General features: G+C 45.8%; 4 protein-coding genes and 1 pseudogene across 7 annotated transcripts; 2 read left to right on the top strand and 3 right to left on the bottom strand.

Annotated features, from left to right (window-relative positions):
• Positions 1 to 12,395: 12,395 nt before the first annotated feature.
• LOC120106267 (protein DESIGUAL 2 pseudogene) lies at positions 12,396 to 14,962 on the bottom strand (annotated as a pseudogene).
• A 6,560-nt stretch (positions 14,963 to 21,522) lies between these two features.
• On the bottom strand, positions 21,523 to 34,642 carry LOC120109389 (protein VASCULATURE COMPLEXITY AND CONNECTIVITY). The gene is made up of 3 exons (XM_008811848.6): positions 34,449 to 34,642; positions 34,032 to 34,237; positions 21,523 to 33,429 (listed from the first exon to the last, which is right to left on the bottom strand). Exons 1-3 carry the CDS (start codon positions 34,545 to 34,547, stop codon positions 33,249 to 33,251), a joined length of 486 nt encoding a protein of 161 aa, XP_008810070.1. The 5' UTR covers positions 34,548 to 34,642; the 3' UTR covers positions 21,523 to 33,248.
• A 16,064-nt stretch (positions 34,643 to 50,706) lies between these two features.
• On the top strand, positions 50,707 to 58,112 carry LOC103696313 (large ribosomal subunit protein bL28m-like). Of its 4 annotated transcripts, none has more exons than XM_039119235.3 (3): positions 50,707 to 51,011; positions 53,395 to 53,854; positions 58,097 to 58,112. In XM_039119235.3, the coding sequence occupies exons 1-2, from the start codon at positions 50,815 to 50,817 to the stop codon at positions 53,849 to 53,851; spliced, it is 654 nt and encodes a 217-aa protein (XP_038975163.3). In that variant the 5' UTR covers positions 50,707 to 50,814; the 3' UTR covers positions 53,852 to 53,854; positions 58,097 to 58,112. The 4 variants fall into 4 exon arrangements, with proteins under 4 accessions (XP_038975163.3, XP_008776119.3, XP_008776118.3 ...); XM_008777897.6 differs by lacking the exon at positions 58,097 to 58,112 and adding an exon at positions 53,950 to 54,244; XM_008777896.6 differs by lacking the exon at positions 58,097 to 58,112 and adding an exon at positions 53,947 to 54,244.
• On the bottom strand, positions 55,137 to 57,162 carry LOC120109391 (oxygen-evolving enhancer protein 3-1, chloroplastic-like). The gene is made up of 3 exons (XM_039123153.3): positions 56,788 to 57,162; positions 55,481 to 55,776; positions 55,137 to 55,376 (listed from the first exon to the last, which is right to left on the bottom strand). The coding sequence occupies exons 1-3, from the start codon at positions 57,098 to 57,100 to the stop codon at positions 55,278 to 55,280; spliced, it is 708 nt and encodes a 235-aa protein (XP_038979081.2). The 5' UTR covers positions 57,101 to 57,162; the 3' UTR covers positions 55,137 to 55,277.
• Positions 58,113 to 62,692: 4,580 nt separating the features above from the next.
• Positions 62,693 to 63,490, top strand: LOC149752883 (uncharacterized). Its single transcript, XM_089925654.1, has one exon. It carries the CDS (start codon positions 62,693 to 62,695, stop codon positions 63,488 to 63,490), a length of 798 nt encoding a protein of 265 aa, XP_089781780.1.
• The last annotated feature ends 6,978 nt before the right edge of the window (positions 63,491 to 70,468 follow it).

Genomic DNA, 70,468 nt, shown 5'->3' with positions numbered 1-70,468 from the left:
GCTCTTTGGCCGAGCGCCTCCGTGGCGGTATGACTTGGGATTTTTTCCCCAACACTACCCCCCGACTTCCGAGTTCCAGTTGGCTACCAGCTGGAGCGCGGAAAGTAGCTTTAGTTGGGGCATTACGAGTTCCGAAAATTTTAATTTGTTGCGCGTTTTGAATTATCGAGCGCTTTGAGGTGCCTTTAATAGGCGGCGTTTCTCTTTTCCCGAAGAGTCTCATTATTGGGACACTTTTTGCGAAGCGTCCTCGCGTCGTGGGCTCATGATGGGGCCACACGATCCGATGAGGCGCTTCGGTGTCCGAAGCGCTAGCCCTAATTAAATGCGTCATTCTGTCTTTTGGATCGACACGCGTCGCCATCTAAACAGGATACAGCATTTTTCTCGCTGATCTGGGCCGTTGGGGAGGTCTATTTAAACTCTCCCCTGGCCCCTTATCCTCTTTCTATTGCCTTCTGTTTCCAGCTTTTCTTCCAGTCTTCCTCAGACCGAAGTTCCTTCTCTCCGGCGTTTCCCTCAGGTCCCTCTTCTTTTTGATTTCTTTTTCTCGCAATGGGTTCTCTCCCTAGCGAAGTCGAGTCCACCATGAGCATCCTGGAGGTCGAAATGACCGAAGAGTGGTTCTTCCCTCTTCACGGGTTCCGTTTGGAGCCCGCCAGGCGGAGGGATCGGATAACCGATCCTCCGGTAGGCCGGATTGGAGTGCACCTGGAATCACTCTGGGCCGGCCTCCGATTTCCTCTTCACGGCTTCGTGAATGAGTTGCTGACGGTATGCCAGTTGGTTCCGGCGCAACTCACTCCGAATGCCTGGAGGACAGTGATGGGCTTCCTGTCACTGTGTTTACTGCAGGGGATTCCGACCTCTGTCAACGTTTTCCGGCGACTTTTTATCTTTAAGTCGAATCCGGGAGACGGAGAGTGGCTTTACATCGCCCTTCGGGCGGGTCGGCCACTCTTTCATGGTGCCCCCTCGTCCATTCATGGCTGGAAGGAGAAATTCTTCTTCCTTGGTTCTGCACAGTCCTGGGGGTTTGACCTCCGGTGGGGACCGGCTCTGCTCAAGTCCATCAACAAACCCCCAGACTTTCTCCACGTGAGCAGGGGATCCTCGACGCCATCCGCAGCCTCGGGAACGGCATCTTACTGAACGGCCTCATATGTGAGGACGCTTTGGTGAACGTGGGCTTGAGCTCGGCACGTCCCCACGGTAAGGGTAGTTACAGTGTCTCTTTTTATTTCCTTACTGTTCTAATATTCTAATCCTGTTCGCCTTTGCAGATATCGCAAAGATGGTGACGAAAAGCGAAGTCCTCTATGCTCGCTTTCAAAAGAGGGCAGCCGAGCTCTCGGGCGAGCCCACCGAGCCGAGGAAGAAGCAGAAGGTCTCGGCGACCTCAGCGCCCCCGGCGCCCCCGGCGGCAGCGGTGGCCGAGGCGGGTCCTTTTCGCCCCGCTCACTCCGAGGCGGGCCCTTCTCAGCCCGCGCGCCCCGAAGCTGGTCGGAGGGAGGGCGCGGATTCCGGGGGCTCGGGCTCCAGAGGAGCCTCGGTGGCGCCCCCATGCCCAGCGCCTTTAGCGCAGATTCCTGGTTGGTAGGACGCTACAGTTGCCGACCAGGGGAGGAGTTCCGCGGGTCCCGTGCTTGCACGCCCCGCTATAGTTGTGCGGCGGTCAAATCAGCCGCTCGTCCGACCCCAGCCCCCTAGCTCCGAGCCGGAGAGCAGTCAGGGAGCCTCGGGGTCGGCTCCGCCTAGGCCAGCCGATGCTGGCCTTCCGGGCCCATCGGGCTCGGGGGAACGGGTGCCCCTTGCACCCACCTGGTCAGTATTCGAGGGTGATTCGGCCCTCGAAAACCCTCGAGTAGCGCGTGAGATATTCCGGGTCGCGCTGCTCCCGACCGACCGGGCCGCGATGCAGTCCATGAGCTACAATGCTTTCATGGACATTACCCGCTGCAACGCTGTCCGGGTAAGTAAAATTTTCCACCTGTGTAATCTGTATAGGTTTTCTACTAGTGGCGCCTTATGTTTTTCTTTTCGTCTCTTTTACAGCATTTGCACGAGACGGAGATGCTGATGCACCTAGTCCAAGAATACCGGGAGAAGGCCCGGAGGTGCCAGCGCGGTTATGACGAGGCCCAGGCGAGGTACCTAGCCGCCGAGGCGAAGTACCAAGCCGCCGAGGCCGAACGTCAGGTGCTCCAAGGAAAAGTTGGAGCATCCGAGGAGGGAGTCCGAGCTCTGACCGCCGAGCTCGAGGAGGAGAAGGGCGCGCATGCATTGGCGAGGTCCGAGCTGCGCGCCGTAGAGGCTCGGTTGGCCAAAGCCGAGGAAGTGCTGGCCTCCCGTGAGCAGGAGGTGGGGAACGCCCGCGTTCGCCACTTAGAGCTCGAGCGGGAGCTAAGGGACCTCGAGCGGAAGGCCACCTATCATGAGGCTCGGGAGCTCGAGGCTCGGGAGCAAGCCCAGAGCGCAGTGGCGCTCTTTCGTGAGTCGGAGGAGTTTCGCGACCTCCTAGCAGAGGAGGGCGTGAACGGGCTGATTCAGGGCTTCCGGGACTTTCGGAACCAGCTGCGGCAGCTCCTCCCGGATTTCGATGTGAACCTGCTCCAACCAGGAGCAGGGGTCGAGAGGCCAGAGGCAGAGGCGGAGGCGGAGGCAGAAACTCCTGGGGTCAACCAGGAAGGTTTGGCCGAGGCGACCGAAGCCGCCCCTGAGGCTATTCCCGTTGCTGCCGAGGCTACCGAAGCCCCAACTGCTGAGCCTGCCGCCCCCGACGCTGCTGAGACCGAAGTCGTCGAGCTCGAGCCTTGATATAACTTCTGTTATTTTTAAATCGGGACGGTCACGACATTTGTAAGGGCCGAGCCCGAATCCTTGTACTCAGCCTGCGGGCTTTTTTGAAATGAATACATATTTTTGGAAACCATTCTGTTATAGTCCCAAGTTTTTCTGTTCGGGCCCATTTTAGGCTCCAAGGACATGGGCTCTATGGCCTCAGCTTTACCCGCCACAGGGTTTGGTTTTAGGTTCGGCTTGCCGAGCTTCATTGCTCGGTCCTTCGACCGGCGGCATAACAACGCTTACGCCAAAGGGATTTGGGCTCGGAGAGTCTTCCCGAGCTTAGTCCAGAATTCGACCGAGCCCTAAGGCGGTCTCTAGGACTTAAATTTAAGCGAAGTTAGTGAACTCTGGGTCCGAGCCTTGAGTTATCGGGGCGGACCAGATTCTTTTCCAACAAATGGGTTGAATACTCGTCAGCTTGTGACGGGGATTCACCACAGTATAATAGTTTGGTGTCGTGAGCATTCTTTCGCCGAGGCGATTGAAAATGCTCTTCTGCTCGGAGTCCATTCTTTAAGGACGTTGGCAGAGATCCGAGGACAATAGATAATGTAGAAACGTTAATGTAAAAACGTAAATGGGTACCTTGTACCGTGAGCGTCCCTGTGCCGAGGCGACTAAAGGCGCTCCTCTGCTCGGGGTCCGTTCTTTGGGGACGTCAGCAGAGAAATCCAAAAGCAGATAATGTAAAAATGGGTACCTTGTACCGTATGCGTCCTTGTGCCGAGGCGACTAAAGACGCTCCTCTGCTCGGGGTCCGTTCTTCGAGGACATCGGCAGAGAAAAGTTCAAGAATAGAATAATGTAAAGACATTAAATAAACGGGTACCTGGTACCGTATGCGTCCTTGCGCCGAGGCGACTAAAGTCGCTCCTCTGCTCGGGGTCCATTCTTCGAGAACATCGGCAGAGAAAAGTCCAAGAATAGAATAATGTAAAGACATTAAATAAACGGGTACCTGGTACCGTATGCGTCCTTGCGCCGAGGCAACTAAAGATGCTCCTCTGCTCGGGGTCCATTCTTCGAGGACATAGGCAGAGAAATCCGGCGATGGAGAACGAGCCGAGCTCGTCGGCTGGAGCCGGCGGACAGCGAGCCGAGCTCGTCTTGGTCAATGAAGACCGCATCCCAATGCATCGGGGCATCCCGATAAACCGGGGCATCTCGACGTCTCGAGGCATCCCGGCAGAGGTCGGGGTAGGAGCAGGAGCCGAGCTCGTCCGGTCAGAGAGGACCGCTACTCATAGTCGATGGAGCACGGGCCAAGCTCGTCGCCGGTGGAGAGCGCGCTACGAACTCACGAACATCTTCAGGGAGCCCACGTAGGTACTCCGTCATCCCGAGGCACCGGGGCGTCCCAACCGTGGTCAGGGAAGAAGAATAAACCTTGTACCGTGAGCGTCCCCGTGCCGAGGCGACAAAAGGCGCTCCTCTGCTCGGGGTCCGTTCTTTGGGGACGTCGGCAGAGAAATTCAAAAGCAGATAATGTAAAAACGGGTACCTTGTACCGTATGCGTCCTTGCGCCGAGGCGACTAAAGACGCTCCTCTGCTCGGGGTCCGTTCTTCGAGGACATCGGCAGAGAAAAGTTCAAGAATAGAATAATGTAAAGATATTAAATAAACGGGTACCTGGTACCGTATGCGTCCTTGCGCCGAGGCAACTAAAGACGCTCCTCTGCTCGGGGTCCGTTCTTCGAGGACATCGGCAGAGAAAAGTCCAAGAATAGAATAATGTAAAGACATTAAATAAACGGGTACCTGGTACCGTATGCGTCCTTGCGCCGAGGCAACTAAAGACGCTCCTCTGCTCGGGGTCCGTTCTTCGAGGACATCGGCAGAGAAAAGTCCAAGAATAGAATAATGTAAAGACATTAAATAAACGGTTACCTGGTACCGTATGCGTCCTTGCGCCGAGGCAACTAAAGACGCTCCTCTGCTCGGGGTCCGTTCTTCGAGGACATAGGCAGAGAAAACCGGCGATGGAGAACGAGCCGAGCTCATCGGCTGGAGCCGGCGGACAGCGAGCCGAGCTCGTCTTGGTCAATGAAGACCGCATCCCAACGCATCGGGGCATCCCGATAAACCGGGGCATCTCGACGTCTCGAGGCATCCCAGCCGAGGTCGGGGTAGGAGCACGAGCCGAGCTCGTCCGGTTAGAGAGGACCGCTACTCATAGTCGATGGAGCACGAGCCGAGCTCGTCCGGTCAGAGAGGACCGCTACTCAATAGTCGATGGAGCACGAGCCGAGCTCGTCCGGTCAGAGAGGACCGCTACTCATAGTCGATGGAGCACGAGCCGAGCTCGTCCGGTCAGAGAGGACCGCTACTCAATAGTCGATGGAGCACGAGCCGAGCTCGTCCGGTCAGAGGACCGCTACTCATAGTCGATGGAGCACGAGCCGAGCTCGTCCGGTCAGAGAGGACCGCTACTCAATAGTCGATGGAGCACGAGCCGAGCTCGTCCGGTCAGAGAGGACCGCTACTCATAGTCGATGGAGCACGAGCCGAGCTCGTTCGGTCAGAGAGGACCGCTACTCAATAGTCGATGGAGCACGAGCCGAGCTCGTCCGGTCAGAGGACCGCTACTCATAGTCGATGGAGCACGAGCCGAGCTCGTCGCCGGTGGAGAGCGCGCCACGAACTCACGAACATCTTCAGGGAGCCCACGTAGGTACTCCATCATCCCGAGGCACCGGGGCATCCCAACCGTGGTCAGGGAAGAAGAATAAACCTGATGGCATGAGATAATCAGGAGAATTGGTGAGCTCGGAATAAGCACGCAAACCATCAGTTTATTGTGAAATGAAATTCATAGAATGAAATTCAATGGTTGAATAATGGGGAACCCCTTAGGGTTCTACTGGTGGTACACGCGGAGATTTTCAGAGCTCCAACTCCGCGGAATGGGAGTCCCGTCTAGGGACTCTAGCTTATAAGTCCCGGGTCGGCGGATGCACATGACTCGGTATGGTCCTTTCCAATTCGGGGCCAGCTTCCCTTGCTCAGTTGGTCGGGAGGCTTCAGCTCTTCTGAGGACAAGGTCTCCTGGTCTGAAAGATTTGACTTTGACCCTGGCGTTGTAGTACTGAGCTGTCTTTTGCTGGTACCTTGCCATACGCACTCGGGCGGCCTCCCTTGTTTCCTCGATCAAGTCGAGGTTGCCTCTGAGCTGCGAAGAGTTGGAGCTGGCATCATGGTGCTCAACTCTTGGAGAGGGGAGCCCAATCTCTAGTGGAATGACGGCCTCCGTCCCATATGTTAGGTTGAAGGGAGTCTCGCCGGTGGGGACGCGGAACGTGGTCCGGTAAGCCCACAGGACATTGTACAGGTCTTCGACCCATTGTCCTTTAGATTTGTCGAGCCTGGCTTTGAGACCTTGCAAGATAGTACGATTTGTTACCTCGATTTCTCCGTTTGTCTGAGGATGCGCGACCGAGGTGAAGCGGTGGTCAATGCCAAGCTCGGAGCAGAACTCTCTGAAATGGATGTTGTCGAACTGGCGACCGTTGTCAGAGATAAGGATGCGGGGAAGCCCGAATCTGCAAATGATGGACTTCCAGACGAAATCCCGCATCTTCTGCTCGGTGATCCGGGCGAGGGGCTCGGCTTCTACCCACTTTGTGAAGTAGTCGATGGAGACGACCAGGAACTTCCTTTGCCCGGTGGCCAATGGAAATGGCCCTAGAATGTCAATCCCCCACTGGGCAAAGGGCCAAGGGGAGCTGATAGAGGTCAAAGGAGCCGAGGGTCGGCACTGAACATTGGCGTTCCTTTGGCACCGGTCGCATCTTTGGACGAAATCCATAGCATCCTTCTGGAGTGTCGGCCAATAATATCCTTGGCGCAGAATTTTATGGGCCAATGCTCGCCCTCCCAGATGGTTTCCACAAATCCCTTCGTGGACTTCGCGCAGGGCATAATTAGCTTCCGTTGGGCGAAGGCATCTGAGGAGGGGAGAGGTGAAGGATCTCCGATAGAGCTTTCCCTCGTGTAGTATGTACCGGGTGACGAGGCGCTTGATTCGGCGAGCCTCTCGTTCATCAGCGGGGAGGGTTTCGTCTTGCAGATAGCTGATGAGTTCATCCATCCAGCTTGGCTCGAACTCGGTGCAGAGGGTCTGCTCGGGCCCGTCTGTGCTGGGCTTTTGGAGATATTCCAGTACTGCCTCTTTGGGAAGCTCGCTCATGCGAGAGGACGCCAGCTTTGATAGCTGGTCGGCCCTGAGATTCTCCGACCTGGCAACATGTTGAATATGAAAGGACTCCAAGGTCGAGACGAGATTCCGTACCTTCTGAAGATACTTCTGCATGGTCGGATCTCTGGCTTCGAAGTCGCCCATAATTTGGTTGACGACGAGCTGAGAATCACTGAAGGCCTTCAAGCCCTTCACTCCTAGCTCCTTGGCTAGCTTGAGCCCGGCGACAAGTGCCTCATACTCCGCCATGTTATTTGAGGCAGAAAATTCGAGGCGCAAGGCTTGCTCGGCAACCACCCCTTCCGGGCTGGTGAGGATAAGTCCCGCTCCGCTACCCCCTGAGTTTGAAGAGCCATCGACATGCAGAGTCCATGTCAAACTCGGGGTCAGCTCCACCGGTGGCTCAGGTTCAGGCTCGACCTCATCCGGTATGGTGCACTCGACTATAAAGTCTGCGAGTGCTTGTGCTTTGATCGCCGGTCTGGGCCGGTACTCGATGTCGAATTCTCCGAGCTCAATGGCCCATTTAGTGATCCGACCCGCGCGATCTGATCTCTGCAGGATCTGCTTGACCGGCTGGTCAGTCAGCACAGCCACTGTATGAGCTTGGAAGTAGGGTCGGAGCCTCCGAGCCGAGATGACCAAAGCATAGGCGGTCTTCTCAAGCTTGGAGTATCGGGTCTCGGCGTCCCTTAAGACCCGACTGGTATAATATACTGGCTTCTGGAGTTTGCCCTGCTCTCGGACCAGGACCGAGCTTACTGCTACAGGGGAGACAGCTAGATACAAGTAGAGGAGCTCACCCTGTTGAGGCTTCATGAGCAGGGGAGGGGAAGCCAGTAGATGCTTGAGCTCTTCAAAAGATTGCTGGCACTCGTCCGACCACAAAAAGTTCTTCGGCTTCTTGAGGGCTGCAAAGAATGGAAGGCAGCGCTCGGCCGAGCGGGAGATGAATCTCCCGAGGGCTGCCACTCGGCCCGTGAGCCGTTGTACCTCTTTGACCGTCCTGGGAGGTATCATCTCTTGGAGGGCTCGGATCTTCTCTGGATTGGCCTCAATTCCTCGTTGTGTAATGATGAAGCCGAGGAATTTACCGGAGGTGACCCCGAATGCACATTTAGCTGGGTTGAGCTTCATCTGGTACTTTCGGAGTGTGGAGAATGCTTCATTGAGGTCGGCTATGTGGTCTTACGCCACCTTGCTTTTTACCAGCATGTCATCCACGTAGACCTCCATGTTTCGGCCTATTTGGTCTTTGAAGATCCGGCTGACCAGCCTTTGATAAGTTGCCCCGGCATTTTTCAAGCCGAATGGCATTACCTTGTAGCAGTAGGTTCCCCCGTCGGTGATGAAGGCTGTCTTTTCCTCATCTTCCGGCGCCATGCGGATCTGGTTGTATCCGGAAAAGGCGTCCATGAATGCCAGCAGCTCGTGACCCGAGGTGGAGTCCACGAGCTGGTCGATGCTGGGGAGTGGAAAGCTGTCCTTCGGACAGGCTTTATTCAGGTCGGTATAGTCCACGCACATACGCCACTTCCCGCTAGCTTTCTTGACGAGGACCACATTGGCGAGCCATTCCGGATAGGATATCTTCCGGATGAAGCCGGCTTCAAGGAGCTTGCCGACCTCTTCGGCTGCTGCTCGTTGTCGTTCAGGGGCGGCGCCTCGCTTCTTTTGTCGCACGGGCTTGCAGGTCGGCTTCACCTGAAGCCGGTGGACCATGACCTCCGGATCTATCCCCGGCATGTCTGCAGGCGACCATGCGAAGACATCCATGTTGTCCCGTAGGAAGTTGACGAGGCGACTCCTCTCGTGTTCGCCAAGGCCAGAGCCGACCTGCACGGTTATCTCGGGAAAGTTCTCTCGTAAGGAAACTTGAATTAACAACTCACCAGGCTCTACCCTCTCTTTCTGGGGGTTGACCCGTGCCTCCATAATTTCAGTCGAGGGCTGGTCAGTCGTTGGGGCAGGCACCTCGGCTGGTCGTCTTACCTCGTGGGTCGCTAGGTAGCATCGCCTTGCCACTATTTGGTCCCCTCGAACTTCACCGACTCTCTGGCTGGTAGGGAATCGCATCAGCAGGTGGTGAGTTGAGACCACTGCTCGGAGGGCGTTGAGTCCTGGTCTTCCGAGGATGGCATTATAAACCGAGGGCAGGCGTATTACAAGGAAGCTCATACCCACGGTACTTTCACGAGGGGCGAGCCCGGCTGTGACCAGAAGGTCGATCTCGCCCTCTACTGGGACTGAATCCCCAGTAAATCCAACTAACGGAGCATTCATCCTCCGCAGCTGTTCTTTTGTCATCCCTATTTTACAATAAGCACCAAAATACAAAACATTCGCCGAGCTTCCATTATCAACCAGGATGCGTTTTACATCAAATTTATTTATGATCATGGAGATGACCACGACATCATCATGGGGAGTTTCGACTCCCTGTAGATCATCATCTGAGAAGGAGATGGCTTCAGAGGTGCGCGGGCGCTTTGAGGAGGCTTCTTCCCCTGAGGCTTCCCCAGCCGAGGTCCCGCCTCGGATAGTGTTGATGACGCCGGCGATGGGCCTGTTGGCATTTGAACCTTCAGGCTGTGCTGCTCCTTCGGCTGGCTTCTTCCCTTCACGCCGGCTCTGCACAAACCGATCGAGCACCCCTCGGCGAATGAGTGCTTCGATCTCATTTCGGAGCTGATAACAATCCTCGGTATCATGGCCGTGATCCCGGTGGAAACGGGAATACTTCCGGAGATCACGCCGGATTCTGGTGTCTGGCTTCGGAGGTGGGAGCCGGATGCAATCCCGACTCTCAATCTCCATGAGGATTTCAGCCCGAGGAGCATTGAGGGGAGTATACTTTTCATACCTCCCTTCGAGCGCACGGGCCTGCAGTGGGAACCTCGGGCGGAGTGGTGACCTCTGCTGTGGCGGTCCTCTCAACCGGGGTGGACTCTTCGGGCGGGGCGGATTCTTAGCTCGTCGCGGAGACGGGCTTCTGGGCCGGCCGCGCTCCTCGCGACGTCTCTTCTTGGGGTTCTGCTCGGTCCCACCCCGCCTAACCGCCACGGCCTCTTCTGCCTTGGCATACTTCCGCGCCCGAGCGAACATTTCAGTGAGGTCCGCAGAAAAATTCTTCTCGATCGAGAAGAGGAATCTGTAGGACCGGGCTCCAGTCTTTAGTGCGGATATCGCGATGGACTGGTCAAGCTCCCGGACCTCCCATGTTGCGGCGGTGAACCGATCCAAGTACTCCTTGAAGGATTCTCCCTCCTTTTGTTTAATGTCAAGGAGGGAGTCGGATGTCCGCCGCTGGGGCTGGCTGGCGGCAAAGTTGCCAGCAAATTGTCTGCCGAGCTGCTCAAAGGAAGAGACAGTACTCGGCTTCAGCCCGGTGAACCAAAGCCGGGCTGGCCCTCGGAGTGTCGCCGGAAAAGCTTTGCACATCATGGCCTCCGAGGCTCCTTGTAGGGCCATTAAGACCCGGTAACTCTCCAGGTGGTCAAGGGGATCAACCTTGCCGTTGTAAGGCTCCACCTGGGGCATCTTGAACCGTAGTGGGACCGGTTCATCTTCGATCTTCGGGGAGAAGGGTGACTTCGTAGTGAACTCGAAGTCGTTATCACGTCCTGATTTTCTCCCGTGGAGTGCCTGGATTTGGCGCTCCAGCTTTTCGACCTTCTTGTCGAGTCCATCATTCTGGAGGATCGCTGCAGCGGTTCGTTCGAGCGCAGGCTGCCCTGGAACCGACTCAGCTTCTGAAGGCTGTGGCCAGCCTCCGTAGCCTCTGGCTGGGTGCTCTCTCCAGAGGGAGGCCTGGACTTGGGAGTCCTGACCTCGAAGGGGAAGTCCGCTTGTAGGAGGCTCCGGTTGAGCTGGAGCCGGAGGAGGCGGTGCCGTTGGGATGCCCCTGGGTTGCAAGCTTTGGACAGCGGTAGCCAAGGCTTGCACTTGTTGCACCAGGGCATCAAACTGCTCCGGCCGAACTTGAGGGGTTGACTCGGCCGGAGGTGGTGAGTTCCGGACGGAATGCTCAGGACTGGGTGGAGGACGTCGAGAGGCGTTGGAAGCCCCTTTGCTTCTTAGCTTCATGGCAGCGAACTCGGGCCCTTCCTCTAGCGCCAACTGTTGCTGGAAATTGGACCCGGGGGCTACCGCGAAGCCGGAGAAGGAGGAGCTTCGCTGCAGGGACGGTGGTCGGCGGCGCGCCGACTGGTGACGTCCTCCTGGAGGGGTGTAAGTCCTGCAAAAAGCCGGTGGCCGGGCTCCCCGGCGCCGGCCCTCCGATGCTTAAGTCAGAGGGGGGCAGATATGTGGAGAGAGCAAGGAAGAGAGTATATGGAGAAGACAGCAGGAATATTTGGATAAGATGAAGAAGATGAAGAGGGTGATATCCTCCCTTGTGTCTGTGCTGTTTGCTTCTTTTCACCCGGTCCAGGAGGATTCTGTCCGGGGGCCCCCATCCTTTTTCCCCCAGGTTTCCTTTTATAGAAGGATTTTTGTTACCTGGGAGGTGACAGGAGGTTTGTCCTCTTTTGTAATAATTGGGCACGATTTGGCCCATTAATGGCGTAGTGGAGAACAGGACCGAATCGGATCGGAATCAGGGAGTTGTCACGGTCGATCGGACCTGTTGGAGTGGTTGAACCGCCGGCTGTGGTGGGCCTGGGGTCCGTGGATGGTAAGTGCATTTATTACCGAATGAACCGGCGGTCAGGGAGAGCCATACGCTCTGATGGTTCAGTGATCCGGAGATCGTCTTGGGTCGTGCTCATTAAATGACTGGGTGCATCGGAGACTTGAGGGAGTCTCATGCATTAATGGCAGGTCGTGCCGAATACCTGCAGAGATCTTATGCCTTGATGGCTTGGAGATAGTGGCAGGCTATAGTAGAGTTGCGTGTATAGCCGCCGGACCTTTCGAGAAAGCTTGGCGGGGAGGAGTATTAGTTAAGGCATCGGCTCGGCAAGGGTGCCGAGCCGAGCTGGTCGCCCAGAGGGGCGCCCTGTGACGGGGTTGCTTCGAGTACTCCTGGTCGGCGCCCTTTGGGCGAGCACCTTCTAGCCGAGCGCCTCTATTTGGCGCTCTCTCTAGTCAGCGCTTTCTAGTTGAGCGCTTCTCTGGTCGGCGTCCGCTGGTCGGCTCTTCCTATCCGAGCATCTCTACTTGGTTATTTTGATTAGGCGCCTCTTGGCGCTCTCTCCGGTCGGCGCCCTTTAGTCGAGCGCCTTCCTGGTCGGCATTCTTTGGCCGAGCATCCTCCTGGTCGGCGCTCTTTGGCCGAGCGCCTCCGTGGCGGTATGACTTGGGGTTTTTCCCCCAACAACCACCATTAGATATTTAATTCCTCTTGACCCAATGTCTAATTCATGTGCCATAATTCTGTTTAATTTTTAGTTCTTGGTCCTACACATTTATACCTGACTCGACATATAACTACAAATAACTATGCATATGGATAAGTGTGTGCAGGAATAATACAACTATGTATAAGAACTAATCGAGTATTTGCAAACCTATATAAGTATTTGCAGGACTAAAAGTTAAATACCGACGGTCAAAAAACTGGGTGTAAAATGGTAATCGAGCTTTGAAGCTAGAAGCAAAGCACTGCTCAGCTTCACCTTTTGCTCTTCTGCTTTGCAATGATGACACCAAAAAAAAAAACCCCATCATTTTGTAACCTCTGAAATCCACAAGTAGTTTCCCCCAAAAATATGCAGTGCTTACATTGTGGTGTTTCTGACCAACATTCAGTTGCAACTTCTTGGCTCTTCTATCACCCCTTACTTCAATCTCATTCATCAGTATAGTTAGTTAATAAGAAAAGGATATTTTGGTGCAAAAGGCTTCTGTCACTACGGAGTTAAAGAAAGGTGAAATATATATTTTTTTTGAATGAAAGAGAGAGGTGAAATATATATGAAGAGGCTGTTTTCATTGAACACGTAGCACCCAGGTTACTGTAGAGCAACCTTAATGATATGCCAAGACTGGCCCTCTTCCAAGTTTAATGTATAAGGAGCTTAAAAAATATAAGAATGCAAATTGTCCAAACCAAGAATGCAATAAATACTCATAACATAAAATATCCACACAGAAGGCTCCAAAAGGATACTTGGAAAATCTGACGAACAAATGATACCTCATATTGATTTGTGAGATTTTTTTTTTTTTGAGCTAGCCTATCTTCTTGCTTCATAAAAAAAAGAAAATGTTGAAACAAAACACACTGGAAACCTAGTATATTTCATTGCAGTTTCTCTCAGAACTTGAATAGTGGGCGATCAAGGTTGGACTTCAACGAGATCTTTTGTCCTCGTATATCTTTTCTGATTCTCGCTTGGTTGCGTCAGCAGAAACATAATAAGCTACAAAATAGTCCATGAACGAAGCACAAGATCCCGCCAATGGAAAGGAAACGGTGATGGGAAAAGCCACAAGAAACTCTTGACTTGGAGTTAGACCTCGCTCCTATGACCAACATTGTGGATCCGACTATAACGATGATCCTGATCAAAGTGTTGAGCTTTTAGTATAGAGTCAGTAACAATGACGAGGAAATTTAGCAAAGCTGAAATCTCAATTTAAAATCTAGATATCAACAATATTCTCCATGATCTAGCACTTTCAAGACCAGAACAACAATATTCACAGGGGATTCTATGTAAATTAGCAGTTAATCCAGGGGAAAGCCCTATAATGTCTAATATGTATTAGAAAGCATAGGGATGGATGATAAGAACCCCAATAAAAATCAGACAATAGGAAGAGAGTAGAGAATATTTTTGATGTTATTCCAAATTCTTCCGAAGGCCGATAACTTTATTGGATTGTATAAAATAGGCTACTCATTGAAATTTTTTTGTTAAGAAAAATCTCATATAGAAGTTATGTACGTACATTGCGCATTGATTGAGTATACTCGATGTTAACTTACTTGGTTCGTTTAGGTTTATATATATTGCCCATGCAAAGAGAGATATTCTTTCTTTCTTTTTTTTCTTTTTTTCTATATGTTTGTCTATTTATTTTTTGTTTTCTTCTGGTGCATGTTCTGTCCTTTTTTTTTTTCCTACCCTTGCGAAGAAATCCATACTAGTAGATATTGGAGGCAGGAAAATTACCACGACACAATCAGGGTGGCTGCAGCCATTTTCTTGTTAAAAGATCTGGAGCGAATACACATGCATCCACCAAGTACATTCGCGACGGCATGAGCTAATGCCAGAAGCCCAGCTGCTGCGAGTCCAAGCTTGTAAGCCTTATGGACTGGCTCTTTGCACTCAACGAAGAACACCCTCAGGTGCTTCCCCTGCAACAAGACTCAAAAGCATAAGTAACATTATGATCGAAGACGCATTTGTTGATCAATTGCATCATAACTGCAAAAATCATCAATTCTTGTCTTAGGGACAGAATTATGATGTCTTGTTCTTCGGTTGTTCTTGTTAAGGTTACTTTAAGTTTTTCTGCAGTCATAAATCAAATATATAGAAAAATGAAGAAGAAGAAGAAGTACCTTGTTTTGAGCTATCTCAGCTTCGATCCCTAGTATACCAGCAACTACATCCACGATCACAATTAGAAGGCAGATAATCACACCTCCTGACATCCTCATTGTTACAGGTTTGATAACTGAACGATGGAGTGGGTGAGGATGAAGAAGTGATCTTAGTAGTTTGTTTATGTTTATGATGTACAGAAATACTTCACGTGGAGCAGTGGATAAAGGAAAAGAGGAGAGATTGATATTGATATATTCCTATGAAAGTGTTTAACCTCCAAGAGGTTTATTATACCTCAGGACTCCTCAAGGAGTAATTTACAGATCCCATTCAAATGAAAAATTCAGAAATTGGTTAATATATAATAATTACTTTATTGAATTGATAAATTAGATCTCAATTACAATAATTGTATCGCTAGCACAAAATCAGCAATACTTAATTATTAATTTAGTGCTAGCTAAAGAATTATAGTAATTGAAATCTAATATGTCAATTCAATGAATTATATATTAGAATGATTTATTATCTTATTAGAATAATTGATTGCTAATTTTGTGCTAGCAAAATAATTATTGTGATTGAAATTTAATATGTCAATTCAATGAATTATATATTAGAATGATTTATTACGTTATTAGAATAATTGATTGCTAATTTTATGATAGCAAAACAATTATTATTATTGAGATCTAATATGTCAATTCAATAAATTATATATTAGAATGATTTATTATCATATTAGAATAATTGATTGCTAATTTTGTGCTAGCAAAATAATTATTGTGATTGAGATCTAATATTTCAATTCAATGAATTATATATTAGAATGATTTATTACCTGCAGTTCTGTTGTCTGGTTGTCCCCTCTCTCAGGATAGAACAAGACCTTCTCCCATATTCAATTGGTCACTAGAATCAAGGAATGCGCATGATCAAAGAACTTGATCGAGAAGGCCTCAGGGACATTTTTCACAAATTTTACGAACATAAGTCCTTATTTTCATATTTCTTATTCCTTACATTAATTCTGAATCTACACTTTTGAAGAAAATAAGTTTCTTGAATATTTTTTATTAGAATAATTGATTACTAATTTTGTGCTAGCAAGTAAATGATTGTAATTGAGAACTAATTTGTCAATTCAATGAATTAATTATTATGGATTAACTAATTTCTAAATTTTTCATTTGAATGAGATCTGAAAATTACTCTTTTAGGAGTCCAAATGGAGTTAGATAAACCTTTTGGAGGTTAAGCAAATTATTATCTTTTTTAAGAATAATTACTACTTTTGTGCTAGCTAAACAATTATTTTAATTAAAATCTAATATGTCATAATTGCAATAAAGGATTTAATGAATCATATATAACTAACAAAAATAAATAGACACTTTCTTGGATTGTTAGCAATATATAATTCATTAAATTCTTTATTACAATTGTAACATATTAGATTTTTTTAGAATAATTGATTACTAATTTTGTGCTAACTAAACAATTATTGTGACTGAGATCTAATATGTCAATTCAATAAATTATATATTAGAATGATTTATTACCTTATTAGAATAATTGATTGCTAATTTTGTGCTACCAAAATAATTATTGCAATTGAGATCTAGTATGTCAATTCAATAAATTATATATTAAAATAATTTATTACTTTATTAGAATAATTGATTGCTAATTTTGTGCTAGTAAAATAATTATTATGATTGAGATCTAATATGTCAATTTAATGAATTATATATTAAAATGATTTATTACCTTATTAGAATAATTGATTGCTTATTTTGTGCTAGCAAAATAATTATTGTGATTGAGATCTAATATGACAATTCAATTAATTACATATTAGAATGATTTATTATCTTATTAGAATAATTGATTACTAATTTTGTGCAAGCAAGATAATTATTTTAATCGAGATCTAATTTGTCAATTCAATGAATTAATTATTATGTATTAACCAATTTTTAAATTTTTCGTTTGAATATGATCTCGAAATTACTCCTCGAGGAGTCCAAATAGAGGTATGATAAACCTCTTGGAGGTTAAGCAAATTATTATCTTTTTTTTAGAATAATTGATTACTAATTTTGTGCTAGCTAAACAATTATTGTAATTAAAATTTAATATGTCACAATTGTAATAAAGGATTTAATGAATTATATATTGCTAACAATCTAAAGAAGTGTCTATTTATTTTTGTTAGTAATATATAATTTATTAAATCCTTTATTACAATTGTGACATATTAGATTTTAATTACAATAATTGTTTAGCTAGCGCAAAATTAATAATCAATTATTCTAAGAAAAGATAATAATTTGCTTAACCTCCAAGATATTTATCATACCTCCATTTGGACTCCTCAAGGAGTAATTTCCGAATTCCATTCTAATGAAAAATTCAAAAATTGGTTAATACATAATAATTAATTCATTGAATCGATAAATTAGATCTCAATTATAATAATTGTCTTGCTAGCATAAAATTAGTAATCAATTATTCTAATAAGGTAATAAATTATTCTAATATATAATTTATTGAATTGACATATAGATTGAATCTCAATAATTATTTTGTTGGCACAAAATTAGCAGTCAATTATTCTAATAAGGTAATAAATCATTCTAATATATAATTCATTGAATTGACAAATTAGATTTCAATTACAATTATTGTCTAGCTAGCACTAAATTAATAATTAATTATTACTAATTAGAAAAATTCAAACAAAAAATTTAAAAATTGGTTAATCCATTATAGCAAATTTAAGTTTGCACTTAGGCTTTTATAAAGATTGAATTTGTGTGATTTCTAGTGATTATATCCACTAACTAATAGTGTCAAAGAAAAGCTTGCAAAAAAGGTATACGTGCGTAAGAAAGGCTGGTACTTATAAGTGAGTACTAACCGGGCCCGCCCATGATATTATACAACATGAGTCAATGGCGTATGGGATATGTTGTGGTTCAAATCTGGCCCGAGGGTGACCACGCCGGGGGAGTCGAGTGAGCTGCCGGAATGTTGAGGAAAAGGATGGAAGCCACTTTCCGCACGACGGCGTACCTCCACAAAACCTTACCGGTGTTTTCGGTGAGGACCCTTCGATGATTAAGTTAGTATGGAACTCAGTTGGTCCAGCCAAAAATTTCCTAGGTTTTATGTGACGGGGCTATTTATAGTCCCTGTGGAGAGGCCCAGGTGGTAGAGGTATTGCCCGTCCTAATCATGAGAAGTGATGGCGTGCAACTAGAGCTTGCTGGTGGCGTGTGGTGCTGTCCGTTCTTGGGAACGGTAAGGTGTTGACAGTCGTAGCAGGATATGGCCGGAGTAGCACGGTGTTGTCCTTGGCTGTTGCGGGCCAGCAAGCAAAATATGGCGTGGGGGTGTCGCTATGTATGGCCACGTAGGAGGGCGTAGGCGCCCATGTGGGTGTGGCCGTTGGTAGGGCCGAGCTTGTTAAGAGGTCATATCACACATTTGGTGAGGATGACCTAACAGGTGCTAAGGTTAGCCTAGCATCTCGGGCTGTGAGATGTGCTCAGCGGAGCGCCCCGAGCTCAAGGGTCGGGGCGTATCTTTGGAGAAAGCGCCCCGAGCTCAGTCGGGGCGAGTCAGCAAATACAAGAGACGCCCCAAACTTGATCAGGCGAGTCGGCAAATATAGGAGACGCCCCGAACTTGGTCGGGCGAGTCGACGAATACAGGAGACGCCCCGAACTTGGTCGGGCGAGTCGGCGAATATGCGAGGTCGAAGGAGCTTTCGAAGGAGTCCGAGGTCGAGCTAGTTTTGGGTCGGACAAAAGTTCCGTCTGGCTGGCGTTGGTGTCTTTTGGGCCGAAATTGGGTGGCCTTTTTATTGTGAGCAGGACGATATATTTCGTCCCCTATCATTTGCCCTCCGACTTCCGAGATCGAGTTGCTCTTTGGCTCGGACGAAGGAAGCAGTCGGATTATTGGTCGTCCTGCGGTGTAGCCCAGTGTTGTGAAGATGTGCACGCCAAGCAGGGGACACTTGGTGCATTTTATAGCTGAGGGCTTTGAGTCAGGCTTTCGAAGCCGGGCTTAGGTGGCTTAAGCTGCCAGGTCACCCTGAGCAGAATCCGCCGTGGGAGCTTCTTAGTGTTCCACGTGCGCATTCTTTTCCAAGGGGTTGCTGGATGGAATGGGAAGGGGGCGACTATTAATGCCTCGTCCCCTGAAGCGCCCCGCCTGATGGAACACAAGAGGTCATTTATTAATGCTCCATTCTCCGAAGCATCTCGCCCGATGGAATACGAGAGGCCAGCTATCAATGTTCCGATCTCTGGAGCACCCTCCATAATGATCGGCATTTAGTGCTGCGATCCGAAAAGATTTGCTGAGGCCGTTTCGGGGCTTGCCATGTGGCGGAACTCAGCTCGTCCGATCGCTTGGGCTATCCGATCAGAGCCATTGTAGTGGGCTATATAAGACCTGGAGAGGGCCCTAGGATCGTTATTTGATCCTTTCTGCCTCTACCTCCTTTCTTCTCGGCCGCCATTGATGTGGTGTTCAAGTCTCTCCTTGGGCATTTTGGGAGCTTCTCGTCGGCCTTTGCATCAAGCGCTATTTTCAATCCCCGGCGATCATTCTTCTTCTCCCCGATCATCTTCTTCAGCGAGCTTTTGGGTAGGCATTTTATCCCTTGCTCGGTCGCTCGAAGAGTCTCTTGTCTTCTCCCCTCTTTGTAATTTTGTGACCAAGGCAATGAGTTCGCCTACGAGGGCCCTGATGTCGGTGCAGGTACATCTCGAGTTACCAACCCATCTAAAAGTTGGATCGGAGTGTACATAGAGACGCTCCGAGCAGGGCTGAGGTTCCCTCTACACGGGTTTCTGGGAGAGCTTCTGACGGCTGACTGTCTTGTGCCTACATAGCTTGCCCCGAACTCGTGGAGAATGATAATTGGCTTCCTCACCCTCTGCCTTGCACACGATCTATCCCCCTCAGTGAACGTCTTTAGGAGTTGCTTTATATTAAAAGGAAACTCCGCAAACAAAGGGTGGTAGTTCTTCTCCCCCCGAGGAGGTCGTAAGCTTTTCGAAGGCATTCCTACTTCCATCCATGGGTGGAAGGATAAGTTTTCTTTATTTCCTTCGAGTAGTTGTGGGGGTTTAATCCGACCCGAAGCTTCTGTTGGCCTCGGCGAACAACAGGCTCCCACAATTGTTGCAGTCCGAGTAGAAAATTTTAGACAGTTTGCTCGGACTAGAAGAAACTCTACGGCTCTCCGACCTGCTCAGCGAGGAGGCTTTAGTAAATTTTGACCTGAGTCCAGCTCGCCCCGAAGGTAAGAGTAGCTTAGTTGCTCCTTTTTTCTTCCCATGCTGGATTCTAATAAGATCTTCTGTCATCAGATATCACAGGGATGATCTTCAACGTTGAGACACTGATGGTCGAGTACAGGAAAAGGAGGGCCTCCCCAGAAGGGGCTCAGTCTGAAAGGAGGCCAAAGAAGGCTAGAGTTGCCTCCGGCCCCGGAATTGAGCGGGAAGAGCTTGCCCCGATTGAGGCCGCCGCCCCTACTCGGGTCGGATCCAATCAGATCCTTGCGGTGGAGGCCGAGGCGCACCCATTGGCGGCAGGAAAGGACCCTTCAGACTAAGTGGTGGTCATGCCCATCGGCCAAGTTAAGGAGGTTGGAGAAGTCGCCCAGTTATCCGAATCGGGTCCCGAGCTGGGGAGCGGCCCTAAGCTTCTGATTTCCTCTGTGAACCCGACTCCTGCTGAGGCTACGACTTTTCCTGAGGCTCCGGCCTCAACCGGGACTTCAACTCTCCCTAAGGCTCCAGCCTCAGCTGGGGTCGACTCCATCCCTCCCGAGTTCGGAGGGAGGCAATTGCGGCATCAATGTCGCGTGTCCGAGGACGATACGACCCTTGAGTCCGACGACGTCGCTCGCAAGCTCGTGCGCAGTATCATGCTCCCACGCGACCAAGCTCTAATGGAGGAGAACTTCGACGACTTCGTCCGTCACGCCTATTCGGCCAGTGTGCGGGAGAGTGATGCAGCCCTCCCGTTCTTTATCTATTTTCTTTATGAGTGTCCTACCTCTATTGGCATTTTGTCTTTTGTGGCAGTCCCTCCATGTGCTTGACATGTTAATGTCTAGCATGCTCGCCTACCGAGAGGAGAAGAGAGCGCTCAGGCCGAGGATGGAGCAGGCCGAGCTCCGAAAATAGGAGGCCAAGGCTTGGGCGGCAACTACTGTGCAGCGGCAGCAAGAGGCCGAGGAACGAGCGGCGGTTGTCGAACAACAACGGCACGAGGCCAAGGAATGAGCGGCGGTTGTCGAGCAGCAGTGGCGCGAGGCCGAGAAGAAGGCCACAGTTGCTGCGCAACGGCTCCGAAAGGCCAGAAAGAAGGTGCGGGCTGCCAAAGTCTTGATGAAAGACAGGCTCGCCCAGATTCAAGATATGGAGGCCGAGCATTTTCGGGCTCGCTCATCTATCACAGGCCGCATTTCCAAGCTAGAAGCCGTTCTAATTAAATGGCAAGGCGAGGTCGAGGCTCCGGGGGTAAAGCTTGGGCGACTCGAGAGGTTCGTGGAGGAGTCTGCCCGCGAAGTTGTCAGAAGATTTCGTCAATCAGAGGAGTACCTTGACGAACTGGCGAAGGGGGCTACCGCTGCCATGATCTAGGGCTTTGACAATTGTCGTAGCCAAGTGTAACGATTCTGCCCTAGAGTCGACCTTAGTGGTCTTGAGCCGAATCTGGACGAAACTATTGAAGTGGCTGGGGGTGCTGCAGAGGCTAACACCGAAGTCAGGCCAGAGATCGTCCCCGAAGTCGCCAGTGGGATGGAATCAGAAGCCATTCCTGATACTGGCGTCGAAGCTGAAGCCGCCCTCGAGGTCAGCGTAGATGCCGCTCCTGAGGTCACCAACGGAACAGAGGCCGCTCCTGACGTTGATGTAGAGATTGTCGAGGTCGACTAGCTTTCATTTTTATTTTTGTAAAGTCGTCCACCTGGGCCTTTTATATTCAACATAGAGGTGGGCATTGGGCTGGGCCACCCATGGCCCGGCACGAGGCACGACCCGCTTGCTACAGTAATGGGCCATGCTAGGCACGGCTCATAAAAGGGAGCCGAGCTGAGTTAAGGATTTCTGGCCTGCGGGGCGAGCCCGGCACGGCCCATAAAGGGCCAAGCACGAATTTATAGGACTCCAATTTTTTTCCAAAATACTCCTCAAATTAGCTGTTTTATGGCTGTTGGGAGGGGCAAAATAGGTAAAAAGCCATAAATAGCCGTTATGGGCCAAAAAAATAGTCGTTATGGGCCACCCATAACGGCTATTTTTTTGGACAGACAGGCCATGCCTGTGCCCGTCTCGTGCCTGGCACGGCCCGTGCCGGGCCCGGCATGGCCTGCCACCCCACAGGCCTAGGGTCGTGCCGGGCTTAGCCTTTAGGTTAAGCGGGCCGTGCCAGGCACGGCCCGTTTAGTAATAGGCCAGGCCAAGCATGGCCCGTTTGGTCTATGGCCCGGTGGGCCTATGCCGGGCCAGGCCTGGCACGGTCCAATGTCCATCTCTAATTCAACCCGACCTCAAGGTCGGGCTCCCTTGTATTTGGCCCTCGGCCCTTTTTGACATAAATAAAGTATGCATTCCGTTCAGCATGTTGTGCCCTTGACTATATATTTGAGCTCGTCCTGCTTTTTGTCCAGTTATCAAAATCCGAACTATGTAGCTTAGGTCCAGGCTTATCCTGCATAGCAGGAGCCACGTTGAGCGTTTATCGAAGTCCTTATGCTCGGTATTTACTTCTAGCTTGGAGATAATCCTTCAGTAGAACGAGCTTGTATCTCTTTATTTGATATCGCAAGCCACCTTGAGCCCGGCTTAAAAAGGTGACGCTGGCGAAGAAGGAAAACTGACTCGAGACCAGCTCGAGAATAGAAGTCCGCTCAAGGGTTGATACCAGCTCGAGAATAGAAGTCTGCCTGAGGGTTGACACCTGCTTGGAAATAGGAGTCCGCCCGAGGGTGGACACCTGCTCGGGAATAGGAGTCCGCTCGAGGGTCGACACTAGCTCACAAATAGAAGTCCGTTCGAGAGTTGACACCTACTCGGAAATAGAAGTCCGCCCGAGGGTTGACACCAGCTCGAAAATAGGAGTCCGCCCGAGGGTCGACACCAGCTCGAGAATAGGAGTCCGCCCGAGAGTTGACACCTGCTCAGAAATAGAAGTCCGTCCGAGGGTTGACACCTGCTCGAAAATAGAAGTCCGCCCTGTTGGGAATTGTATCCTAAATGTCAATTGTCAGCATGTTGATAATTGAATTTTATAAACGAATTGACAAATCAATAAAGTCTTTTTTTGACATTATTCATCATTTTACATCTTCAAATGAACTCTTATATGATGAAGTCCTTAAGACTTATTAATGATAAAGGAGGATTTATCTTCGAGTCCTTAAACTAGTTCGCGACCAAATGATATATTGTTACAAGGACGACAGCATTATCGAGATTAGATCATTGTGTGATATATATACGTTGGTTGTCCTCTTAACCAAGGAGTGTGGAGACACTGGTATGCCACACAGGTGAAGTGTAGGAGTACATTTCACTGAACGTGACCAATTCCGGAATGCTCTACTGTCAAGAGATGTTCCGAGTGGGTATGGATATAAGTTTGGCCCTCTGACCTGAGACCGCAACATGTGACTGGCAAGCAACTCATTGTACTTTGGTACCGGACTACCTGAATTTCTAATTCAGTGACGGAAGGTCACTGGGTGCAGTCAAGTACTTGCGTAGTCAGTTGTGAGTCAAGATGGAATTGACCCCTCCTGAAAATAGGAGATAATGTCTTGTGATTAATTTAGCAAAACCTTGACCAGGGTAATCCCAGTGAGGAGTCACAGGATATCCAAAGTTAATCACATAATGGATATACTAATTATAGGGTTGACAGTGAGCTTTAAGTCATCCTGGCATTAGGAGTCAAAGCAATTGAATTATACAGTAACCATAGTTCAAGGTTCTAGAATATTTGCTTCGCATATATTCGGCCTATCCGGACGTCGGGTACCATTGCTCGATGGTCACATCGATTAGTGTAGGAAGTCGTTCCTATACTATCGGCTTAGGTTCGAACCTATGAGGTCACACGCATAGAAGATTCCTGATTAATCAAGAAGGCTGATGAATGATTAAGAATCATTCAGGGATAATTTGGTCAATGCAATTGGCAAATTATCTTATAAAATAATTAAAGTAATTATCGGAGGATTAATTAGTAATTAGATTGCTAATGAACTCAATTGGATTGAGTAATTAGACTAAGGATGAGCCAAATTGAATTAGATTCAATTCTGGGCTCAATCAGGATTTTTGACCTGATTGGATTAGGTCTGAATCAAGAGGACTTAGGTTGACCAAATTAAATTAGATTAAATTTGTACTTAATTAGGGATTGACCTAATTGGATTAGGTTCAACCCATGATAATTGGATCATTCTAATTGTTAGGATTTAATTAAAAATTAAATGGATTTGATCTGAAACTGTTCGGATCTTAAAATTCACTTGTCACATATCCATGCATGGCGCCATAAATTAATTTTTAATATGATTAAAAATTAATTTAATTTATTTAATGGTGCCATGGGACACTTGGCAACATCAGAGACCTCTTTCATCATTAGATGGGTCGAAATGGAGAGATAAATTCATGAAAAGAATTGGATAAGATCAAATTCTCTCTCTTCATGGCATATGTCATCCTTATCTTTATCTCACTTCTAATTAAGGTTGAATTTCGAATTTAATCACCACAAAATCACCACGTGACCCTCTAATCTGATTGGGGGCATGGAAATTTCGAAATTGAAAGAGGGAAGTGGCAACATGATGAATGGTTTAGATTAGATCAAGCTTCATCATGTAATGGCACATGAACTTGAATTTTGAATTCAAAACCCCACAAAATCCTCCACAAATATGGGATGGTTGGCATGAAGTTAGGGGGGATAGCAACATTAAAAGGACCTCCATCAGCTGGTGGTCGAATTCAAGGAAAAAAGAGAGAAAAATAAGAAAAAAATGGGAAAAGAAAAGAGAGGAACCCTAGTTCATGCATGAAAAAATTCTACATTCAATCTAGCTAACTTCTTCCTCCTCTAAGTCCATCGCGCCATTAGTGTTAGGGGTCCCTGATAAGAGTCTTTAGATCAGATCTAAGTTCTCTTCAATCCTTATAAACCTTTCCTCCATGTTCTTCCAAGAAGGCGGATCAAAAGTTGATAGCGTTGGGAAGATCAAATTTTAGCTTCAAGAAATTCTGCGTAAGCTACCACTTCCGCAGGATTAGATCTCTTCGGAAACTTCGCATGTACTTCTCGTAGAGGCCATTCGTGTGCGTGGCTGCGAAGTCAAGGATCAGATCCACAACTTTCATCCATCATAAAAGGTATTAATCTAGCATTAATCATTTATTATGGTGTCAAGATCTAGGTCCGATTCTCCGAGGTTTTACCCTCTTTTGGGGCTCCTCATGGAGATATCTCCAGAATCCATTCGATGGATATTCGGAGATTAATTAGATTAGAGTTCTTAAGTTTCAGATCTGATAGTTAATCATGCATGAAAGTTTTAGCATATTTGTTTAAACAATTCCGGCATAATCCTATGTGTTCTTAAGGTGCTGATTTCTAGATTTGATCTTGTAAGCATGCATGAATTAAATTGTTTGATTTGATTTTTCGCTGCATTTTTGAAATTTAAAAAGAACTACGTATGGCTTGATCCCCCTTATGAAGGGGTACATAGGCAATCCGATCAGGTTCAGCCATGGTTTTACAAAAAAAAAAATATTCAGCATGCTTAATACCGAAGAACCTATGATTCACTTTCACGCCTGAGGGTCACACCAACTCGGAAATAGAAGTCCGCCCGAGGGTTGACACCTGCTCGGAAATAGAAGTCCGCCCGAGGGTTGACACCTGCTCAGGAATAGGAGTCCGCTCGAGGGTTGACACCTGCTCAGAAATAGGAGTCCTTCCGAGGGTTGACACCAACTCGAGAATAGGAGTCCGTCCGAGGGTTGAAACCTGCTCGGGAATAGAAGTCCGACTGAGGGTTGACACCGGCTCGAAAATAGGAGTGCACCCGAGGGTTGACACCTGCTCAAAAATAGAAGTCCGCCCGAGGGTTGACACCTACTCGAAAATAGGAGTCTGCTCGAGGGTTGACACCGGCTCGGAAATAGAAGTCCACCCGAGGGTTGACACCTGCTCGGGAATAAGAGTCCACTCGAGGGTTGACACCAGCTCAGGAATAGGAGTCTGCCCATAAGGATTCTTTCGAGAATTGTGTGGACGCTCCTTTTTTGAAGTGTCGCCGGGTGGAAGGTGAGGAGTCGGGTATCAGTAGCCCGTCCTCCGAAGCAGCTCTCATAACTATTTCGGTCTTTAAGGTTATGACCTGGGGAGATCCACCAGGAAAACTTCTAGATAAACCATGTGGTGAGATCCAGCTAGTTAGGCATTTGGTTAACCTAATTCGAGCCGTCGAAGTAGGCTATATAATACCTTAAGGGAGGAGGTCTCGTGGCCTTCACTCGATTCCTCTTATTTCCCTCTCCTTTCTTGGCCACCACCCTTGTTGTGAGAAAGTGCAGGGATGGTCTTCAACAATAAGACCCTAATGGCCCAACACGATGGGATGGTTGCATCGGATGGAGCTCGATCTGAGTAGAGGTCGAGGAACCTCCTCGCCGGCATGATGAATGGCTTTTGCTATAGGATGTGCTTCGTCTTCGCCTACGTACGCCAGGGAGAACGATGTTCGGGAGAAGCAGGCTCGTCGAGTTGGGCGAGCTATCAGAGGGGGTGACGATCCAGGACGCAGAACGACAGAGGTTGTTGTTGCAGCCGGGTTGGAAACTTTTTCAAGTCGATGATTCTTCCTAAGTTTCTTTATCTCTTTTTGCTTTTGCTAAATAGGTCATTTAGGCCTTTTTATATTTAGCCCGACCTTAGGGTCGGGAATTTTTGTAATCAGCCCTTGGCCTTTCAGTAAAAATGAAGTGGATTTTCTTTTCTACCTTGGAATCTGGCACGATGTATTAAACCTGCCTCACCTGAGTCTTTGCACTTAACTAGCAAGACCCGCACCATGTAGCTTGGGGATTACCTCGGTTGCTGCATTGCCATGCAACTCTCGTGGAGCTGGCGAAGACTTTGTAAATGAGCCCTGCAATTACCGAGCTTGGATGATACATCCCTTAATGTGGCAGCAGCCGGGGGAGATTATTTTGGCTCGCGACTGATATAGTGTCGGGCGCTCCAATCTTAACTCAAAAGGCGTTGTCGTAGATACCTGCGATCGCGGAAGCTCTTTGGCTTACGATCGTCATAACGCAGGGCGTCCCGAGCCGAGCTCAAGGAACGACTTTGTAGATACCGCAAAGGGGTCCGCCGTCGGAATCGGAGCGTACTAATAAAATACTGCAGGCTTGTAGGATACTGCGGTCGGGGGGGCTCTTCAACGGCTCCCCGTCGACGCCGCAGGACGCCCTCCACTCAGATCGAGGGTGCACTTGTAAGATACTGCGGTCGGGGGGCCCTTCAACGGCTCTCCGTTGACGCTGCAGGGCACCTCCCACTCAGATCGAGAGCGCACTTGTAGAATACTGCGAACGGGGGTGCTCTTCAACGGCTCCCTATTGACGCCGCAGGGTGCCCCCCACCCAGATCGGAGGCGCACTTGTAGAATATTGCGGACGGAGATGCTGTTCAACGAATCCCCGTTGACGCTGCAGGGCGCCCTCCACTCAGATTGGGGGCGCACTTGTCGATAGATCCTACAGCTGTGAGGCATTTGGCTCTCGGTTGGCGCTGCAGGGCATCCTGAGCCGAGCTCGAGGGACGACTTTATTAATAGATCCTGCAGTTGCGAGGCCCTTTAGCTCTGATTGGTGTTGCACGGCGTCTCGAGCCGAGCTCGAGGGACGACTTTGTAGATAGATCCTACAGCTGCGAGATCCTTTGGTTCTCGGTTGGTGCTGCAGGATATCCTGAGCCGAGCTCGAGGGACGACTTTGTCGATAGATTCTGCAACTGCAAAGCCCTTTGGCTCTTAGTTGGCACTGCAGGGCATCCCGAGCCGAGCTCGAGGGACGACTTTGCAGATAGATCCTGCAGCTACAAGGCCCTTTGGCTCTCGGTTAGCGGGCGTTCCGAGCCGAGCTCGAGAGATGACTTTGTAGATAGATCCTGCAACTGCGAGGCCCTTTAGCTCTTGGTTGGCACTGCAGGGCATCCTGAGCCGAGCTCGAGGAACGACTTTGTCGATAGATCCTGCAGCTGTGAGACCCTTTGGCTCTCAGTTGGCACTGCAGGGCGTCCCAAGCTGAGCTCGAAAAACGACTTTATCGATTCGTCGGTATATAATTCGTGCCACAGGGGCAATTGGGGACGCGTCAAGCCCATTAGGGCATTTCAGAGACACTTTAGAGAAATCCCAGAGGGGAACTTTATTAATTGACATATTCGAAGATTTTTTTTTAAAAAAAAAAAGGAACCTTGACCTAGATGGGCTAAAATCCCTTCCGGGGTTGTAGCTTACATCTTGAGTCTTCAAGCCCGAATTGATGGGGGTGTAACCTCTCCCCTACCCCCCGAAGTCGAGGCGCCGCTAGCGTGCGGGAGGCACAGGGTGGTGTTGATGGGGCCTGCGTTGGAGCGACTGTCGTTGGGCCTGTTGTACGGCTCTAGGCTCTCCCCCTCGAGCTCCATTCTGTCGGCTTGGCCACAGACAAATCGACTCAGCAGGCCTTGGCGGACAACTGCTTGAATCTTGTCGCAAAGCTGGTAAAAGTCCTCCGCGTCATGATCGTGGTCTCTATGGAAGTGGCAGTATTTGTCAGAAGGCTTCCGCGACTTTGACGGTCGCATCTTCAGTGGAGGTCGGAGATAACCGTAACCCTCAATTTTCATAAGGATCTTTGTCCGGGAGGACGTGAGGGGAGTGTATTCTCCAAAACTTTGGAGGGGGGCATGTCTATCGGACCTCCGGGGGGACCTGCTCCTCAATCGACGGCGCTCCTCGAGGCGTTCCGCAACTTGATCTCAGAGCATCTGGACTCGTCGCCCCATTTCTTCGACTTTCCTGTCGAGCTCGGCAATTGATGGGGCTCTCTCCGGCTGTAGGCTTTGAACAGCCGCAGTCAGAGCTTGGACTTGCTGAGACAGCAGGTAAAACTGCTTTGGTTGGACCTGAGAAATCTGGTCCGATGGTGCCGGCGTTGCGGGGTGTGGACTTTGAAGAGAGAGACCGGGCGGTGATACCCAGCTACTCGATACATTTGGAGCTCCGTGGCTCCTTAGCCTCATGATCACAACTCAAGCTCTTTCTCTAGCGCCAAAAATGTTGTGATTCATATCTGGCCCGAGGGTGACCACGCCGGGGGAGTCGAGGGAGCTGCCGAAATGTGGAGAAAAAGGACGGATGCTACTTTTCGTGCAGCAGCGTACCTGCATAAAGCCTCACCGGTGTTTCCAGTGAGGGCCCTCCGACGATCAAGTTAGTGTGGAACTCAGTTGGTCCAGCCAAAAGTTTCCCAGGTATTACTTGACAGGGCTATTGGGCCGAAATTGGGTGGCCCTTTTATTATGGGCAAGATGATATATTTCGCCCCCATCAGGATATAATGTTTCTTAGGCCCAGCCAATTGCATTATATGTGAGCCATGCTTATTATTTTTTATAAACTACTAGAATATTGTGTACGTACAATCCACATTGACATATGCAACTAATAATTTTTAATATACTAATAAAAATATTAAGTATCCATAATAAAAAGTACATTGAGCTGCTACTTCAATAATTTTGAATAATAAATACATAAAAAATAAATTTCAATGAAAATAATTTTAACTTAGTATCGATCTCTAAGATATTTGTAGGAGAAAAAATTCTTTATATGAGCCTAAGTAAGAAGAATTGAAAGACCCAATTTAAAAATACTGGAAAAGAATTTATTATTTGACTATCTAGATAAAATTTAAAAATAAAAAGTTGCATAGAAATAATTTATAAAATACATTATTAAATTTTTTTCTTATTAAGAAATGATTTTCCTGCCAAACAAATTGAAGAGAAATAGATAGATGGAAAATTTCTCTTTATTCTAATATCTTGAAAAAAAAATTGGGGAAAAATAGAGCTATGCTTCTACAATTCTTTCATGGATTTACCAACATTATTCTATCTTGAGTAAACAAATTTCCTATAAAAAATAATACTCTCCAAGAAAGGGATTGAAGTAAAGGAATTTTTAGAATTTTTTATAGAACTTTTTCGGACATCCTTCAAAAAATCATCACTTCATAAAAATGTTAACAGGTAGGCTACAATAATTTGATTTTGAGCAAACTTTCTAAAGAAATTCTAAACAAATTTCAAAGTCTGACTCTTAATAAAACTTTTGCTTTTATGATATACAATATCATGAATGTAAAGTTTTATAAAATTATTTACATAGCAAATTAGAAATATGGAAGTTATCCAACCTTCTTATACAAATCTGAAAGTTTTTCTCGCATTCTGATATTCCAATCCTTTGAAATATCACTTCAGCTAGTAGATGAATTTGTGTTTTATATTAAAATAGATTAACTAACAGCAACCAACCTAGAGGTGATTTTAGAGCTGATCATGGGCCGGGCCGGGCCTATATAAAAGTTGATATTTTCTGTGCCCAAGACCGGCCCATGATCAGCTTTAGGTGATTTTGACCTGATTCCTAAGGGCTCTCTGCTAACGAGCAACCACTCCATATACTATTGATCGACGACACATTTACCATGAAATAGGTGAGATATAAAGAGGAAATTGGCACTTAGTCCCTTGATTGACCACCATTAGATATTTAATTCCTCTTGACCCAATGTTTAATTCATGAACCATAATTCTGTTTAATTTTTAGTTCTTGGTCCTACACATTTATAACTGACTCTACATATAACTACAAATAACTATGCATATGGATATAAGTGTGTGCAGGAATAATACAACTGTGTATAAGAACTAATCGAAGTATTTGCAAACCTGTATAAGTATTTGCAGGACTGAAAGTTAAATACCGACGGTCAAAAAACTGGGTGTAAAATGGTAATCAAGCTTTGAAGCTAGAAGCAAAGCACTGCTCAGCTTCACCTTTTGCTCTTCTGCTTTGCAATGATGACACCAAAAAAAAACCCATCATTTTGTAACCTCTCAAATCCACAAGTAGTTTGCCCCAAAAATATGCAGCGCTTACATTGTGGTGTTTCTGACCAACGATTGCTGATGAAGATAACATTCAGTCGCAACTTCATGGCTCTTCTATCACCCCTTACTTCAATCTCATTCATCAGTATAGTTAGTTAATAAGAAAAGGGTATTTTGGTGCATGAGGCTTCTGTTACTATGGAGTTAGAGAATGTGAAATATTTTTTTTTTGAATGAAAGAGAAAGGTGAAATATGAAGAGGCTGTTTTCATTGAATAAGTAACACCCAGTGTTGCCCACTGGTGCAGCCAAAGAGGGTGAGATGAATTGGCCCAGAGGTGCAGCCCAAGAGGGGGGTGAATTGGGTCTTTTAAAAATTAATGAAATAAAGAACTGGATGACTTATGAGACCACTAAAATACTTTTGCAAACTTAGAGATCTAGCAGCGAAATTATCACAGCACAAATAATGCAGTAAGTGAGGAAAACAGTTAGAAAAATATGCTAGAGAAAGAGAGAGACAAGCTACACACAAACACATAAAATTATAGTGGTTCAGTGCACTCCCAGCACCTACATCCACTCCCCAAGCCAAGCTTGAGGTTTCACTATAATATAGCAGATTACAGCCTGATTGTTTTTCAGGCTCACAATCAAAAATCCAGTTGGTTTTTCCAGGCAACCAACCGAGAACCTATCACCGTTTGTTTTTCCGGATTCACAAACAACCCAGTTGGTTTTTCCAGGCAACCAACCAAGAACATTTACACAGTTTGTTTTCCGGGCTCACAAACAACCTAGTTGGTTTTCAGATAAACTAACCAAAAACTTTCTCCTTGTTGAATTCTCCCATTCAGCAACTTCCAATTAAGGCTTGGAAATGCCTTTACAAGTTTCAGATGATGAAACTGTTACAGCAATAAATAATCCAAATAAATGATTGCTGTAACCAAAAAACTAGAGCTTCAGAAAATATAAAATGTATCAATAGAAGCAATGCTAAAGCCGATGAAGAGGTTGACTGATGATGAGAATTTCAATGCCGAGCACCAACTCTTCTTGTTGCAATGGATGAGAAGCTTTGACTGATTTCCTCACAGGAGCAAGTTTCAAAAGAATGTCGGTGAGGACGGTGAACTTTTTGCTTTTTCCTTCTCCTTTATTTGTGAAAACTTCTTTTTCTTGATTGAATGTTTCTCTCTTTCTTCTTAGTTGTCTTTCCTTTATGAGGTTTTCTTGAATTTATAGACAAGTTCTTCAGAGGGATTCAAATTCCTTTCTTGCCGTTCTGATAGGTATTTTTTTGTTACAGAAAAAAGACAAAAGTTGTTACAAGGTTTCCGTTGTGGTCCCAGCTGTACAGGGGTCGACTAATGTTTATCCTGGATCGGCACTTTAAAATATTGAGACGACTTTTGCTGTTGTAACTTCAAAGTGTTGACTCTTTAAACTTAAGGGTCGACTCACGTTCTTCAGGAGTCGCCTCTTCAAACACAAAGGTCGACTCATCCAATAGTTTTTCTGGCCAATACTGAGACTGAGCTGGGGTCGACTCTTCAAACACAAGGGTCAACTCTTCAATGTCGGGGGTCAACTCATTTGCAACAAGGGTCGACTCTTCAATGTCAGGAGTCGACTCATTAAGAGCAATGGTCGACTCTTTAAATCTTGTCTCAGGCGGTAAAAGTCCTTTGTTTAATTTGAACTACACAAGGGTCGACTCATGTCTTGCGGGGGTCAACTCATGGACTGTGCCACTTGAAGAAAACATGCCAGAGTTAACTCAAACTTATCCTTTTTGCTCAGAGGTTAACTCAAGTATCCCAAATAGAATTTTTTAGACTTTATCTTTCATCTTCATGGATTGAATTAAGGTCATTTTCCTTTTAGAACATATCCAATAAAGTGTTAAGGATAAGGATTTTGCAGTACTTCATTTCTTCTAATTTTTCTTAACTTATAGAACTTCACAATTAAATCAACATCATTAGTACACAACATTAAACTCAAGTGTTTTGTAATCATCAAAATTCATCCTTTAGAGTCGATACCCAGGTTACCGTACGTAGAGCAACCTTAATGATATGCCAAGATTCGCCCTCTTCCAAGTTTAATGTATAAGGAGCTTAAAAACTATAAGAATGCAAATTGTCCAAACCAAGAATGCAATAAATACTCATAACATAAAATATCCACACAGAAGGCTCCAAAAAGATACTTGGAAAATCTGACGAACAAATCATACCTCATATTGATTTGTGAGAATTTTTTTTTTTTTTTTTGAGTTAGCCTATCTTCTTGCTTCGTAAAAAAAAAAATGTTGAAACAAAACACACCTGGAAACCTAGTATATTTCATTACACTAGCAGTTTCTCTCAGAACTTGAATAGTGGGCGATCAAGGTTGGACTTCAACGAGATCTTTTGTCCCCGTATATCTTTTCTTATTCTCGCTTGGTTGCGTCAGCAGAAACATAATAGGCTACACAAAATAGTCCATGAACGAAGCACAAGATCCCGCCAATGGAAAGGAAATGGCGATGGGCAAAGCCACAAGAAACTCTTGACTTGGAGTTAGACATCGCCCCTATGACCAACATTGTGAATCCGACTATAACGATGATCCTGTTCAAAGTGTTGAGCTTTTAGTATAGAGTCAGTAACAATGACGAGGAAATTTAGCAAAGCTGAAATCTCAATTTAAAATCTAGATATCAACAATATTCTCCATGATCTAGCACTTCCAAGACCAGAACAACAATATTCACAGGGGATTCTATGTAAAATAGCAGTTAATCCAGGGGAAAGCCCTATAATGTCTAATATGTATTAGAAAGCATAGGGATAAATAATAAGAACCCCAATAAAAATCAAACGATAGGAAGAGAGTAGAGAATATTTTTGATGTTATTCCAAATTCTTCCGAAGGCTGATAACTTTATTGGATTGTATAAAATAGGCTACTCATTGAAATTTTTTTGTTAAGAAAAATCTCATATAGAAGTTATGTACATTGCGCATTGATCGAGCATACTCGATGTTAACTTACTTGGTTCGTTTAGGTTTATAAATATTGCCCATGCAAAGAGAGATCTTTCTTTTTTTTCCTTTTTTTTATATGTTTGTCTATTTATTTTTTGTTTTCTTCTGGGGTTCTGTCCTTTTTTTTTTTTTTCTACCCCTGCGAAGAAATCCATACTAGTAGATATTGGAGACAGGAAAATTACCACGACACAATCAGGGTGGCTGCAGCCATTTGCTTGTTAGCAGAAGACCTATCAAACTCCTCCCTGGAGCAGATACACATGCATCCACCAAGTACATTCGCGACGGCATGAGCAAATGCCAGAAGCCCAGCTGCTGCAAGTCCAAGCTTGTAGGCCTCATGGACTGGCTCTTTGCACTCAATGAAGAACACCCTCAGGTGCTTCCCCTGCAACAAGACTCAAAGCATGGTAACACTATGATCGAAGACGCAGTTGTTGATCAATTGCATCATAACTACAATAATCATCCAATCTTGTCTTAGGGACAGAATTATGATGTCCTGTTCTTCGGTTGTTCTTGTTATGGTTACTTTAAGTTTTTCTGCAGTCATAAATCAAATATATAAAAAAATGAATAAGAAGAAGAAGGAGAAGTACCTTGTTTTGAGCTATCTCAGCTTCGATCCCTAGAATACCAGCAACTACATCCATGATCACAATTAGAAGGCAGATAATCACACCTCCTGACCTCCTCATTGTTACAGGTTTGATAACTGAATGATGGAGTGGGTGAGGATGAAGAAGTGATCATAGTAGTTTGTTTATGTTTATGATGTGCAGAAATACTTCACGTGGAACAGTGGATAAAGGAAAAGAGGAGAGATTGATATTGATATTTTACTATGAAAGGTCTGGAGAGCTTTAACTTTGGAAAGATGCCTTTCATCTCTGCTTTAGCTTCACCTTTGCTTTTTTTTGCTTGGATTCCTTCTCATAGGGAAGAAGGAAAGCTTGGTATCACCGACCCCAGGGGTCCGTGTGAATTAAATGACCGATTAAAGTTCGGGTCTTAGGTGGATGTGGTGTGATATCAGTGGTTCTTTCCCTGGCATGTTAGTTGGTTCGATATATTCTAAAATTTAAAGATTTGCCTGATAGTAAAGTAGGAAGGTGGTGAGACAAGAGGAATAAAACTTTGCAGGCTAGACCGCAATATCTAGAAATATATATGCTTTAGAAAACATGACCCTAGACGAAAGGGAATGGGTTGCATAGCAGGTTAGTTGTAGAATCCATGCCATAGGTACCATAAGAGAAAATTACAAAAGCCCCTTTAAAGTTTATATTTATTACGCTTAGTCCAATAATTTGTAAAATCTACACTTATACCCAATTTAAATTAATGGTTTTAGTAAAACAGTTTACCTCAAAAAGTTAAAGTTGCCCATAAATGGGAAGGAGAATGCACAAGTTTCTTTTTTTTACATAGTATTTAGGTTTCATTTAAGGTTAACGGTTTTACTGACCTTTTGTTAAGTTATGTGTTAAAGTGTTGAATAAAAATAAACCATAGAAGGGTAAGCATATGTTTTTCAAACCACCGAGTGTAAGTATAATTTACTCCTAATATTAGGAGGATTTTTGTAATTTATACTTACCATTGTATTATCACATATAATTCAGAGGACATGACCCATAAAATCAGGTTTTGGTTCTAATCAGATTATATGCATCAACTGTTAGCCTAGATACACAAATATAATTGATAAATCAATAATTAAATATTTCTAATATTCAAAAATAGTAAATAAGAAGAATAAACTAACAAATAATTAACTTGACAATAGAATAATAAAATGAAGAAAGAGAGAGAAGATGGCCTGTGGATCGAAGCACGCTGACGTGTTGTCCCAGAAAAGTTTATGCCCCCCACGCACGGGTTTGCTGGCACAGATCTCCTAGAGATACGATGACCTAGTACAGAACCACGTCTTTCCTATCAGTGCGCCTCCAGGGAAAAAAGAAGAATACGTTCACACTTGCAGATAGCTCAAAAGAAACTTAGAAAAATTACGAGGAGAAGAAAAATTTTCTTTATTTCTTTTCTCCCCAATGATCCCTAGAGCACTTTTTAAATAGGCTCTTGGAATAGGGAGAAGAGAAATTTTTCATTGTATTTGAAATGATCCCTAGAGCCCTTTATATAGGCTCAGGCGCGTCAAAAGAAGCAGACTCTCCTTCCATGGATTGATGACGTATCTTCTTGTGCTCCTTTGATCCTGCGGCTAGTTGCATCTTGGCCGCCCATGCTACCTTCTTTCTTCGGGGGGACTTTCCATGTTTGCTCTTGTGCGGGGATGCATGACACTTGTAATGGCTTGCTTTCTTTGGAAATTTTTCCATGCTTGCTCCCTTACTTGTGCGCGAATGCTTGCCACTTGACCGTTGACCAATTTAGTTTTCAAATTTTTAAAATATTGATTTAATTCAACATCATCTACATGTATAAGAACAATCGGATCATCTCATAAATATCATATGTGTATATTTAAATTGAATGATCTGATAACGGATTTTGGCTTATGGTCTGTGTGTTCAGATTACTGTAAGTAGGTGTTATTTTTTGGTACATGTGTATATTTCAAGATCCTCCTAAAATAATGTATCGAACTGTAAGTGCATGATGATGAAATTTTTTAAAACCAAAACAAGATCTCAGATATCATATCGGCATTAATCATTCTCTGGGAGAACCAACTCTCATAAAGTTTATTTTTTTTGCGTACGATAAATATCAAAGTAATTCTTAATGAAGGAAACTAAAAGAAAGATGCAACAGAAACAAAGGGGGTGAATTTGTAAATCACCCATTAATTCATAGGTCTACATAAGCAAATTTGACCAAGAGAACAAATAATTCATAGGTCAAAAGTCCTTTTTTTTGGATTGAAAGGGAGGTGTTAACCACCAGGCGTTGATTAATTTAGATCAAAAGATTACAAACAAGAAGTAGCTACCTAGAGGATTCGGCAGCAAACAAGGAGAAAAACAGGTCCTGATACCCTTCTCACCTATCCTGCTGATGGACCAGAGAAACAAGGAGGGCAAAAGAGTAGTGGTTAGGAGCCATAGATCTCCTCGCTTAATTTTGAATGGATGCTGCAGCAAATAGAGTCCATGGAGAGTTATCATGTAGCATATGGTGAGTTTGTTAGAGATGTGGCATGTAGAAATTGCTAATATTGCAAAAATAACATTTTTAAACTTTTATAATAAGAAAAATTTTAAATTCAAAAGATTGAAAGTTTGCCCGAAGGCGTGGGAAGAACATTGCCTTAAGCATGAAATTTGTCTTCCTTGTGTGGGTCTAGATAAGATTACCGCCAAAATACAATAACCAAACTCAATCTAATCCTCCTCTCATGAGCGTGATCATGTGGAAGGTTTGGCCCAATTAACTCTTTCAATTACCTAGATGAAAGGTTAGAAAAATAAAAAAGAGAATAGCTGTAGAGACCCATGTTGAGTTGGGCCGGCCTCGGAGAAGGGCGGCCCAACTCGTGAAAATGGGGGAGGGAGTCTCCCGAATCGAAAAGCTCCCTCCCCTGTTTTTTTCGGAAGCCTTCCCCTCCTCCCGAATCCACCGGAGAGGAGGATCCTAGGGTGATAAAAACCCTAGCAATCTCGGGCCGAGACCTCCTCCTCTTTCTAGGGCTTCCGTCGAGAGCCGTCCACACACTCAAAAAAAAAAAGAAAAAAAAAAAGAGGTTGGGTTCTACCTTGCCGCGGGAAGGATTGGAGCTTTCGCCGTCGATCCGGCCGGGAGGACCTCGCCGGAGGCAAGGTGAGCATCTCCTCTTCCTCCTCCATTGCTTTTGGCCCCTGTTTTCTTTGGGAATGTAGCCGGAAAGCCGCCGGGTTGATGGAGAAGCCGATGCCTTGTTCGGCCTTCTCCTCTCCCGTTCCGGTCGGCCGTCGCCGGGCGTGGCACCGCCGGCACCACCACACAGGCCGACGACCAGGGAACGTCGCCGGCCGTGGGCCACCTACGACCGAACCCCCTTCTCCCCTTTCCGTCGGGAAGAAGGAAGAAGAGAGAAAGAGAGAGGGTTTTTCCCCTCCCTTTCTCTTATTATATATTTGCTCTTATTATATTAATTGTTGTTGGGTTCCCTTCTTACACTTGAATCCAGGGAGATCAGGGCTTTGAGGACTCTAGATAGTCTTGGGATGTTAGATTTTAGAGGACCCTTTAGAGGATTAAACTGGGGTCCTAGAACATCATATATCTTTGATAAATTTTAATGATGATTTGGTTCTGTAGGGAAACAATCTATTGGACGAGAGGACGCTGAGCAGAGTCCTGCGCATTCCGGTTCATAGATCGCCGTGAGGGCGGGTGATTAGTTGTCTGAGTTTTCAATAAAGGGTAAGAATCCTTGTACGCCAATCCTACATGATATACATATTTTTGCACTATATATGTTTGATATGCTATGATCCAGACAAAGCAAAAATAGTTTATATTAAATTATATTTTGGTCGTGTTGGCTTGTGATTGGAATTATGATGGATGCATGTATGTGTATAACCTAAATCTGCATAATTGGATTTATGGATGTGGTGGCATGGACTAACCATGTTATATTGATTGCCCTGTCACGGGCTGGAAACGTGACCATGGTTAGTCTAGGTCGGAAATATAGTGGAAAAGGGAATGGATGTGTGTTTGTGAATTGATTAAATGAACAGGGACTTTGGGCTTATCTCGTTATTATTGGTTGCCCCATCACAGGCTGGAAATGTGATATTATCGATTGCTCCGTCACAGGCTGGAAATGTGATACTATGGATTGCCCCATCACAGGCTGGAAATGTGATATTATCGATTGCCCCGTCACAGGCTGGAAATGTGATACTATCGATTGCCCCATCACAGGCCGGAAATGTGATACTATTGATTGCCCCGTCACAGGCTGGAAATGTGACACTATCGATTGCCCCATCACAGGCCGGAAATGTGATACTATCGATTGCCCCGTCACGGGCCGGAAACGTGACCGGGATGTAGCCCAAAGTCGGAAAGATAATTGATCCGGATCAAGTTAATATAGAATGGAAAGAAAAAGCATTGGAAAACATTAATGAAGATTTATGAGCTATCGTATGCTATATCATTCTTGCGTGGTTGGACTTTCATTGATATTTGACATGCATACTTATATTGATTAATTGAGTTTTATGGAAACTGTTTATGATTTCATGAAATGTGCATCGATTTGTCGTGGTTTTCGAATTCATATTATTATTGTGTCGGTATGGATGTGTAGGGATTCTTACTGGGCTGTAAAGCTCACCCCCCTCTTTTTCTTTTTCTTTTTATCAGAGTTGCAGGATGCATAGATTTGGATGGGATGGGCGCAGAGTGCGAGTACCAGAGTTATTAGTTAGTTAGTTTGTTTATTCTTCTTTGATGTCGATGAACATTTGAAGACTTTGTAATTGAACCAATTTGTTTATTTGGACATGTCGGATTTGTCTATTTGAATTATTAAATAGTTGTGGATTTATTGGAATTTTTGTTAATCATAGGCCTTGCATGATCTATAGGGCACTGCTCTAGGGCTCATGCGGCCGGTCGCGTACCGGACCCGGGTGTTGGGTTCGGGGCGTGACAGAGTGGTATCAGAGCTTAAGGTTAAGGTATCCTAGGGTTTAGGTTCAGGTGAGAGTGAGTGGGGGAAGAATATCTAATGACTTATTAAAGTACCCTCTAGATACATTTTTCTTTGTAATCTTAAATGTTAAAGGTAACTTGTGTAGGTTGATATGGCACGAGGGAGTGGACGTGGGCGTAATAGGAGGCCGACTCGTTTTGCTGATGGCTCCACTGCTTGGACGCCCTCCGAACAACAAGAAGATGTTCCACCCTCACCGGCCAGAAGTGTGCACCCGCAGGAACACCCCGTCAACCCTGTTGGTAGTGCTCTGGAAACGGGAACCCCGGAAACTCCAAGGACAGGAACCTCGGGTGAGCCTAGGATTCAGCCGAATGAACCACTAAGTGCTTCTCAGATGATGGAGGCAATGATGCAACAACAAGCTACTTCCCGTTCAGATATGATGAGAATGATGGAGATGCAACAACGCTTCATGGAACAGCAGCAACAATTTATGCAGCAACAGTTACAACATCAGCGGCAGCAGATGACTCCTCAGTATTTACAGGGGGCTACAAGTTGGCAGGAGCATCATGTTAGTTTGGTAGAATTCAAAAAGTTTGCACCTTCAGCTTTTAAAGGCACTTCTGACCCATTAGAGGCTGAGACTTGGCTGAATGAAATGGAAAAGGTTTTCAATGCTCTGAGATGCCCTGATGAGGATAAGGTTACTTTTGCTACATTTATGCTGCTGGGAGAAGCGGATATTTGGTGGAATGTGGAAAGAGGAAAGATGGGACAGAATGCTACATCTTTGACTTGGGAAGGATTTAAGGAGCTTTTCCGTGACAAATATATTCCCCAAAGCGTAAGACGGCAGAAATTTCGAGAATTTACCCGGTTAGAGCAGGGGAATATGACGGTCGCAGAGTATGCTGCAAAGTTCGAGGAACTGACCAGGTATGCCCCAGGACAGGTGGAGAATGAAAGAGAACGAGCTGAGAAGTTTGAAAGTGGACTCAGAGCCCGAATCAGACAACAGGTGTCTACCTTCGAACTTTCTTCCTACAAGGATGTGGTTAACAAAGCTTTGGTAGTTGAAAGGGGCTTGAATGACACTCAAGAAGAGAGGGAAAGAATTTTGAAAAAGAGAAACAGACAAGCTGAGCTACAAAATGAGCAGGGTAGAAATACTGAATCCAAGCCCAAGAAACAAACTATTGTGAATGATACAACTCAGCACAAGGATACTGTAAAATGCTATAGATGTGGTGGCCCCCACTATCGAAGAGACTGTCACTGGTTTAATGGGAATTGTTTTTCATGTGGCCAACAGGGCCATAGGGCAGACACTTGTCCTAATTGCGGAGAGCAACAAACTCGACAGGCATCTCAGCCTATTCAGGGAGCTCCAACCAACCAAGTAACTCAGAATGAACAACAACGAGGAGGACAACAGAGGCCTAGAACCCAGGGGCGAGTCTATGCTCTTACACAACACGATGCCGACGCCTCTAACACCGTGGTGACAGGTACAATTGAAATCTCATCCACGAATGCCTATATTTTGATTGATCCTGGAGCTACTCATTCTTTTGTATCTGCTGATTTTGTTGTAAGAAATAGTACATTGATTTCTTTGCCACTAGAGACTGAACTGTGTGTCTCCATCCCTAATGGAGATGTAATCTTAGTTAACTCTGTCTGCAAAGACTGTATCTTAAATATTGAAGGCAGGGAAATGAAAGTAGATTTACTAGTCCTAGTGATGAAGGATTTCGACATGATCCTTGGGATGGACTGGTTGGCAGCATATCATGCCACTGTTGACTGCTTCGAGAAAACAGTAAAATTTCAAATTTCTGGTCAGCCAGAGTTTACTTTTAGTGGCAACAGAGTGTTACCTCCTCCAAAAGTAATCTCAGCCATACAGGCCAAGCGACTCCTTCGGAAAGGTGATGAAGGATTCTTAGCCATGGTAGTGGGCACCCAGTTGGAAGAACTCAAACTAGAAGACATTCCTATTGTGAGGGAATTTCCAGATGTCTTTCCAGAGGATTTGCCAGGATTACCTCCTGATAGAGAGGTTGAATTCTCCATTGATTTGATTCCTGGCACTGGACCAATTTCTAAGGCCCCATACCGGATGGCTCCAGCTGAATTAAAAGTGCTAAAGGAACAACTACAGGAGCTGTTGGACAAGGGTTTCATCAGGCCTAGTATTTCTCCTTGGGGTGCTCCTGTACTATTTGTGAAAAAGAAAGATGGCAGTTTCCGGCTTTGCATAGATTATCGAGAAATAAATGGAGTAACAGTGCGGAATAAATACCCTTTACCGAGAATTGATGATTTGTTCGATCAGCTGCAAGGGGCACAAATCTTCTCAAAACTTGATCTACGCTCCGGATACCACCAGTTGAGAATAAAGGCTGAAGACATACCAAAGACAGCGTTCAGAACTAGATATGGACACTATGAGTTCTTGGTTATGCCCTTCGGGTTAACAAATGCACCAGCAGCCTTTATGGATCTTATGAATCGGGTGTTCAAACCCTACCTGGATCAATTTGTGGTAGTATTTATTGATGACATTCTAGTCTATTCAAAAAGTCCACAAGAGCATGAGGAGCATTTGAGGATAGTGTTACAAACTCTTAGAGAAAACAAGCTTTATGGCAAGCTGCAGAAATGTGAGTTCTGGTTAAACAGTATCACCTTTCTCGGGCACGTGATCTCCAAGGATGGCATCTCTGTCGACCCAAAGAAAGTAGAGGCAGTAGTTGATTGGAGTAGACCTACTAATGTGTCCGAGGTGCGCAGCTTTTTGGGAATGGCGGGATACTATCGGAGATTCGTTGAGGGATTCTCTCGTATTGCCATGCCTCTATCTCGTCTAACCCAAAAGCAAGTAAAATTTGAATGGAAGGAGGATTGTGAGCAGAGTTTTCAGGAGTTGAAAAGACGATTGGTGACAGCTCCGATATTGGCCCTTCCATCTGGATCAGGAGGCTTCAGCATCTATAGTGATGCATCACGCAAGGGCCTCGGCTGTGTTCTTATGCAGAATGAGAAGGTGATAGCCTATGCTTCTAGACAGTTGAAACCATATGAGTTGAATTACCCTACTCATGATTTGGAATTAGCAGCTGTGATCTTTGCTTTGAAAATATGGAGGCACTATTTATATGGTGAACATTGTGAAATTTTTACAGACCACAAGAGTTTGAAGTATATCTATACTCAAAAGGAGCTGAATTTGAGGCAAAGAAGATGGTTAGAGCTATTAAAGGATTATGACCTAACTATTAATTACCATCCAGGAAAGGCAAATGTTGTGGCAGATGCTCTAAGCAGGAAATCTTCAAGTAAATTAGCGGCTCTGATCACTACACAAAGAAACATTTTGTTGGACCTGGAGAGATATGAAATTGAAGTACGATTGCATGATCCTCAAGTACGACTTACTAATCTTATGGTGCAGCCTACCTTGATTGAAAGGATTAAGTCATCTCAAAAAGAGGATTCAGAATTACAGAGGGTAAGGGGAACAGTGGAGTCTGGTGTTCAAAGCGAATTCCATGAACATGAGGATGGTTCCTTAAGATTCGGTAGCAGATTGTGCGTCCCTAAAGTCCCAGAATTAAGAAATGAAATTTTAGAGGAGGCTCATAGCTCGGCTTATACAATGCATCCAGGAGGCACAAAGATGTATCAGAATTTAAAGAAACATTTTTGGTGGAGTGGTATGAAAAAGGATATTGCTCAATTTGTAGCTCAGTGTCTAGTATGTCAGCAGGTAAAAGCAGAACATCAAAGACCTGCAGGGCCATTACAGTCTCTACTTATTCCTCAATGGAAGTGGGAGCATATCACCATGGACTTTGTGACTAGCTTGCCAAAAACCCTACGGGGTAATGATGCCGTATGGGTAATTGTTGACCGGCTAACCAAATCAGCACACTTTTTGCCTTTCAGAGTTGGTTTCTCCTTAGAGAGATTGGCAGGCTTATATATAGAGCATATTGTGAAGTTGCATGGGGTTCCAGTTACCATTGTGTCAGACAGAGACAGTAGATTTGTATCACAGTTTTGGAAGAGTCTTCATAAGGCTCTTGGAACCAAATTGAGCTTTAGCACAGCTTTCCACCCCCAAACCGATGGACAGTCAGAAAGAACCATCCAGATCTTAGAAGACATGTTGAGAGCCTGTGTCATGGATCTAGGAGGAGCGTGGGATGGCCACTTATCACTAGTAGAGTTTGCTTACAATAATAGCTATCAAGCAAGTATACAAATGGCTCCTTTTGAGGCGTTGTATGGCCGGAAGTGCCGATCTCCTATTTGTTGGGATGACGTGGGCGAGAGGAAATTGTTAGGCCCAGAGATAGTACAACAGACTATTGATAAGGTGCAAGTGATCAGAGAACGACTCCGTACAGCTCAGAGTCGCCAAAAGAGTTATGCTGATAATAGAAGGAGAGAACTGGAATTTCAAATTGGAGATCATGTTTTCTTGAGAGTGTCACCTACAAAAGGTGTGATGAGATTTGGGGTTCGTGGCAAATTGAGCCCTAGGTATGTTGGTCCGTTTGAGATTTTGGACAAGGTTGGGGAGGTGGCGTATCGATTGGCTTTACCACCGATTTTATCCAGTGTGCACAATGTTTTTCATGTGTCAATGTTGAAGAAATATGTACCAGATCCGAGTCATGTGGTAGCATATGAGCCATTACATCTTCAGGGGGATTTGACCTATGAGGAGTTCCCGGTACGAATTGTGGACAGAAAAGATCAGGTACTACGACATCGAACCATTCCTTTTGTGAAGGTACAATGGAATAATCATACAGAAAGAGAGGCGACTTGGGAGCTCGAAGAAGAGATGATAGTCAAGTATCCGCAGCTTTTTGAAACCTCAGGTATGTCAATTTCGAGGACGAAATTTTTTTTTTAGGAGGGGAGAATGTAGAGACCCATGTTGAGTTGGGCCGGCCTCGGAGAAGGGCGGCCCAACTCGTGAAAATGGGGGAGGGAGTCTCCCGAATCGAAAAGCTCCCTCCCCTGTTTTTTTCGGAAGCCTTCCCCTCCTCCCGAATCCACCGGAGAGGAGGATCCTAGGGTGATAAAAACCCTAGCAATCTCGGGCCGAGACCTCCTCCTCTTTCTAGGGCTTCCGTCGAGAGCCGTCCACACACAAAAAAAAAAAAGAAAAAAAAAAAGAGGTTGGGTTCTACCTTGCCGCGGGAAGGATTGGAGCTTTCGCCGTCGATCCGGCCGGGAGGACCTCGACGGAGGCAAGGTGAGCATCTCCTCTTCCTCCTCCATTGCTTTTGGCCCCTGTTTTCTTTGGGAATGTAGCCGGAAAGCCGCCGGGTTGATGGAGAAGCCGATGCCTTGTTCGGCCTTCTCCTCTCCCGTTCCGGTCGGCCGTCGCCGGGCGTGGCACCGCCGGCACCACCACACAGGCCGACGACCAGGGAACGTCGCCGGCCGTGGGCCACCTACGACCGAACCCCCTTCTCCCCTTTCCGTCGGGAAGAAGGAAGAAGAGAGAAAGAGAGAGGGTTTTTCCCCTCCCTTTCTCTTATTATATATTTGCTCTTATTATATTAATTGTTGTTGGGTTCCCTTCTTACACTTGAATCCAGGGAGATCAGGGCTTTGAGGACTCTAGATAGTCTTGGGATGTTAGATTTTAGAGGACCCTTTAGAGGATTAAACTGGGGTCCTAGAACATCATATATCTTTGATAAATTTTAATGATGATTTGGTTCTGTAGGGGAACAATCTATTGGACGAGAGGACGCTGAGCAGAGTCCTGCGCATTCCGGTTCATAGATCGCCGTGAGGGCGAGTGATTAGTTGTCTGAGTTTTCAATAAAGGGTAAGAATCCTTGTACGCCAATCCTACATGATATACATATTTTTGCACTATATATGTTTGATATGCTATGATCCAGACAAAGCAAAAATAGTTTATATTAAATTATATTTTGGTCGTGTTGGCTTGTGATTGGAATTATGATGGATGCATGTATGTGTATAACCTAAATCTGCATAATTGGATTTATGGATGTGGTGGCATGGACTAACCATGTTATATTGATTGCCCTGTCACGGGCTGGAAACGTGACCATGGTTAGTCTAGGTCGGAAATATAGTGGAAAAGGGAATGGATGTGTGTTTGTGAATTGATTAAATGAACAGGGACTTTGGGCTTATCTCGTTATTATTGGTTGCCCCATCACAGGCTGGAAATGTGATATTATCGATTGCCCCGTCACAGGCTGGAAATGTGATACTATGGATTGCCCCATCACAGGCTGGAAATGTGATATTATCGATTGCCCCGTCACAGGCCGGAAATGTGATACTATCGATTGCCCCATCACAGGCCGGAAATGTGATACTATTGATTGCCCCGTCACAGGCTGGAAATGTGACACTATCGATTGCCCCATCACAGGCCGGAAATGTGATACTATCGATTGCCCCGTCACGGGCCGGAAACGTGACCGGGATGTAGCCCAAAGTCGGAAAGATAATTGATCCGGATCAAGTTAATATAGAATGGAAAGAAAAAGCATTGGAAAACATTAATGAAGATTTATGAGCTATCGTATGCTATATCATTCTTGCGTGGTTGGACTTTCATTGATATTTGACATGCATACTTATATTGATTAATTGAGTTTTATGGAAACTGTTTATGATTTCATGAAATGTGCATCGATTTGTCGTGGTTTTCGAATTCATATTATTATTGTGTCGGTATGGATGTGTAGGGATTCTTACTGGGCTGTAAAGCTCACCCCCCTCTTTTTCTTTTTCTTTTTATCAGAGTTGCAGGATGCATAGATTTGGATGGGATGGGCGCAGAGTGCGAGTACCAGAGTTATTAGTTAGTTAGTTTGTTTATTCTTCTTTGATGTCGATGAACATTTGAAGACTTTGTAATTGAACCAATTTGTTTATTTGGACATGTCGGATTTTTCTATTTGAATTATTAAATTAGTTGTGGATTTATTGGAATTTTTGTTAATCATAGGCCTTGCATGATCTATAGGGCACTGCTCTAGGGCTCATGCGGCCGGTCGCGTACCGGACCCGGGTGTTGGGTTCGGGGCGTGACAATAGCTAATAAGTAAATGAAAAAGAAAGAAAAAAATGGAGCTTGAGCTTTCACTTAGCATAGGGCCTCAACAGGTCTAAAGCTTTGATATTGCATACGGATAAATGTGCCGGCCATGTGTGCGCACACGGGTTGCGCTCCACGCCTCACCACACGCACATGCACGGCCGCTCCACGCCTCACCACACGCACGGGCCCGGCCGGCAGAGGAGAGTCAGGCCAAGTCACCAGCCCACCATCCTCAAAGCCAAAATCTTATAAGTATGAGGTATCCATAAATGCAAAAGTAGATTGCATTTACACATCCAATATGGGACTAAATTATAATCAAATTTTAAAACTTTCAATCATCTAAGATAGGAAAGAATTAAAATTCTATTTTAAAAAGTTGAATCTTTTAAAATAGGAAATTTGAAAATTTTCAACAGTTTGATCCCCCTGAAGCCAAGGAATAGAAAAGGCATTCAAAGTGGAGAAAATTTTGGTTTTCCTATGACATCTAATGGAACAATTTTTCAAGGCCGCAGGATAATTGTATGCTGAGAGTCTGCAGCCTCACTGAACCAAGATTCCGGGGAAGATCTAAAGCTAGCAGTCATTCAACTACGCGACGCAGTGTTAGACACTTAAGACTCCAGGAATGCGGAATTCAACAAACCCAATATTTAAGGTCCACAGGCTTTCTAGTAGCTGGAGCTGCTCAGATACAGAGGACCTGAAAGTTACGGAATGTAAAAGGTTTCTATACAATATCAAGAGGTGAACTAAAATAAAGAGAATCTCCAGCCTAGCCTCCATAAAATAAAGCCTGTGTTTTCCCATCAAGAGATGCTAATTCAGTAAGGCATAGGCTAGAAGAATCCTCTTAATAGCGATAGCATGGAAGTCTATATTCTGTCACTTTTCCGCTGTGTACATGCGTATGTATTTTTGTAACATATGGTAATATGTTTTAATCAGCCATCACCACTACTGCATCTGCTATGACCAGTGCTGATGAGGGTCTCTGCCATCCAGTGCCTCACCTGCTGATGATGGAGAAGAGCAGGCTGCAGAAGAACGCTGGGACAGTGTCGAATGGCCTTATCCACAGAAATCATAGTGTCTGAAAACTCATATTGTTCGTCTTCCTCTTTCACGCAGCCATCAAGCCTTGTTGATCCAACAAGTTTTCATTAATTATGTTATCAGGGGAAGGGAGATTTAGGAACTTGGGCATCAGAATAACATATCAGGATTGCTATCTTGGACATTTTACAGCAACCACCAGAGTCCAGCGCACCATCTTGGTTGCATTTTTTGCAGGAGCTTACAAGTGAAGCATGTGGCCTCAGAGATCCTACAAATAATTTATTTGGTATCTTCATTAATATATCAATCATCATGTGGAGAATGATATGGTTTTGACTCAGAGTAGGTGTGAGGATTGTCCCACATCAGCTATACACTGAATAGATCTTGGGGAACTAAGGAATCTAGGTAATACCTTCCAACTGGCTATTTTGGATGAAGTCCTGAGTTGTGACAAACTCAAAATATATCCCCAGATAATTTTACTATAAATTGATCAGCCTTTTCTAATTATATTGTCTATTGCTCCTCAAGCCATTTTGCCATGATGAATAGATTTTTTAGTATCATTTGATCCTTTTGTGATGGCATTTAATAAATGTAATTGCATATTATCCTTGACTATCAAGGAAAGCCTGTAACTATGATTACATCACACGAGCCACTATTTGGCCAATTTCAAAATTGAAATCTTGCTATACACTCTCAAGGAAATTGTCCTAGCCTTTATTTCAAGATGCGAAGGCATTTGGATCAGCCTCGATAAGAAAATTTCAAAGAATTTGATATTAGAGGTTTGCCCTTTCACTACTTATTGCATGAGGTCAAGAAAAATAAGTTCGTTAACTTTTAAATTAATTGTAGAGCTATTAATTGTTAAATATATTCACATATGTATCTTGCAAGCTGTTTGTCTACATTCGTATGGATATAGGAATTTGGACCTAGAGGGGGCTCGGGAGGGGGCCGGGACGGCGGGCTGCGGGGGGAGGGGGCCGGGACGGCGGGCCGCGGCGACCGCGAGGGAGGGGGGCCTCGGGAGGGGGCCGGGACGGCGGGCCGCGGTGCCTGCCGGGGAGGCGGCGGCCATGGCCGCTCCTTCCTCTTTTTTTTGTTTTGGTGGGTCACAGCGGTGGCTGAGGAGCACGGCCACGGGTGGCTGGGCAGCCACGGGCTGCCTCCCAAAAAAAAAAAAAAAAAAAAAGAGGAGGGCCGGCGGCATTGAGGAGAAGAAGGAGATAGAGAGTAGAGAGGGAGAGAGAGAGGGGGGATGATGAGAGAGGAAGAGGCGGTGGGATGGAGATTTTTGGAAGGAAAAATAAACTTTTAAATGGGGGTATTTTGGTCAAAAATACAGCTTCCCGACAAAGCTGAAAACAGCGTTTTGGAAAAGCTCCAAAATGGAGCTTCTGCCAAAAAGCTGTTTTCAGCTTCCCACAAAAGCTGAAACAGCTTTTTCAAAATTTTACCAAACACTCTTTTTTACCTAAAAGTATTTTTGGAGGGCCAGAAAGTGCTTTTTGGCCCTCCAAAAGCTCCCCCAAACAGGGCCTTGGAGAACTGGCGATGGGTAGATAGTTAATATTTCATTCCACAAGTTACATATAGAAACTGCAATCCATTAGCAATTTATATACAAAAATAATAAATATAAAAAGACCATAATAATAAATACAATCAAAACAGGACTAGTGAGGGACCTATAGTTAATTGTTTTTATTTGGAACTCTATTCTTACATGATGTTGGTTGGTAGGATAAGATTGTCTTTAGATGAAAGACGAGATCCAAGATCCTAGCTAAATTCTGAGGCTGTATAGTTCGAAAAATACTAGGTTAGGCATTTTTTTCCCGTTTTGATTCAAGAATTTTGTTCAACTAGAACTACAGTCAACATTCCTTAAACCCGTCAAAATCTCAGTGTACTTTCTTACAACTAGGGTTGCAGGAGAATTTCTTGGCCTATACAAGACCACATTATCTTCCTCTCTATCCAAAAGGCTCCTACCAAGATGGAATCCTTCCCCTTGCCTTTCAAGTTGATGCGCTTAATGCTCTTATGCCTATCTCCTAACAATAAAAGAGAACTTGGACTCTTCAATCTATCAAGAAACAAGTTTCTCAAGTTCAATCTCCAAGAGGCCTTTGTCAGAAGCTAGTGTCATGAGCACCGCAATGGGTGACTAACCGCAGCTTTCAACAAGGAATTGATCAGTAATACGTTTCTAATGCCAAGTTTGGGCTTTCATCCGATTTCCACCTTGATCCTTACCGTATACAAACTTTGTAGATCTTCTTCTTTGTTAAATGATATCATTTCAATTTTTTGGTTGAAAAAGTTCGACCAATAAAGCCTTCAGTTCTTAACTAGTTCATTTTAGTCCTGTATTGAAAAATTTAGTGCAAGATGAGTTGTATTTAATACTTCTATAAGTAGTGAACTTTAGTTAGATGTGCGGGCCTTCAACCGCTCATCACATAGACATGCTTGTTTTGCTAGCTATGGTCTATCCATAAGAAAATAGAAGAGTGTGTTGATAATATTAAATTGAAAGATAATTTTCTAAAGCATCACTTAGGAAGATACTCTTATCAAACCAAACTTAATCGAAGCCAACAACCTTAGTATAATTTTTAGTTGGACTATTTCCACAGCCGAGTCCATAAAGCAACATACACGAAAGTAAATGTATTACACTCTTTTTCCATTTTGTTCATCCATGTGCGTGTGTTGCTCTTTGATTAAATTGGTTAGCTGAGTGATGGATCTGGGTAACCACTCTAACCTAAAGTAATCTATTGGATAAGAAACTGCAAGATTGGGTTAGGTTTGGTTTTTATCGGTTGGGTTTAAGTTGGATGGCGTCAGAGTGGGGTTAGATGGTCGGGAACATCAGTCGGGTTCTAACTTCGATTTGGTGGGGTTTACAAAGAGTGAACAGGCGACTGCAGACATCATGGTTCGAAGTAGAGATAGATATATGATCAGAGCCATCCATTCTAGCTGCTTCCACACGAGTACATCGCGTGCGCAAACGAGTGGTCCATAGAGCACCCCCACGACACCCCCCCAGCCCCCAAAACCTCTTTGTTCTCTTCTCCGTCCTCCCCGCCGCCGCCTCCCTGTCCGCGGCGTGGTGGAGATTTCGAGGGCGCCGGACATGGCTTTCAGAGCACAGGAGATCTACAAAAAGATCGTTCGGAAGGTGGGAAAGGATTCGGTACCGGCGGAGATGCTGGAGTCGGTGAGGAAGTGCCTCCCCAACAACAAGCTCGTCATGGGGAGGGCCAAGCGCGGCATCTACGCTGGCCGCCACATCCAGTTCGGGAACAAGGTCAGCGAGGACGGCGGCAACAAGTACTTCTTCCATTATTCCCTCCTCGATTCCGTGATTTCTTTTCAGGGTTCTGTGTGATTTCCGTTCTTTGATGTTCTCTTTCGTTTTGATCTTACCCTGAATGCGTTCAAAATCTGTTCTTTTTTAATCTATTTTATTGCAAGTGCTTAAAAATGCTATCTTTGTATAGATTGGTCTTGAGAAACTGAGTCGTTGGTAGAAATTAGGTATATATGAGTATTTATTTGTTTTGTTGGGGAAACAACTTTTGGGGGTTACAGGATATGGCTTGCTAGATTTTTGTGAAATTGGGAAATTAGGAGTTCCAGTTGTCGTTTCCTTCAGTTATGTAGAACTGTGCTAGTATTAATTTATGGAAATTAGTGGCCGGCTTTGCCTTTTCTCGGTGTTTGATAGTGTAGTCATCCTGACTGTCTGAAATTATTCCTTTAATTCATTTCGTTTCTGAACCAGTTAATTGCAATTAAACCCGTCATATCACATCACCTTGAGATGGTTAGGAGTGCTATCAAACTTGTAGTAGTTGGTAGTGATAGGCAGAATGCAGAAGAGAGGGGAAATTGTTTGTTCCATTGATCCTCAAACTAACATCTACATCTTGTTTGTCGTGGTGGTGTCTATCTGGAATTGGAATGTCATCTAAAATAACTAGAGAAGGTCTTTGGTGGGTGGTGTGAAAGAAAGGTCTAGAACTAGGTATATCAGAATCATCAAAGATGTACAAATAAGGGATCCATGTTGCACAGGAGAAACTTGAACTGCATGACTCTTTCATTTCGAGTGATGCAGAGTAAGATGTTATAGTGTATTTGGCTTTTCTTCTTTATCCAGTTGATTTTGTCTCACATTGACCTGAATAGTATGAGTAGGCTTCAGGGCGGCAACAAATTTGCGAATTGATCGTGTTCGTCGTGGGAGGTCCATTGTTACAAGTGATAAATTACTAGGATGAATCGCATACTTAAAGTTTTCTTCTAGGTCTCTTGATGTATGTTGACACCCTTTGATTGCAATGCACTTGCCTGTTGGTTCGAGTATAAGCTCTTATTATCTTAGCACATCTCATGATTGTAGTGCCTGTAAACTTCAGAAGGATGTTTCTAATGTATCATAGACTTTATATACTAGTGATTAGTTTTAGTTGTTGAGTAGTGTTAGATGTCACTCAACTTGTTACAAGTTGGAGCATAGGTTTTTTTAAAATTAAAAATCAGTGATGATGCAAGACCTCACCTAAACAGGGCTATTCGAAAGGTATTATTTAGATTTTTTGGCCCTGTATAAGTATCCAAGATCTACCAAGTGCATAGTCGATGTGAGACTAAATGCATGCTTGAACTGGTCCTCACATGCTTTCCTAATTTAAGCCCCAGCATCCTCGTCAGGTTAAGGGTCCAAATCCATCCATTAAGTACTACAATTTCAATCACAAATATCATGTTTAGCCTATGGTCAACCTAAATAGGCTCGTGCTGCAACATCCCTAGTCCAAATAGGCTATAGGCTAGGTTTGCTCTACTGTCATTTGCAACAACTCAGGACTTCATTCAAAAAAGCTAGCAGAAAGGTGCTATTTGGGTTTTCTGACCATGTATAAATATGTAAGATCTACCTAGTGTATAGCCGATATGGGACTAAACACATGCCTGCCCTTACAGTAACCATGATGAATTGGGGCTATTGTCTAAATCTGAATGCCAAAAATAAGTACTGTACCTAACACTGTTGATGCCCCCCACTCACTTCTTGATGGGATTTACAATGTAGCTAGTCTAACCTTTAGTTGGATTTTCTCTTTAAAAAATTTGATAGAGCCATATCATTTCTTTTTGACATTCTTCATTTTAGTGGTACTTATTTGTTAAATTCAGAACATCAACATGAATAACACAATTTCATTTCAGTTTTTCTAAAATTATAAATAAAAAAAAATGAACTCTCTCCACTGTATCATCTTATCCTCCAATCTTTATTTCTTAGCAAGCTTTTAGAAGTGATTTAGTTTATCATGTGAGTTGTGGACTATCTAATTTGCATAAAATGCAAGTAGTTTGTGTTGATTTCTCCTTTCTGGCCAGTAATATGGCTTGAATCCTTGAATAAGCAGGACTACAATATCAATCAGGGGAATATACATCAATTCTAACATAATATTTAAACTTCTTTCTTGCTTGGATAAGTGAGATGGTGGCCTCATTCCTTTAAATTCTTGATAATGTCAAAAAATTTGCATCATATGCTTATTGTTATTTAAGGCCAGTTCTTTATATTATTTAAATATTGGCACTGGTATAGTTTATCCCTCTTTTCTGTACGGAGTCTGCTCATTATACTACCAATAGAAGGACACTGATTTGATCTTGCAATAATCTTGTGTTAAAGGTCAAGACGGACATGGAAACCTAATGTACAAACAAAGCGCCTGTTCAGTTATATCCATGACCGACACATCCGGGTCAAGGTTACAACACATGCTCTCAGGTGCATTGACAAAGCTGGTGGCATAGACGAGTACCTTCTGAAGACACCCTACCATAAAATGGAGACAGAGATGGGTTTGTTTTGGAAGACCAAGGTCGAGAAAATGTATGAGCAGCTTGGGAATATGGAAGTGGGTTTCTTCTCTCCTGAAGAGGAAGCCAAGATTGAAAAGGGCTTTGAAGAGCTCAAGATTGCCAAGAGGGAGGCTCGAAGGGAAGCAAGAAAAGCTCTGGCAAAGCAAAGGCAGATAGAAGAAGGAAGAGCCAATGCTGATGAGACAATAGAACCAGAGCAGATTGAGGGAAGAATGACCGATGATGTGACGGAAGCTGGGCAAGAGACTCCTAAACTGTCATGATTGGTGAGTCAACGCAATTATCTTGTTCTGTTCATTCTTCCTATCCTCATCTAGATCGATCAAGCTATAGGAATTTGCTAGTTTATGATTTATAGCAGAATAGACTTGAAGATGGAAAGCAGGTCATGAGGAGAGGATCAATGAATGCCATCACAAGCAGAGGGGCCTGACCAAGGAAGATGTTTTTTTTATTAACCAAATGGCTTAAGTAGTTCCAGTCTTTTAACTGCATGGAAGGATGTTTTTGATCTGTTGTTTGTAACTGGGCATGATGTTTGGCCCATAAGTTTTGAATTAATACCATGCATATTGGAACTGTTAGTTGCATACCAGATTGATAAATTGTACAGCTTTTTCTTTGTTTAGGTGAATGACGTTTCATGGTTCATGCAAGTTTAGCCATCATAATTTACATTTAGTTAATTTCGTTTATTGGGGAATTTTTGAAGTTTTTCTTTTGGTTTGTTAATTCTGTAATGGAAAGCTTGATCTTGTCACTATAGCAAGAGGAATTGTCTTGAAGTTGTGGTCCTCATCAATCAATAATTAGGTTGGACTTCAGGGCTATTGCTTAATCCAGCTTGTTAAACCTGCAAACATGACTAGTTGAGATCTGCAATTCTTTTTGTCAAAAGTCAAGGATTCTCCTATTCCACTGTCATATTTCTTCTTGTTCTTCTTAGCCTTCCATCCTGTCACATATGAAAAGAACATAGAGGAAGATTAGTTTCCTTAGCCAGGAGCATCAGCATGCTCAGGTAGGAGAGAAATTTTTTGCTTATAATGTTAATATTCTATTATTTCCAATGACACTGGTCTCTGGTTTTCATCCTCCAGTCTATATATTAATGTGTCCTACCAACTACTAGGTCACAAAAGCTCAGATTGCTAATTAAGTTCCATGAGTAGATCTTGTTGGCCCAAACATTTTAGGCATCTCAGAATCATGATGTCGAGTTCTTAAGATTACTTGACCTGCTGAATCCACCTCAGGCAGACACAAACTTAAAGGCACAACATGAGACTTATCATATAGGTTTTATCCGGCCGCTGCTTTGTATATTTCACTAGCTGGTCAGTTACATTTTCTAAAGCAACAGTGTGATTCAGGAACAAGGAATGAGTTATGCCTTGAGATGAACACAGAGAAAGGGATACTTGGTGTAACACGTTTTATCCCAGCGTTCCTCTTCCAAATGATAAAAGTAATTGTGATCGATCGATCCCATTGTTCTTTAACCTGAGGTGATGATATGAGGTCGCATCTCAGCAAGAAAAGAAAAAATGATATTCCAGTCCACACCCTTTACTCTTTTGTTGGAACTACAAAATCTCAAAGACAAACACAACATTGGGAACGCTCATTTGCTAGGAATCGCGTCCAGGACCAGTTTGATATTAACAAAGAATGAAGGGAAACTTTCCTCTAGCCTATTTTGGCAAGGACATCATCAAGGGCAGATTTGGTCGCCGCATAGTATTTCTCGGCTTCTTGTGTGCTCTTGATCTTTGCTGCATGATCAAGCTGACAACAAGACGAGGTAAGAAATGTTAGATAGGCATAAATGAGGTTGATATGTAATAGTTCAGCTTCTTCCTTTTTCTAATTATATATGCTAATGTATTTACCTCATCAATTGTGGCAAAGAGCTTCCCAGCAAGCTCCTTGAGGGGTTTCTTCTCTTCTTTTGGCTTTGCATCGATAACAGTATTGAGGTCATACCGGAGGTAAGAGGCCTTGAGGCGAAGGTCATTTTGAACGTAAGGCCATTGCTTCTTGTCTATTAATTCTTTTAGATTCACAATGTCCTTTGCCGACTCCTTCGCCCTAGCTGCAGCTTCTGCTGGAGGAAGTGGTTGCAGGTAGAATCTCTTCTTCAGAGGAAGGTCGAGGTCTCTTGGTTCGTCCGAATTTAGGGTCCCAGCTGTTGCATGCAAATTCATTGCAACATGAAAGCTGATAGTGAAGATACTAGTATGGTATTAAAGATGATAAAGAGCCAAACTTTTGAGGTCTTGGAGAAAATGAACATAGGAGGACAATAGATTTGAATTTTGATAGAAGATGGCTGTAGATAGAACCAATGAGGCATAGTGATAACCATTTTGAGATGGTTTAGGTATTTTTTAACTTGCATTTTTCTAATTTATTCTTTGCATATATCGACTTTCACAAGAACGTCATTGAACGCCCAGAAAAATTTAAGCTACAGCTTATTCTTGCTATCCTCATTGTGTTTAAAGATTTGGCATCTACAGATCACTTAATGGTTAACAGGAAACCATGGTCCGATACAAACTTAAATGAGGGTAGAGAGGAATTGGATATATTCAACAAACACCTTTGTGATTTAAGTGGAAACAATCGTGTTTTGCTATATTGCTTGGACGAATTATTTAATTCAGTCTTGAATCGACCAAATTGAGTTCATCATCTTGTCATTTATCCATGCTATGTACAAGATAAAATGTTCTACGTAATTGATTTTCTAGAAACTCCTAACATACCAAGTACTCCAGGCTACAAAGACCACACATTTACTTTTTCTATAACATACAGCTTAAAAATTTATTTTAACATCTTTCAGAAAGTATAACCAAGCAGGATGAGGGAAAAGAATTCATGTAGTTAAAGCTTAGTTGAGTAGACTTGAGTAAGACGAGTTTAATTCTTTCAAAAACACAATATTCACTAGGAATGATAAAAATTCCAAATGACATAACCCCCACAATTCACCACTTTAGTCCTTGAATAACCTCCTATAATTTGAATATGGTGAAAGAAAGTAGTGGTCTCACCACATGATATAAGCCTACTTTAGCTTTATTTTATCAATGGAGGAAACAATAGCAAGCGATTTAGAAAATAAACCTGGTTCTTAGAATTTAGCCAAAACAAATATTATAAATGAAAGAATGGGCCATTGAGCACTTACGGAGCCCACCGGAGGGTGGGGGAGGTGGGCCGACCTTGATAGACTTGGCCTCGGCGAGCACGGCCTTGACGAAGGCCCCGCCGGCCATGCCGGCGGCCGCGAGCCCCAGCACTGCTCGGCGCCCGCTCTGAGCCACGCCATCGCCCTCCGCCGGCCCCTGCTGGGCCCAAACCGTCAGGCCAACCCGGCCCAAGGGAACCCGGTTGTTTCCCGGCATGGCCAGCCGGCCCGAGCCGCTGAGCTGGAGGCTTCCTTCCAGTAGTGCCTGCGAGGAGCCGCGTAAGCCAGCCATGGAAGCCATAGCTTGCGCCATCTCCCGATCCCCACCCTCTCTCTCCCCCCCCTTCTCCGTGGGTTCGTTCGGACGAGGGAGAGAAGGCGCGAGATTTTATTCGGAGCATAATGTTTCATTAGGGCAGCGGGCAGGGATGCCTTATCTGCCCGTTGAAGAATTGGATAAGTTGGGATCCACTGCGTGATGGACACGTGTCCTATGTTGCGTATCGTGTACAAGTGTATCGCTGAGTTGGATTGGGTTACTCCGGCGCCATTAGGAGCGTGACACGTTTTTCATAGGCGTGAACCTTGCATTCCACAATGGACCGGCACCATGGGAACCGTGAGATCTTAGCAGGTCGCACGCCCCACTAGGACGTTCAATCTTTTATATCTATTTGGTTCTTACAAACTTAGGACTAATTCAGTAAAATTCTCAAATTTTTTCTCAAAAAACATGATATTTTCAAAAATTAGGAAGTGTAACTATATTTTATTCATTTTATTTTAAAATTGTACTGTCTTTGGTAACAATACTAGGTCATAACTGGTGTAGAAAAGCTAAGAGTAGAGGAAATTGTATTTGTCTCTTTACAAAATAAAATTAGAAAAAGCATGCATCGTTCACAAAAATGTCTTGGTATATAAATTTTTTAGTGTCAAACCTCTACAACATTTTTCTCAAAGTAAATTCTTCACAACATCATGTTGGCCTATCAAGAACTTTTATCTGTCCAACTTATGGGTAGCACAGGATCCACAATTCCTGGTAACAATTTGTCGAGTCTCTTTTACCAAAATCAGAAGTTGCTGAAGCTATTAAGAATTGTTAACTTTTTTTTTTTAGGTGTATTCATACTAGAAATGTATAAATCATTCGTTGTGGCAAAAAAAAAAAAAAAAAAGCTACTCAGAGCTACTTCAAAAGGTTCCTCCAATTCTATGATGCTATATGAAAGCAGTCTTCTATACATAAAGAATCATTTATTGTTCGATTAATTTGATACATTTGATGTTGTTTGTTTTCCTGTAGTTTCCTCTTGTTGGTCCTTGGAAAAGACCAAAGATATGTACGCAAGCAGAAGTCACTGAATCCTAAAGATGCACTGAAATATGAGCAACAAGGTGGACTGTTCCAAGAACCCCTCTTCTTCCTGGGGCCAATTTATCAGTCTTTTTCTTGGTGGATCTATGAACCACATAGCCACATAGCATGCAATTCTATTATCAAATCATGTCATGTTGTGAGATTAAAATGGAGATTGCTAGAGTTTCCTGTTGACTCCATAATGACAATGCCATCATTTAACTGTTGCAGGATTAGTACAATACTCACGCCGTTCGAGCCATTACTTAGAATAACTTCTGTATCTGCATTGCATGACTAACTTCTGTATCTGCATTGCATGGCTGTGTCAGGTAATCACTACTTTTCTTCACGGCCTCCTCAAGGTGTCAATTGATGAAAATTTACTAGTTAGACTATTGGCTTGCAGAAATCTCCGCCATCATTAAGATTGTAGAAACTTTCTATTGTTTCCGATGAATTAAAACTTAAGATTGCCATGATTTCCAATGAATCTATCTTGTTGTTCCCTTTGATTTTTTTTTTGGTTAGTTAAATTCCATATAATTTCTTCTTTGCTTCCCTTTTGGGCTTCAAGTCAAGCACGGAGCTTGGGATAACAATAAGAAGTATAAAATTATTGACACATTTGTATATTTCTTCCTCTGTAATCATACTCAACCAATAAATGAAATCTTCTACTGAAACTCATGAATTTTTCTCATGTCTTTCAATAATTCTTTGAGTGTTATTACTTTGGTTATTTAGAGAAGCTTACTTTAATGCTCTGGGATCACAGTGAAAGACTGGCCATTGCTTTTGCTCTATTAAACACTATCTTTTGGAATGACCATTAGGATCACAAAGGGCCTTCGGTATGCGGGGATTGCTGCACAAGAACATATCTACAAGCTTGTGAACAGTGGAATTATTTTGAGGGATGACCATCGATTTCATCACTTTCGCAATGCATCTTGCTCTTGTGGTGATTACTCTTGATCTTATTCTCGATGGCAGGTCACCTTTTATTGAAGGATCAGTAAACTTTTAAGTGTTTTTCTATTCCTTGATGATAATCATGCTTCATAACATAGATTTCACTAATCTTAGATGGTGCGCAACTATTGATTTTTTCAAATCCATCTGTGCTTAAATTGTGTTACAATTTTCTCATTACTAGATTGTGCAGTGTATTGTCTTTTCTAACTATTTGACTGTTTAACTTTGTTAATCTGTTTTTTCCTTGCATGATTCTCCTTCATCTTCTCTATACTCTTTGAACTGTACATTGTTATTGTTTTCTCAAAGCTTGTTCAGCAATATGCTGAGGGAGGCGGCGGCGGCGGCGGAGGATCCGGTACTTCTGTAATTTTCTGTTTAAGGAACTTAGCTCTCAGGTTGGTGAGTCTAAGTGGTGTTTCTAAAAGCTCCATGGTGAATTTGAAAACCAACACATCCACTCTTTTTTTCTTTTGGTAGGACACCACACGCACTTTTCAAGAACATACCTGTTAACTAATTGTAAGTGGTCAGGAATTGTGAAATTAGAATATTGACATCAAAATCCAGTTGAATATTTTCATCATCTATGACTTGTACTAAGTTTCTGCAGAAGGAAAAAACGGTAGCACAAACTTAATCCAAAGGTTTGAGCTTAAGCTACCCATTCATCTTTAGAATTTGATGTTATCTTATCGATTAATCTTTCATCTTTTCTGTTATTTTTCCATTCATTGTTAATGGAGAGAATGGACACTTTCTGCAAGATGAAATTCTGTGGGGTAAGCTTGATGGACTAGGTTGCAGAGCATGCATGCGGGGATGGAAAGGTCGGGGATCCATTAGCCAATGAAGGATGGAAGAAAGGGGTCCATAGTGATTGCTCAATGCGCTCCTAGACGACGGAACAGTGCTCTGGGGAAACTTCTAACGGATAGTTTCCTGCCGGAGAACTCTCCGTCGGTGTCGACGCCGGCCTAGGCGAAGTGGTCTCCGGCGTCGCGGGAGGCCGGTCGTCCATCCGGGTGGCGGGACTAACGACGGGACCTGCTAACAGCTCGACGGAACAGGGTCTACTTACCGTCTTCTTCCTTGCAGGGCGCCCTATGGATCGGAGGGGGAAGCAATCGACGGGGATGGCAACGGAGGGAGCGGCGAGAGGCAATGGTAAGAGTTCTGGAGCCTGGACGAGGCCGGGGCCGTGGGTGACTCAATGGCCCACGGCCGCGGAGATCGAGCGGCTGAGCCGCTGCTTTCCGGAGGTGTTGCATCCTCCGGAGGAGCCGATCGCGGCGGCCCGGCTCGAGTGGGAAGGGCGGGCAGCGGTGGTCCGGAGCTTCGGCCGCCGTGTCCCAGCCGAGTGGGTGGCGAAGGAAGTCGCCGCCCGGACTAAGCTGACAGAGGTGGTGGCCGTCCCGCTTGCGGACGGCTACCTCGCCCTGAGGTTCCGGTCGACGGAGGACCGGGACCGGGCGCTGAGCGAGGGCCCGTGGGTGGTGGCCGGGCAACTACTCGCCATGACCCCCTGGGTGCCGGATTTTGAACCCGGTGAGGAGGCCGTGCAGACGGCAACGGTGTGGCTCCGCCTGCCTCGCCTGCCGCCGGAATATTGGTCGACGTCGACCATCTTCTACATAGCTGCTCGGGCGGGCCGGCCGGTTGCTGTGGACAGCTTCACAGAATAGCGGCAGGCGATGGGCTTCGCCCGGGTGAGGGTGGTGGTTGACACCACCAAACCTTTGCTGCCGGGAGTGCTGATCCAGGGGAAGACGAAGGTGCGATGGCAGCCCTTCGTCATCGAAAATGCCCCGGTGTGCTCCCGGTGTGGGCGTATGGGCCACCAGGTAGCGGCTTGCCGCTCTCCGGCGACCGCTAGCGCTGAGGGGGGCTCGGGTTCGGCTTCGGCCTCGGCGGCGGCGGTGGACCCGGGGGGCGGGTCTGCCCAGCCAGCTCCGGGCGTCGGGGAGAACGCACAGGGACCGATCTACGGTCCCTGGACGGTGGCGACACGGCAACGAGTTTCGCGGGAGAATTGGCCGCCGTGGCTGGGGAAGACGACCGAGGCGCACCCGGGGCCCGGGTTGCCCTCAACTCGGCCGTTGTCTCCGGCAGCTCGACCAACTGCGCCGGTGTCCCCGGCGGACACCGATGGCTGGCAGAAGCCAGCGAAGGTGGCTCGCCGCCGGTCCCCACTAGCCGTTGGGGGGGATGGCCACCCGGATACGTCCCTCGGCCCCTTCCTGGTGGACTCGGCCGATGACCTCCTGGCCGAGTCTGGGGACTCGGGGCTGAGTCGACGACTCGGCAAGGCTCCGATCAGAGCCGATCCCGAGCCTAGCCGGGCTGCCGCGGCCCGGGCCAAAACCCAGAAGCGGCCCAGGCCGCAGGCGGGCCTTGGCCCACCTGGGGGTACCAGGCGGGGGGCCCAGCTGGCCCTTGTACCTGTGGGCCGAGGGAACCCAACCGGGCCCCCCCAGCGCTACCGGGCCCACGAGGCCGGGCGCCGGGGTCGCAGGCCGGTGGGGGCGGGCCGGGGCGCGATCCGCGACGCGGGCGCGGCCCACGCAGTCGGCGCAACCCGCGCTGTTGGCGCGCTCTGCGCCAGCAGCGCGCCGGAGTCTGGGGACGCGCCGGGCGCGCTGAAAGCGCCCGGTGCTGAGGTCGTGCGGGCCTAGGATTTGCTGGGCCCGTGCGATGATGCGCGCGGCCAAGGGGCCGCGCGGTCTGCCGAGGAATCGCGGGCGCTGGGCCCTCAGGCCCAGCCCGCGGTTGGTTCTTTGGGCCACGCCTCTTTAGGCCCACAGGCCCACTCATATACGGGCCTGGGGGGTCGGTCTGGACTTGCGTGGCAGGGCCCGAGCGAGGAACTAGCCGGGCCTTTCCGGTTTAGGCGTCCTCATCAAGGAGTAGATTTGGAGCTGGGTCCCCCCGACGATCATCTCACTTTGGGTGTGACGAGTGGGGCTCAGCCTGGGGACGTGCGGGTGGGCACTGACCATGATGGAGTCTTTCGGTTTGGCCCTTGGCCTCCGGCTGGAGATGAGCAGCGGGAGGATGCACCTAGTGGGAGCGAGGCCAGGGACCACATCGTGGCGCCTTCGCAGGGGGGTCAGGCCGTACCGATGGTGACGGGAGGGGACACGGACCACACGACTGCTGTGCAGCGCATTAGGGCGGCAGTCATGCAGGTCGCATCTGCTGAGCAGCGGGAGGGCCCAGGTAGCACGCTTGAGGCTGGCCCCGCGGCCCAGGGGGAGGATGGGTCAGAGGCCGACTACGTGGACTGTGATCCATGAGGATCCTAGCCTGGAATTGTAGGGGGCGGCCAAGCCGTCCTTCATGTCATCCTTCAAACGGTTAGTGCAAGTTCATTGTCCGGAGATCTGCTTCATCAGCGAGACCCGGCTATCTGGTGAGGGGCTTGTACGTTTGAGACGGCGCTTGGGGAGGGACTGGGAGTCATACGCAGTCGATTCCCGAGGGCTGTCGGGAGATATCCTGCTACTGTGGAGGCGAGGGGTGGCGACCTTTGATGTCTTCCACAACTGCCCCCAACAGGTAGTTATGGTTGCTTCGGCACCGGATGTTGCCCCATGGGTTTTGTGTGGGGTGTATGCGAGCACGGATTATAGGGTCAGGAGAGTCCTCTGGCAGGAGATCGCCAGCCTTACCGCCCAGGGTGTCCCGACAGTTGTAGTTGGCGACTTTAATTGCATATTGAGTTCGAGCGACAAGAGGGGTGGGGCAGCCTTTATGGATAGAGCGGACAGAAGGGAGTTTCGCGATTTTGTGTCGCGTACTGGCCTGGTGGACTTAGGGTTCTCTGGACCTCAGTTTACTTGGTGCAATAATCAGCTCGGCAGTGCTAGGGTTTGGGAGCGTCTAGATAGGGCCTTTGCATCCCCGGACTGGATCCTCCGTTTTCCTACATGCAGGGTTAGTCACCTACCTCGGATCGCCTCAGACCATTGCCCCCTGCTGATTTCCACATCATCGGGACCTAGTCATCATAGCCCCTTCCGTTTTGAGAAGGTTTGGCTATCATACCCCCAGTCTTGGGACATTGTCCGTGAGGCATGGCGCATCCCGGTGCGTGGAGATGCTATGCACCGGGTGTCGCGCAAACTAGAACTGGCCAAGAGGCGCCTTCGGCGGTGGAACCGTGAGACTGTGGGTGACATCTTCCGGAGAGTAGAGGGGGTAGAGACTGCGATCTCTGAGTTGCAGCAGAAAGAAGATCTAGAAGGTGAGCTCTCGGTGGATGATATGGGTGATCTCCGATGGCTTCTAGCGACCCACCACTCACTACTACGGCAGCACGAGATCTTCTGGCAACAGAAATCGGGTTCAGTGGGTACATGAGGGTGACCGCAATACTAGTTTCTTCCACCGGTCTACGATTATCCGTAGGCAGCGGAGCACTATCCACTCGCTGCGAGACGGGTCTGGACATCGGGTGGAAGGTGAGCCTGCCATTCGCCAGGTTTTGTTGGACTTCTTCCGTGACAGATGGACGGCGGATGAGGAGTCCGGCGACAGAGACCATCCCTTGAGGGTGGATGCGAGAATCGAGGATATTGAGAACGCAGCCCTGGTCCGACCAGTGTCCGCACAGGAGGTTCAGGAGGCAGTCTGGGCTTTGGCTCCAGACAAGGCTCCGAGTCCGGACGGGTTCCCCCCGTTCTTTTTCCGACAGTATTAGGGTATCATTCGGACAGCAGTGGTAGAGGCTATTCAGTGCTTCTTCTCTCAGGAGAGGATGCCGAATGACTGGAAGGCTACCTTCATCACACTCATTCCGAAGCGTCAGGGGGCGGCGAAGCCTGGCCATTTCAGACCCATTAGTTTGTGCACAACCTTGTATAAGGTTGTGGCCAGAATAATGGTCCGTAGGATGAAGCCCTTACTGCCTGGCATTATCAGTCATGAGCAGGGGGCTTTTATAGCCGACAGAAACATCTCCCATAATGTTCTGTTGGCCCAGGAGATGATGTGGGATCTGCAGCGAGCATCGAAGCGACGTAGCTTGATGGCTATTAAGCTGGATATGGAGAGAGCTTACGATAGGATCAGATGGAGATTTCTTCAGCAGGCACTCGAGGCGTACAGCTTCCACAGACAGTGGATCGGTTGGATCATGGGGTGTGTCAGGGGTCCAAGGTTTTCTATCTTGGTCAACAGCACACCTTCCCCTTTCTTCGAGTCCACCATGGGGCTGCGTCAGGGATGTCCTCTATCACCTTATTTGTTTATTCTTTGTGCTGACATTTTGTCTCGTGATTTGCAGAGGGTGTGTGCCCGCAGAGAGCTCGAGGCCTATGTTCCCGCCCCGGGGGCTAGTCCTCTTTTCCACTTACTTTTCGCTGATGATTGCCTTCTTTTGGCCAGGGCGCGGGTTTCTGATGCACGGGTCCTTCGGAGGGTAGTGGCGGACTATTGCGCGGCGTCAGATCAGAGAGTTAACTTCCACAAGTCAGCAGTTCACTTCAGCTCGAGTACGGAGAGCAGGGTCAGACAGGAGATCCGAGGGATTCTACAGATACCTCAGCAGGAGGAGACATTGACCTACCTGGGAGTTCCTATCACAGGTCGCAGACTGCGGGTGGCAGAGTGCTCCTACCTGGTGCAGCGGGTGGAGTGTAGGTTGGAGGGATGGAGAGCGGCCTCCCTGTCTATGATGGGGAGACTGACTTTGATCAGATCAGTGTTGGGGTCCATGCCAGTATACCTCATGGCCAACACCGTGGTTCCGAAGACGACCCTGCTGAGGGTCGAGCGACTGCTGCGATGTTTCCTGTAGGGGTCATACGGCGGAGGCCACGGGGTGCACTTGGTGGCCTGGGAGCATGTCTGCCGGCCTACCAGTGAGGGCGGCCTCGGGGTGCAGTCCCTACTGGAGCGGCGCGAGCTTTTCATTGCTCGGCATGCAGCTCGATTTTTGTTAGAGCCACACGGGCTGTGGAGTCAGGTGATGGCGGCCAGATATGGCCGTGGGGGCTCAGAGGCGGCACGGAGAGCGCGACGAGTCTCCTTCATGTGGCGTGAGATTGGGAGGTATTTGCTGACGGTGTCAGCAAATACCAGGTGGCTGATTGGCGATGGGCGGAGTATTGATGTGACTGCGGACCCATGGGTGGATACTGTTCCACTGAGGTGCTGACTCTCCTGGGATGACGCTAGGTTATGTCAGCTGTTCGGAGGATACCTAGCTGAGAGGATCCGGTCCCTTCCGGTGCCAGGTTGCGGGGGGCCTGATGTCAGGGTTTGGGGCACCTCTTGCCGGTCCAGGGTCAGTCTGAGAGATCTCGCCGATGTTATCCTGCAGGAGCATGAGCCGGGGCAGGACTACACTTGGATCTGGAGGTCTGGGCTCCACCCGAGGGCGGCACTTTTCTTATGGAAGGTGGCATGGGATCGCCTCCCGACGAAAGCAGTGCTGAGCAGGCGAGGTTGGGGGATCCCTGCGGAGTGCGGGACATGTAGTGTTGAGGAGTCGATCGACCACGTGCTCTTCCAGTGTACGTGGGCGAGGTCGGCATGGCTGTGGGCAGGGTTCCCGCAGGAGGTTTGGCGTGGGAGGCCTCAGTTTGTACAGATGATGCAGCAGTGACTGGCCCGGCCCCGGACAGGTCAGGAGGCTATTCGAGCGACCTGCACAGCACATCAGATCTGGCTGGCGAGGAACGCCCGCACCTTCGGTGAGCGCAGGGTGTCACCGAGGTTCGTTGCGGAGTTCGCGCGAGTCCAGGCATTGGAGATCAGACTTTCTTCAGATGGACCTCTGATAGCTCGGGACACCTGGGGTTCCCTCTCTGCTCCGGCAGCTCCTCAGCAGGTGTTTTTCACCTAGGAACCCCCACCTCCGAGTTTCCTCAAGGTCAACTTCGACGGATCGGTCATGGATGGAGGTGCGCGAGGAGGTGCGGGTTTTGTGATACGGGATCCGCACTCCAGAGTGGTGGCAGTAGGAGGCTGTCAGGTTTTCGGTACGTCAGTGCCCGGGGCAGAGCTACGAGCTGCCTGGGCGGGTCTTCGTTATGCGAGGCAGGTACTGCAGGCTGACGCGATTGTCTTGGAGGGCGACTCAGCCACAGTTATTAGTTGGATCCAGGAGGAGCTGAGGGGTGAGGGCTCAGACCATCCCTTGGTTCGGGATATAGGGACGATGTGTGGGGTTGGGGTGGCCATCCAGGCCAAATATGTATTCAGAGAAGCTAATGGGGCAGCCGACTGGGTAGCTGCCTTCGCGGCTCATCACTCAGGGTACACTTTTTGGGTGGGGGAGGGGGAGCTGCCACTGGCTCTTCGTGAGTTAGTCTTTTTTGACTTTATTGGGTGTATTCACACACGTACTGTATGAAAACCCATTTTTAGCAAAAAAAAAAAAAATGAAGGATGGAGAATATCCGCAATTGATCTTGAACAAGTAAGGTTTGACAGTATAGAAAATTAGAGCAAAGATTAGATAATATGGGCTCAAATATTTATTAACAATTATTTATTTATTTATTTATTACTTATACAATTTTTAATTAATATATTTTTAATATACCAAAAATATACTAAAATTTATTTTTAATAGGAAGCATATGTTGTAATATATATATATATATATTCGAAATGGACCATATTAACTCTTGTAAATATATGTCAATATTTGAAATGGTCCATATTAATAATCTTCATGTAAGCAGGTCATAAATAATAAACAAATGGACCGAATAAAAAAATATCATTATTTGAATTGCTTACTCAAGAATATTGTTATAAATATGGCAATATTTTTTTTAGATAAATGATTTCCATAAATTATCAGATTATCCTGTGATCTAAACGTTCTTTGACCAAACGAATCCTTGCATGCTATTGCTGGAGCCAAGTACTTCCAAGAGCATCTCTACTCCAGAGAGAAACAAGAATATTGGTAAATACTCGGGTGTGCTTTCCTCACAGCAATCCATATTCTAAAAAATTCTGATCGTGTCAGATTAATTAACATAGGTCCCATATAGAGATGATTAACAATAAAATGTTCGGTATGGACTTGTTGAATTCGTCACAATTGACATAAAAGCTGGAAACTAAATAAAATTACTTAGAAAAGGCTCAGATAATTGATTTCTATTATTAGTTTTGAACAAGCTGAACCCTGTAGACGTGATCAATTAGGCCCTTGTGACCCTACCCAATTTAATTGGCCCATGACTAACAGATGGAGCTCGGCCTAATGCGGCAAACCGCTTGCAGCCCATTAAGAGCCCATTTCGGCTTTGCGGGCCCCCCGACCGTGGTGAGTGACGACCCAGCAAAAGAGGACAGAAATTAAAAAACGGGCGACAAATAGCTGGCTCTGTACCTACTGCCTTTACTTAGACGCAAATACTTCCCTGCTCCCAGTGGTGGTAGGCTGGAGTAATTGGTAGACATTTACGACCGTCAGGCTCGAAACCGAATTTATCCTCTAAATTCCAACCACCTCCATTTAATTTGCCTCTGATTCTCTCTAAAATATTATAGGTGAAAAATTGTGGCATTTTGAAGCCGTCAACCCCCTCCTCTCCTTCTTCTTCTTCTTCTTCTTTTCTTTTTTTTTTCTTTTCTTAGAAAAGGGAAGAAAGCCTACTCCTACGTAGCAGCCCTCACTGAGCCCCTACCCCACCAGAAAAGTGTTTGATACGGACAGAAATGATCGTATATTGGGCACCCCGGCCAGTTTTGTTCATATTCTCTCCACCCATAGGCTCGGCTCGGTGACCTTTCTAGGCTCCGGTATGATCCCTTTATGTGAGTAAGTCACACCTGGCACCACCGAGGCTACCAGCGGATCAGTAGCTTTTCCAACCGTCAACTCTTTTTAGCGGCTTTTTCAAGACATTTCTAGCGTACATCTACTCAACTAAAACTTTTAAAAATCAAATCATTATATCCATTCAAAATATAACATTTATCCCTTTTTAGCAGTAATAATATTATTATTCTCTTTAAAAGCCTTTCAACTCCCCTATACTACCTACTAAATATTGAACTAAATATATATAAGACGCCAGAAATAATTCATATTATTTACCTAATATCCCATAATAAAGATTATATATAAGAAGATTAATCATCATCCTGCTCTTCACCTATCATCTTATTAAAGTAAGATTTCTTAAATTCAAACCTCCTTCTTATCTTTAAAAATATTTAATTCTAAAAAAAAAAAAGACATGAGCAAGTAATGCTTTTGTGTTGCCCAGATAGACAACCCAAGAGGGGGGGTGAATTGGGTTTTAAAATAATTTAGATATTTAATACGTTGTGGATGACTAATTAAAACTATTGCAAGTTGTTTAATTAAATGCTATGTGCTGTGAGTGATAAGAGAGGAAGAAAAAGAGAGACAATCAAACACAAACACCAAGTTTTATAGTGGTTCGGAGCTAACCCTTGCTCCTACGTCCACTCCCCAAGTCTCACTTGGGAATTCACTATAACCCCCTTGGATTACAGCCGGTTGTTTTCCAAGCTCACAACCAAACTTGTTGTTTTACGAGCTCACAACGAACTCGGTCGGTTTTTCCAGGCTCACCGACTAGAACCACCCCGATTGTTTTCCCGGGATCACAATCAAACCCTTACACACGTTGGTTTTAATAACTAGGCTCACCAACTAACCTCTATACTCTTGATTCAATCCCCCGATTGAATCAAGTAAATACAAGTTGTAAATAAAATAGACAAACAGAAAAACAAGCTTCTCAAAAGCAGATGAAAGACAATATAATCTAAAAGGAGTTTAGAAGCCCTCAAACGCTTTTAAGTTGGAGAAGAGGAATGGCTTCTTAAACTTCGGTCTCCTCTTGAATGTGTAGTCGACTTGAATGCAGGAGGAGCTTCTTTAATTGCTGGGAAGATGTAGATGGATGCAGTAAATACAGATCTTCCCTTTTTCTCGTTGAAGAACAAGTTGCAGAGTTGAATGCTTGAATACTTGGAGTGGAATGGTTGTTCTCTGCCTTGCTACAGTCCTCTGTGGCTATTTAAACCAGCCCCCACGGAAACTAGCCGTTAGAGAGCTTTTTCTGCCCGTTCTGCACACTCTGTACAGTCTGACAATGTGTCCGTTGGTGGGTTGGAGTCGACTCGCGCGATCAGGAGTCGACTCGTCTGTAGCGGGAGTCGACTCATACTTTTCCGGAGTCGACTCTGCAACTGTTCCAGATTTGAATTAAAGTTGCCTTCGCGACTGGGAGTCGACTCGTCTTGACCCAGAGTCGACTCGCCAACTTCTGGAGCTGACTTGGCTTTCTCGGAGTCGGCTCATCCCATGAAGTCCGTGGACGTATTTTTGAATTTGGTCCACTCGAGTCGACTCGACTGTCCTGGGAGTCGACTCGGCGCTCAGAGCCCGAACTCCCTATCTTCTGTCTTTTGGCTCGTCCAGTCTTGGAGGCGACTCGAGCTTCCTCGGAGTCGACTCGGCTCTCAGTTTCCGAAACTTGGTCTTCTGCCCTTTTGATGTGAAGCTGCCTTGGAGTCGACTCTAGCTGTCTGGGAGTCGACTCGAATCTCAGAGGCAGTAACTTGGTCTTCTGTCTTCTTTGTGGTTGCGGAGTCTCGGAGTCGACTCGCGTAATACGGGAGTCGACTCGAATCTCAGAGTCCAGAATCTGCCCTCTGACTTTTTCTTTGTGTACTACTGAGAGTCGACTCTTGCTGTCTTTGGAGTCGACCTGCCAACCATCGGAGTCGACTCGCGTTCCACTGGAGTCGACTCGAATCTCAGACCCGAAAACTGCTCTCTGACTTTTTCTTTGTATTCCTCTTGGAGTCGACTCTTACTACCCTGGAGTCGACTCGGTGAACATCGGAGTCGACTCGCACACTTCGGGAGTCGACTCGTTGACAGGTTCTGAGTTGAAGCTTTCTGTTCGTCTGTCTGTTCTCAGTCGGAGTCGACTCGTACTGATCCGGAGTCGACTCGAGCTCGTGCCAGTGAACTTGATACACTTGGAGTCGACTCGTGATACTCTGGAGTCGACTCGAGTCTCAGACTTTGGTTCAAGCTGACTTCTTAACTTATCCAAAAATTATGAACCAAGTCTTGAGACACTTAGACAAGATTTTCACTGAAACACTTAATTGAATTCATTAGTAAACAAGAAATATACTCAAATGCTTTGAGCTCATCAAAATCAAATAGGGTTTTAATCAATCACTCCACAATCTCCCCCTTTTTGATGATGACAAAACATTGAGTATATGTAAAGTGAATTGCACAATAAACAATCAAATAAAATCCATAAATGAATTCAAATGTCTGGTAATTCAATTTATCCAAGCTTGAAAGGAGTGAAA

Source organism: Phoenix dactylifera, chromosome 9 (genome assembly GCF_051530095.1).
Source record: "Phoenix dactylifera cultivar Ajwa chromosome 9, Ajwa_hap1_PhDact_Kaust_v1.1, whole genome shotgun sequence".
NCBI lineage: Eukaryota > Viridiplantae > Streptophyta > Magnoliopsida > Arecales > Arecaceae > Phoenix > Phoenix dactylifera.
This window is presented reverse-complemented; position numbering and strand designations above follow the sequence as displayed.

Excerpts from the sequence above, each read along its gene's own strand:
- LOC120109391 (XM_039123153.3), bottom strand. The coding sequence starts at position 57,100 with ATGGCGCAAGCTATGGCTTCCATGGCTGGCTTACGCGGCTCCTCGCAG. Across the intron at positions 55,777-56,787 it reads CCCACCCTCCGGTGGGCTCC|CTGGGACCCTAAATTCGGAC; the intron begins GTAAGTGCTCAA and ends TGCATGCAACAG. Across the intron at positions 55,377-55,480 it reads TCTTTGCCACAATTGATGAG|CTTGATCATGCAGCAAAGAT; the intron begins GTAAATACATTA and ends TCTTGTTGTCAG.
- LOC149752883 (XM_089925654.1), top strand. The coding sequence starts at position 62,693 with ATGGTTGCTTCGGCACCGGATGTTGCCCCATGGGTTTTGTGTGGGGTG.
- LOC103696313 (XM_039119235.3), top strand. The coding sequence starts at position 50,815 with ATGGCTTTCAGAGCACAGGAGATCTACAAAAAGATCGTTCGGAAGGTG. Across the intron at positions 51,012-53,394 it reads AGCGAGGACGGCGGCAACAA|GTCAAGACGGACATGGAAAC; the intron begins GTACTTCTTCCA and ends CTTGTGTTAAAG.
- LOC120109389 (XM_008811848.6), bottom strand. The coding sequence starts at position 34,547 with ATGAGGAGGTCAGGAGGTGTGATTATCTGCCTTCTAATTGTGATCATG. Across the intron at positions 34,238-34,448 it reads CTGAGATAGCTCAAAACAAG|GGGAAGCACCTGAGGGTGTT; the intron begins GTACTTCTCCTT and ends GTCTTGTTGCAG. Across the intron at positions 33,430-34,031 it reads GCCACCCTGATTGTGTCGTG|GATCATCGTTATAGTCGGAT; the intron begins GTAATTTTCCTG and ends CACTTTGAACAG.